This window comes from Impatiens glandulifera, chromosome 7, assembly GCF_907164915.1.
Source record: "Impatiens glandulifera chromosome 7, dImpGla2.1, whole genome shotgun sequence".
NCBI classification, from domain to species: domain Eukaryota; kingdom Viridiplantae; phylum Streptophyta; class Magnoliopsida; order Ericales; family Balsaminaceae; genus Impatiens; species Impatiens glandulifera.
In genome coordinates, this window is record NC_061868.1 from 35,929,480 (window position 1) to 36,001,568 (window position 72,089).

Consider the following 72,089-nt stretch of genomic DNA (forward strand, 5'->3'; position numbering starts at 1 on the left):
CTATTAAATATTATTATATATATTTGAATTATTTGGGGTGCAAGTATAACAAGAATTCAAACATTATAGGAAGAATCTAACTTATAACAACAATTTATTATTATTTTTATATATTATAATAGATATTATTAATCTTATAAATTATTTTTTTCACTAAAGATATTATATATAATATATATATATTTTTTTTTTCTCTCCATATTATATATAATAAATCTATTAACTTTTTTTCTCTTTAAATATTATATATATTATACTTTTATTATATAAAATATATTAACATTTTTTTATCTCTTTCATTTTTATTTCTTTTTATACTAAACTAATTATTATATCTTAATATTATTTTTATTATACATAATATATTAACCCTTTATTATATCTTTGAATATTATATATAATATACTTTTATTATATATAATTTATTAAACTTTTTTTATTTCCGTTTTATTTTTATTTTTTTATAACCTGTCTTTTTTTTTATAAACAATCATTGTTATTTTATATATTCATCCGACCTATGTATAGAATAATCTAAGTCTAAGTTTATCCTAATACATGAAAAAAAGAATATATAAGCATAAATTTATTTTAATACATGAAAAAAAGATGAACAAGACTTACCTTACCAATGAGTTCACCAATAAAATAATTTTTTCCTTTCTTTGTTGCTGAATTTCCTTAAGGTAAAAAAAATCAAAGTTAAATAAAAAGCAAAAACAATAGTTATCATAAAAGTTAAAAAAAATTTAATTACCTGTAAGCCTCTGAATGAGAAGAGGAAAAAAAGAAGAAAATTAATAGATGAAGAGTGAAAAATATGTGAAGACTAAAGAATAAGAGATTATGAGTTAAAGAAATAGTGAAGAATGAATGAAGAAAAGATTAAGAGTGAAAGAACGGGGTGAAGAGTGAGCGAAAGAAATGATGAAGATGAAAGAGAAAATGAAGGAAGAATGAAAGAAGATTAGGTTATATAAGAATGAAAGAAGATTAGGTTATATAAGAATGAAAGAAGAGGAGATTAGGTTATATAAGAATAAAAGAAGAGGCTAGATGATTAATGAAGAAGATTAGGTTAGATAAGAATGAAAGAAGATGCTAGATGAAGAAGATTAGGTTAGATGAAGAGTCATAGATATGTTAGAAATTAGGGTTTTACTTATGGATTGTGGGCCTTCATATGGGCTTTTAAAAGAAAGAGAGGGAAAAAATATATTATTTGAGTTTTAATATTAAATAAATAAAAAATATATATATTATATACTTAGGCTCTAAAAAGTTCGACAAGCCATCGATCAAGCATTATATGAGCTCGAGCTCGACTCGAATTTTAAACGAGTCGGCTCGAGCTCGGTCAAAGTCAAGCTCAAGCTCAAGCCAAGCTTTGACCGAGCGACTTGCGAGTGGCTCACGAGTAGCTTGACTCATTTGCAGTCCTAATCCCAATAGGTGTCAAATTTCCGGCCATATCTAAGTATATTGGCAAAAGTGACCTATTTGTCTTTTTTAAAATGTACACATCGACAATGACTCTATTACAACTCAGAGATCTAACGGTGCTCCACTTGTTTCCCCAATACTTAGTCAACGCTACTCTCCAATGGTACTAGTAACAAAAAGTGATATATTTAGAAAGTATTGAAGAATTACTAGTAGTATTTATCGAGCGTTTCAACATGCATTTGAATCTCGAAAGACCCGAGAAAAGGTTGAAGAACATCAAGTAAGGGAAACAAAAAGTTTTTGATTTTCATAAATAGATGGAAAGTCGTAACAGAAATAATTGATTCGATGTCTAGGGAACAACGATAAATCGATATGATTTTTGAAAGCATAAATAATCGTTACTCTATGATTTGCGGTCAAAACATTCCAAAACATGAAAAAGCTTTTAAAATCTGGAAACAACATTGAAGATACAATCGAAAAAGAAAGAAATGAAAGTAAGGAGATCAAAGTTTATCAACCTGCGAACTGACTTTTGAAAAAGGAAAAAGTCGAAGTGCACTATATGATAACTACTTGGAAGGATCTATACCATAAAAGAAAGTCTCAATAAAGCACAACATATTAAGATGAACCTCCCAACATTACCCAATTCAACCCTAAAGGCATCTTGACCACCGAAATTCTTAGGTAACTTAGGTATGCTTTTAAGTCAAGTCATGACCCTTTTGCAAAAAAAAAGATCTGGTCAAGCCATTGACCACAAAAATCGACAAACCATTCTTAGGAAAATACGGAGTCTAGTGTAATTATCATCAAATGAAAGGCCACTCAACTAACAAATGTAGTCCCCTAAACACCTCTTCCAAGATTTGATTGATCAGAATATCATCGTCAAGATAGAGGTGACACAAATTCCGAAATCCGACTATCAAACTAATATGGTCATAATAGACGAGGTCTTATTCAACATGGAAGTGCTATTGAACTTGATTCACGATAATGAATTGGAAATCTATATGATCAACTCTTGGATTGAATAGAAAGATGAGCTAGCCCAAGTCGTCCATGGCATAGTTAAAAATTGATGGATTATAAATAAACTGAAAGAGACCATCTTAGCCAACACCCATCTATAAGTTACAACAACTTGAAGTGAAATTGATTTTCAGCCAAGCTTCATGAAGAAAACAATGATTGATGCACCAAGTAGTGTCGAACAACCATTCTAGAAGAAGAAAGAAAATGAGTCTAGGGCACTAATCCCTGACAATAGTCTTTTGAGCAAACTAAAATAGACGAATGCCAATATTTCAATTTGATAGATCCTGATGTATTCAATCAAACACAATGAAGCCGTCTTAAATGAGCTAAATAAGACAAATATCCATGCCAATGCTAAACCGGAAGAATTGGTAGGAATGATTATCGTAAGCCCATAGTAAAATATGATTGGCTTGGAAGATAAATATTTGTCGATATCCAGAGCCATGCATGTTGAATCCCTTTATATCTCTATCTAGATGGAGGGTAAGATGATCCAAATGACTATCATTGACAATGACTCGACGCTATATATATGTCATTGAGAAAATCAACATCGCTAGAAATTAGGTCATGTCGTTAGACCTATGTGTAAAAGGTCTTGACAGATCAAGGCGAGAAATAATGGGTAGCCTAAAGAGCACCATCCAAGTTGTTGAGATCCCATTTAGAGTTCACTTTTGTGTCAAAAATATTCAACCATCATATAATCTCATCATAGGAAGATCCTAGTTGCATCAAACAAAGTCTCTAGCCTCCATCCGTCACCAAAAAATGAGGTTCATGGCCGACGATCGTCTAATCACCATTGAAGGTGAGGTATATGCTACTACCATGGTCGGGGAAGCTCACGTTGGAAATCTAGAAGTTGAATTGAGCGGATTTGAAGTCTTCCCAATTTTGATAAGAGGAGAGGACTCGTCTAACTATCCTGATTTTCTTATGTTCAACTTTCCTTTCATAAGTATGATGTACATGATGAAATATTTTCCTATAATGGGCATAGTTCCAAATGATATAGGTATATCATCCTTCTATCAATCATATTATGACATAAACTCTTTTGGGTTAGGATACACACCAATCGAAATTTGGAAAATCCGAAGAGGCAAAAATATTCCTCAAACCCTCAATGGGAAATTCATTAGTGAAGGAGAAAACACGTTGTGTTTTGATTTTTCTGAACCCTTCACCAACTCTAATTTTTAGAGACATTTTTCAGGTCTTGAAATCTTTTAAAAATTTTCTTATAACCATAACCCTTCTATTTGCATGATTAGGAAAAAAAATGGAATGCTAGTCCAATGCCTTGAAAGGACTATCAAAGATTCCCGCCACCACTAGAAAAGACAAGCCAAGAAGAAAGGCCCATAAAACCAACCCTCCATACCGACACTTGGTAGACAAAGTTCCACCCACCAACATAATCTATACCAATTCGAATACTGACGATGACAACGATAGCCTTTTGTTTAGAAGGAAATATCAAGTACCACTAGTACTAGAAAACTAAGATCAACGATGCAATCTTAGAAAAGACTATTGCTAAAATGTCTTCCCCTTTTTGTAATAAAAATAATGAACATATTATAATCAAATAAGAAGAAAATTTCAAATATATGCCGAGTAACAATGATTTATCATTTTAATTGGATATAAATTTCAAAATGAAACGCTTCTTAGAACACGAAAATGAAATTGTTTTTTCTACTAGAAAACGATTGAAATAAATTTAATCTTTTACTGGAAAACGATTGAAATAAATTTAAATACACTGGAGAACCCTTAAACAATCTTGATTGAACAAAGTCTGAATGATAGGGAACGTCATGACTTAATTGAACTTTTGAAAGTCAATAAATATATTTTGCATGGTCATACAAAGATATGCTTATTATCATCGATTTTGAGATTGTCCAATATCATATTCCCCTTTACTCGGACGCTAAGACAATAAAGTAAAATCTCATACGGATGAAACATAATATTGTGACTTCTAGATAAAACTCTACTTAGTGCATTTATGCTTTGATCTTCTATATTGAGAGTTAGTTGCTTGTGTTTTATTTTCCTTAAGGCATCTTAATTGTGTTTGAATAACTTGAAGAGGTTTGGTTAATTATTTGACCACTAATTAGCCTAATTGACTTAGACATATAGTTTTATATGTGTGATCAAGTTCATTCTTGAGAATGACCTTCCTAACAAACAAACAATTGATTTCCAAAAAATTCAAAGAGACGATCTAAGCATATAAAAGTAATTCATGTAAAAAAAGAGATTTGCGTTCACTTTAAATTTTAGGTGTTCTCAATGTACTCTGTTGAATTATTCGTTGATCGTGATTTGTGTCTACGCTTCAATTAGTGATCGAACCATTTGCATGAACGTCGCCGACTTGTGAAACTAGAGAGCTCTAATCTCGGTGGAGTTGTTTATGGCTTGAACCCGTTCTCATCTGATGCGCGAAGTAGAAGAGATAATCATTGCGTCCTAATTAATGGAGTCGGGCAAAGAAAAATCACATATTCGAATATGAAGGAGGAATAAAATCAGAGAACCTGAAAATTCATTTGTGGCATGTGGCATGTGACGACTATGAATCGCAAAGAGAGTATTCTAGAATACGTACATCATTCAGGGCCTCTTAGTTTTTCTCTCTACGACCCATTCTTCCATTGAAGTGATTTACCAAGTCTATATCCGCCGGAATTCTAGGACTTCTTCTTATCAAAATATGAGAATGAATAAGATTGGTTAGGTCACCAAGACAAGGTTCAACAATTAATGACAATAACTAGAGCTAGTGAAAAGATGACTCTTCAAGCCTTAAAGGCGAGCGATTGTCATCTCGAAGGAGCATTTGATGTATTCTACAACCAAGACCTGGTTAAATATGTTGATTCTAGAAATTCTGAAGAGCTATACAACCTATGCAAAGACCCTTATATTGATATGATTTTGTTTGACGATATCACTCTTCTTTGTAACAATCTGCAGGTGGATCTACAAGATATTGTTATGCTGGTTCTTTCTTGGCATATGGAGGCTGTAATTGTTGGAAACGTTAGTGGGCCAATGGACGTATTTTCTCACAAACTTATAATAAGACTCAAAAGAAAGGGGAAATATTTTATTTCATTTTGCATATAACTATTCTATTTGGAGTGTTCTTTAATCATTGGTAAACTTCCAGACCTGCTGTAATTCAATTTATGATTCAAAATTGAATTTTTCTAAGTTTGATTGAGTTGATCATATTTAGGGTTCAATTTTGTGTTTTACTTGTTTGAAACCAATCCTTAGATGATTTATGAAGTTTTTGTTAAAAGAGCTTTGATTAATTCAACTTAAATAAAAAAATCTAAATTTGATTTGAAAATCTGGAAGCTTGAATTTTTTATTCAAATAGTTGTTAAACATGTTTGTAAACATGTTAGAATGATTTCCAGATCATATTACATCCTATCCCGACCATGTTTGATCCAACTGAAAATTTTGAAATAAAAAAAATTAAATTTCAGTTTTGAAAGTTGTTATAGAGCTTGATTGATGTTCTTGTTTTGGATGTATTCGACTATAAACATTTCGAAACTGTTGGAACAAGAATTAGCCATGAGATGACCTAAATTAAAAGTTCCTAAATTTTGCCCTAAAAAACATTTTGAAAAATCAATTGTTATTGAGTTATATTGATCGTGTTTAGGGCTAGGAATTATGATACCTACATTCATATGAGTTGTTTACAACTTATAGATCATGATTTCATGGTCTATATCAAAAGATACAAACAACAATTTTTCATACCAAATGAAGAACACTCGATCCCCGACGACCGAGTCATGTAGGACTAGGACCAAAAAATAGGACCGAGACTAAAGACCAATAAAACCGACTTAAGACCAAGACCAAGGACTGATGTTCTTGAGTTAGGACCGAGACATATGACCGATGTTCTTGAGTTAAGACTGAGACCAAGTACTAGTGTTCTTGAGCAAGGACCGAGAAATTCATTCGATGATTCTAAACCTAGGACCGAGAGGTCTAACCTGGGACCGAGACTCCCAAGTCCCATGACCGAGGAAGCTATACTTGGGATCGAACCTCTTAGACATAGTACTGAACAACTCAAGTTCAAGACCGAACAACCCAAGTTTAGGACCGAGCCTCCTAAACCCTAGGGCTGAACCCTTCGATTCCTTGACCGAGTGTCCCTAGACTTAATCTAGATCACCCCGGTCTAGACCGAGTCCGTCCGAGCCTAGATCGGTAAAAACGAACCCAAGCCCTAGGACTCCGGTCCTAAGGCCTGTTTGGTTCCACTTTTTTAAATCCAAAATTATTTTTGGAATCCCAATCCATTTTCAAATAATTCCAAAAGGTCAGAAAATGAATTTTAAATATTTTCAGGATATGTCACGAACAAATCTTTTGGTTAAGGCCCCGTTTGGAATTTATTTTTAAATTATAATACTTTATGATATTTTTCAGGTATGATACTTAATCATATATCAACGCAATCGCATGTATGCTCTTTTAAATAATTTTATACAATTATTTACGTAAACGTATCCTTGTTTATGACCCGAACTACTAATTAAATGGAATAAATGTTATAAATAAAACTTTTGATAGCCAAAATTTTACATTAATAATAAAACTGTCCTCTGACGGGCGCGAAGGATATAGTGCGAAAGTTTTTTCCCGAGCGTAACCAAAAAAACAAAACCCTTATAGAAACTTTAGTCTAAAGTACGTTTATACACGCACATTTTACTGTTATTTCTAAAATCATTTGGCGACTCTATTTTCAAATAAATAATCTTTTATTAAGTTAATCATGTTTGATTAATTTAAACCGGGTTTTAATCAAATTATTATTTGATCCCTAGATAATTAAAATTTGAATTAAATAATTTTTTAATATAGTTAATTTTAAAAACAACTATATACTATCAAAATCTTTTAAAAATAATGTCTCATTTTAAAAAGATAAAAAAATGTATGTCACGCAAACCAAAGTTCAAACGCATCGAATCTCGAGGCTCCCTGCAATTCCCCAAGGTTACAACAATATATTTTTCAGTTTAAAAATTATTAATTTTTTTTTAGGGTTGGACTTAAACCACCTCTGTGCCTAGTTAATTTCGTTTGTATATATAGTTTCTTTTTTCCTATAAAGAGTAATTGAAATTGATCTTTCGGTTCATCACAATTTTTTGATGATCATTTTTTGAGTTCATGTTCATCTCTTTTTAATAATAAAGGAGATGAAATTATAGTATATGTAGTTTCATTTTCTATAAAAAATAATTGAAATTGATCTTTCGCGTTAATCACAATTTTCAATATTTGATAAAATTTCTTTCAATATCATCTGATTATTTTGTTCTATTTCATTGGTGAGATATTTAGACTCATCAAAAAATTCCAAGATTATTGGATTTTTTAATTTTAATTTTAATTTTAGGTTTTGTTTATATCATATTATTTAAAATCTAAATTTTCATTTAGTTATTTTGACTTCATATTATTTTGTAAATTAATTGTTTTAGATGGTAAATCTTTAATTAAATAGCAATAATTAAATTTCTTGAAACAAATTAGAGATTCATGTGAAAATATTTTTCATTAAACAAATATGATAATTTAAAAAATATAATATATATATTTTCTGAAACAAAATTTATGTTGGTTTAAGCATGGTCATTTACTGAGCAAATATCGTATCGCTAACTCGGGAGGGAAATAAACTAGTGAACATCTCACTCATCTCCAGATTGAAGACCTCTTGTCGCCGGAAAAGCTCCTCCCGTCGGCTAACTGAGTGCCCTCGTCTCCGGAGACGTTTTCTCATTCTTGTTTCATCAGTTTAGTAAATCTCCGTTTCTTGTTTTCCCTGGGACGTGTTTAAGTTCTCCTTTTCTAATGAATTTGATTGTGTGGATATATTTCCTAACTTCAAAGGAGGGTTTCATCTTCCTGTATCATTTGTTCGATATTAATCTCTTTGTTGATACTAATAGTTACTTTTCAATAGAACTAAAAGCTTCAGGTTTTAGCAATTGTTCCTTATAACAGTATCAAGCTTACATTGTCTGACGCATGCTTACACATTGTAGAGAGGTGGAAAGACATTTAGGGGTTGAACCCAAGAACAATATCATGCTAATACATAGAATGACGGGAAAAACTAATTCTTTTGCTGATGCATCGAATGTGAAGAAGTGAGTTTTTTGATGTTATAGCAATTGACAAACATTTTATATTGGAAGACATTTGTGTACCAAATAAACAGTTTTTGGTGACTATTTGTCTCCAATTGCTTGTCCAACTTGCAAATGCATATTATATACATATATATCAGATTTGTATGTTTGTGTTTTGCAGCCTTACAAATTTTCACCAGTTAAGCAGCTTCTGACTATGCATTACCGTTGTATTCCATGGCTTTGGCAGTGACTGCTGCACATTCATGTAGCATGGTATGAATTTCAACACAATCATGTCATTTAGAAACTTTTTATCCCCAAAATTTGTGGTCAGCATATTGGCCTCCAGTCCAGGTGATTCAGGAAGATTTTTATTTTCCTTCTTGTTCATGTATGACTAATTCTTACTATTATTCGTGGATGGATGAAGCTTCGGTATGGAGTGATGATTTAGAGTCAATTTCCATGTTTTAGTCCCTTTTCTTAAGTTTGTAATTCATGTTCTTAATTGATGGGCAAGTAGGGAACTGAATCTTGACATGAATATTCTCAATTCTGATGGTAGACCCCTATCAAATAATCACCTACTATTTCTAGCCTTGTTTTTGTTTTCATTTTGCTTATTAATCTCTTTCAAGTTAACTAGCTATCTAAAATGTTAATATTTTCGTTTCTTTATTGTTACACTTGATGTAACATGAGGTCTTCCTTTACAGTGTTTCAGTAACAGATGCATGAGAAGTATGATCATACTTCAGTCTAGGAGAAAACATTTCTTTTTTTTGCATGAAAATCTAAGGTAATGACTGGTATTTGACATTGTACACATATAGCACATTTATAGAAAAATGAGGAAGATAAGTTGCCTCTAATTGTGATTATATTTTGCAGGCTTAAAAGTTTCCTATTTACTAGAATTCCATATTTTTCCTCTCAATCAGAAAAAAAGTTTCCTGAAATTGTAGAAGAGGCATGGGAAATGAAAAACATCTCAGAGAGGTCAAAGTTTCTGAAAAAGGTGAAGTGTTTATCAAATACAGTATAAGCATGGTTCTATTCTCTATTCTATCTTATTACATCAACTAATTTTACTTTCATCTCCTTGTCCTTGTAATGCATCTTATCCTTTCAGAACGTCCTCATCTTTATTAGGGAACTTTTTCTCCTTTCTCTTCATAATTCAATTTTTTTTGTTTAAGAATTGTATAAGTAGCTCCAATTTTTATCTAGATAAATTAAATTTACTTTTTATATTTATCTCTTGGCTTATTTATTCTGAGTAGATAGAGGATTCCCTATTTAGTAAGAAGTAGTTGATATATAACCTAGTCCTTAGCAGCTCATTGCATAAGGATGTCTTTATAATTAAGATTCTAAGTAAAAGAACTACTTTCTATTTTCTCAAATTCTGCACAACCTATGTAACAATGTGTTTTTGGAACTCATTCTACAATCCGAATATTTCAGACTATGATCACTTGAGAAGTCCAGCCCTCTCCATTCTTTGTTCTTCATCATGATGACTAAGTTTGGAGCTGTGTTTCTTTCGTCTTCATCAGAAGTCTCATCTCAACTATCCTTTGGCAACTCTCATGTTGTTCTAGATCCTATCCCCCTTCTTGTTACAAGCCACAAAAGGAAGTCTCATCTCAAACATTCTTTGGCAATTCTCTTGTTATTCTAGATCCTATCACCCTTCATGTTACCATCCACAAAATGAATGGGTCAGTAATCATGTTTATCTCGGGAAAGGCAGACATGTATACTTTATGGAGGATATGAACCTCTGAGGATCCCACATTAAAGCAATGGAAGACCGACAATCACATGGTCCTATCATGCCTCATCAACTCCATACACTTCCCATTCACTTGCTTACCACCTCTAATAGTTTGACTATTTCTGCAGAAAAACTCAAAGCTCTAAATTGAAAGTTTGACTAAAACAAGCTCTGTTTGGGTGTGACAGTTCTCAACACCATTGCCTATTGAGCCTCAATATAGAAAAGTCCTTGCTCTCTATCCCTTGTTGTGTGAATGTCGGTGTCACACTCTGGGCCCTTCTCGAGATAAAACTCTTCAACTTATTATCTTCAAGAAAGTTAGAAATAGATCTTAACGGTACACTAGGTCATAAAGTTCAAATATATGTGAATTTGAGGAAATGGAATCAAGAAGAAGATTAACATGGTTCAAGTGAGTTATGGACTCTACATCCTCAAAGCCCATAAACCTGCAAAGAGACAATGTACCCATGTTGACAGCAGAAAAGAGAAGAGAGAAGGAGAAATAAATCTGCATAAAGCAACAACTAGGTGTATGATTTGAAATTAAAGACCTTGACAACTCAGCAATATTTCCTTTATATGGAAGTTGCTAGATCAAAATGAGGCGTAGTTGCGAATCGAAGAAAGTGCACAATGGATTTTCTAAGGAAACATTAATATCGGGATGTAAATCAACCGATACTCTTATGGTAAAAAGAAGAAGTTATATCTAGACAGTCATCCAGATTCCAGAGAAAAAAAACAAAGGAAGTTAGCAACGATGAGTTAAACAACTAATATATCTTTCTCACCGCGTCCTTGATATGTGCTTTGCAGTTAGTTTTGTGAGTCAATTTATGAACTTTGTATTGTACCAAACAACATATGAATAAGTTTGGATGATTGTAAGGTACTTAAGGCTCACACCTGGAAAAGTATTATTATTGAGAAAGAATGAAGTTAAAGGGACACATGTCTACACCAATGTTGATCACACAAGCAATATATAAGACCTAAGGTCAGTTTTTGGTATTGTTTTCATTTGTTTGGAAATCTAGTTAGATGGACAAGCAATAAACAATATGTTGTTTGAAGAAGTCACTCTGAAACATAACTATGTTCACTAGCACAAGGGATATGTGAGTCAATCTGAATTCGAAGGTATTTGGATGAACGAAAGTTGGCTAGTGACCTACCCCTCAATTTCTATGTAACAACTAGTCTGCACTACGTATAGCCAAGAATCTTATTCATCATGACGTGACTAAACATGTTGAGATGGATATACATTTTATTTTGGAGAATTGAAAGTGCAAGAGTCCAACTATTCTACATTACTACAACCCAGCAAAATGCTGATCACTAAAGCATTACTCAAAGTTAGGTTTGAGAAGCTAAGTAACAAGTTGGGCATGCATACTTTGAACAACTTAGCTGTAGGGAGTGTAGAAGTAGCTCCAATATTCATCTAGACAGGTCACCTTCTTAAATAAATTAGAATGTACTTGTTGTACACTATTTATTATCTTATTTATTCCATGTAGATAGAGGACTCCCTATTTAGTGGAAAGTAGTTATCTACTAGCCTAGTACTTAAAAACTTATTATGAAGATGTTATTTGTACTTTATATATAATTATTAATAAATTTAATGTCTCTAATTCCGCAAGAAATAATTAACTGCCATCTCCCTTGGATGAAGTAAATCTGGGACAAAGCCAAACAATGTCTTTTTCTGTTTGCCTACTGACAATATTTTGTTTAAAGAGAAATATTGATTTGGTATTATAGTATGAAGATTTTTTTAGAGGTATATTTTACTTGTCTTTGTAGATGTCAGTCTTAGTTGGCTATGATGGATCCCATGATTTCATTGAGAGTGAAGTAGCTGACAATAAGTGTGGTCGAGATTGCAAAGTTCCAGATGATTTTGATATCACCATGGCATGTAAACCGTTTTCTTCCATTATTTTGGGTAGTTCTCCTCCAGTAGAGCTATATGATGAAAATACAGCATGGTCCAGGAGCAGTAACCTTTTTATGTCTGAGATCTGTGATGGGTTCATCCCTGGTTCAGTAGATACAAAATTGAACAATTCAGACAGTTTCCAGGAAACATGGTCTACTCTTTTGCCTGCATTTGGAGTTGCGAACTCGTTGTCACTTGAAGATGTAATTCCCTTTCCTTATTTACTAGCTGCATAAACTCAAATGAGGTTGATTTCATGAAGGTCGAGATGCATCCACATGGTCTTTATGACTTGCAGGTAACTCTAGATCTACAAAATACTCCTACAAAAGGAACAGATACTGGACCAAAACATGGGGACCAAGACAAGAAGGCACCAGTTCAATTAATGTTTGACAAATCTACCAGTTCTATACCTGGACCAAAAAATGTGGACCAAGACAAGAAGGCCCCAGTCCAGTTAATGCTCGACACATCTATCAGTTTTATACCTGGTTTAAGTAAGAGACATTTGCTGCAGCTGGAGAAATGTGGTTTCCATACGGTGGGTTTTCTGGTGGTGGTTGGAATAGTTTTTTTCTTATTTTCCAGATGCTAACTAATACAAGGATTTTTCCATTTGATATAGCTACGGAAATTGCTCCATCACTTTCCTCGGACCTATGCTGATTTTCAGAATGCAGGAACTACAATTGAAGATGGGCAATACTTAATATTTGTTGGGAAAGTTGTATCATCCAAGTAAGGTTACCTTTTTTAATGCCTTCTTGGTAACAATTCTATGATGCTAGGTGTAACTTCTCTTGGGAACTACTTAAATTAATTTTCTTCTTGCAGGGCTATTAAGGCCAGTTATTCTTTCTCATTTCTTGAAGTTGTTGTCGGTTGTGAAGTTGCAGAGCAGACTGATGCACATTTGGTTCAGGATTTTGATATAAGCAAAAGTGAAGTTGCCAACCATGATGCAGCTAACAGAAATGTGACTGATGAATTTAGCTGTGGAAAAAGGATGGTATTTCTACATTTGAAGAAATTCTTTCGTGGCACTCGTTTCACATATCTACCTTTTCTCAAAAGTCTTCAGGGGAAACATGAAGTGGGAGATTGTGTATGTGTTAGTGGGAAGGTAATTGCGAATGTCATTGCTCTTATCAATGTTCCTTTCTTTTTTTACCCCGCCTTTGTTTTTATGAGACTACCTGTTGATAGTACTCTATAGTCTATACTTCATATACGTTTCTTGATATTTTGGCTAAGATCAAGTGTAGTTGTGTTTCCATCTAGGCAACCCAGTTTTAATCACCTTTTGAAAAATTAGTAATTTATTTGCTTCCATTCTTTGTATAGGTGAAGCATATGCGTACAGACCACTATGAGATTAAGGAATATAACATTGATGTCCTTGATAATGAACAAGACTCATCAGTCATTGAGATCAAAGGTCGGCCTTACCCTATTTATCCTTCGAAAGGAGGCCTGAACCCAAACTCTTTAAGGGACTTTATTTCAAGGTAACATCATTAACCATAATGACCAATTTCATGATGATCACCAAGAGTGTCTTTTCATTGACATAAAAGTGACATTTTTATTTGATTTCTTATCCTTTCTCTTAATTTTTTGGGCTGTTCAGTTGTCCTTTGATTTTCCCTGGTTTAAGCTATGTACTTCCTACTTCTCCCTGCCATCATTGAACCAAACATCTTTGAAGATGCTTGCTTCAGTGGATTGTGGCTGTATGAGAAACAGCATTTTTTTTCTATTAAAAAACATCCTGTTAGTCTATTTTATGATATCTGAAAGATCTTTCTTTTTTATTGAGGGAGAAATTTGCTAGAGCTCTTCTTATGTATTTGCTTATGTTCACAATCAAATGTGAAGTCAAAGGACTTTCTTGATTTAACCTTGTGAGAGGCAACAACTCCAGGACCTTGTTTTACTTTATTGTCATTGCCAGTTAAAGTTTTGATAACTGAATTTACTGTAAATTTAAAGTACTTCATCTGGTGCTGTGTTTTTCTTTAATTTGCATTGGCAGACAGTATTAATTTGTAATCTTTTTACTTGCTACAGAGCTTTACCAACTTTGTCTTCTAATGTTGATCCCATTCCTCAAGATATAACTAAGGATTTTGGACTTAAATGCCTTCATGAAGTAAGTAAAAGCTTCATTATCCATTCTTATTCTTGTAATTTTTGACATGTTTATATTTGAAACATGTGTCCTTTATGCTTCATGTTGCTGGAAATGAAGGCACAAGTACCAAATTAAAGAGAGTTGTGATAGGAAATGGTTAATTCAATATAAAGTATTTGTGAACTTAGGTAATATAAAATAAAAACGGTGCACAAGCAAGTCCATAGAAATGGGTAGTGTATGGATTGATATGCTTTTTGCGCAAGCTCTACAATTGTTAGTATAGGGAGCTACCTTTGTTTAGCAAAGGAAAAACCATTTTTTCCCAGCATTAATATCACTTGCTTTATTCTGATCAAACAAACTCTATGCTCCAAAGTTACAAAAAAAAAGTGCAAATTGAATGTAGAAACAAGTGACATCATAGCATTCTTCTCATAATCTTTCAGATTCGTTCTAGTCAATTCTCATTGATGAGACACCCAATACCTCCCAGACCTTTATGACAACAATTAAGGGTGACAATTTCAATCCGCCCGAGACCTGAGCTGAATTGAACAAGGAGGTTTTTCCCCGGTTTGACCAGGGATGGGTGGGAATGGTATTTACATACCAACCCTGCATCTTCCTTGAATACTAAAAATATAAAAAATCATATTTATAATGCCACTAGTATGGACATCAGGATCACTCCGGGCCTCCACCAGAATTTCCTCTGGCTTCGCCTCGCTTAGGCATAGTTCACCAATATTCTCACAGAAAACGCGATCTTCGCGCTACCCTAGATCAATAAAATAAGTCTCACTTTTTCAAAAAATAATGCCACTAATATACATATTTACATTTCATATGTTCTTTTATTAAATATATATTGGAATGAAATATTAGGGATCACAATGAATATTAATTATTAGAATATTTATATTATAAATAATTTAGTTAAAATAGTTTTAGTAAATAAATGTTATTTGTAACGTTTAGAATATAAATGGTGTCTTGTGGGAATTATCTAAACCTTGATGGTTGCAGGTATGGTAGTAAAAAGAAAATCTCCGAAGTGGAATGGGGTGGGTAGTAAGACAACTCCCCACCCCGATCTGTCTCATCTGCATCCCTAATGACCATATTCCCTTCCAAGATATGATAAAGTTGACTGTTGATACTTTTTTGTTTTCTTTTTCCAACTCTACAAATCTTATTTATTTATGCCTAGTATAGATTATAATGTTAGCACTGTTTTTTCCTAAGACAATGAGGATGATTGTTGTCGCTATTTGCTGATATCCAACAGTAACCTCTTATTGTTCATTTAATTCTCTTGCAGACATATCTTGGGATTCATCAACCAAAGGATTTTATTGATGCAGAGTTGTCTAGGAAAAGACTAATATTCGATGAATTCTTTTATTTGCAGGTGATTAAAATTTTGATTAATGCTTTGTTGTCATTACCCATCTAAAGACACTCTAACCTTGAATGTGAACTAGAGAAAGAGAAGAGTTTCTTCACTCTTAAAGGAAAATAGATTATTTAATTTTTTCTTTGGGAAGGTACACTGTATAAAAAATCTTTGAGAACTAGCAATCAAGCAGAAGACAATCAAGGCTTTCATTGTTACATTTACTTGATAGTGATTGTTGTCAGCGAATCTCTTACATATTGATCATATTTTAGTTTCCAAAACCTTGTCTTTTAACTCATTTTTCATCATTTATTTTGCATCTGGAGGACAAAGGTCGGCTAATTGATCATATATTTTCCTGTCATTTTGTATTTGAATTGATCTTAGTTCTACTTTAGCCTGAATACTTCACATTCTCTTGACACTCTACAAATGTTCTTTCAGCTAGGACGTTTATTTCAAATGCTTGAAGGTCTTGGAACACAATTAGAAAAGGAAGGGATGCTGGATAAGTACAGAGACCCCAAACTGAATACTTTACTTATAGAGGACTGGTCTAGCCTTACCCAGAGTTTATTGAAGGCTCTTCCTTATTCTCTTACTTCTAGTCAGCTTAGAGCAGTTTCAGAGATAATATGGGATCTTAAGCGGCCAGTTCCGATGAACCGTCTATTACAGGTTACATACAATATATACTTGCATTCTTTGTGCTTCCAATTGTAACTGCTTTTCATCATAGTTCTACTTTTATCCTCTCTGGGTTTCACCAATACTTATACAGTAATTTTGTTTTAGGGCGACGTTGGCTGTGGGAAAACTGTGGTTGCTTTTTTAGCATGCATGGAAGTTATTAGTTCTGGCTATCAGGTTTGCCAATAAACAATTGATCGTCTCATCTCATATGAGTGATTCTCGTTGGTTTGAAGGTTTTTGATTTCGTTGTAGGCAGCTTTCATGGTTCCAACTGAGTTGCTTGCTATCCAGCACTACGAGCAACTACTTGATTTGTTGAAAGAAATGTCGGACGTTGATGTTAAACCTACCGTTGCTTTATTAACAGGATCCACCCCATCTAAACAAGCAAGGATTATTTGTGAGGCATGTAACATTTGGCCTTTTCCGTTTAGGTTAGTTCCTTTTACAGATCTCTGACGTTATAACTTCCGTCAATTCTGTTTCAGGGTCTCCAAAAAGGAGATATATCTATTGTTGTTGGTACCCATAGTTTAATATCTGAGAAGATATCATTCTCCGCATTACGGATAGCAGTTGTAGACGAGCAACATAGATTTGGCGTTGTCCAAAGAGGAAGGTTCAACAGCAAGGTGGTATTCAATTCATCCCCGACTGGCCTAAGTAGATATTTCCAGATTGAAATTTGATGTTTGCTCATCTCCTTTCCGGGCAATGTGTTAATTCTTGCAGCTTTATTACAAATCTTTTAGTGAGAAACTCGTGGCGACTACTAGTTCAGATGGATCCTTGAAAGGAGAAGATGCCTTTATGGCTCCACATGTTCTTGCCATGTCAGCCACTCCAATCCCAAGAACTCTAGCTTTGGCTTTGTATGGGGACATGTCTCTCACACAGGTACTTCTAATACTTACGCCTGTGCCTCCTTAATAAAAGATTTGTCTTTGTTTTGTTCTGAAAAGTTCAGTTCTTTTTTTTTTGAAAGAAGGTAAAACTTTGTATTATAAATAAATTTTGAACGTGAGGAGCGCCTTTTACAGTTAAATGAAAGAAAAACGGGCAGTAATAAAACAGGAATGACTGGAATTACAAAGTTTCTACATTCCTATAAGGTCAATGTTATCTCAGCCGGTGCATATCCCCCTTTTTCTGATATTTGTAGAAAAAACCCTTTGATCCTCCCTATTCCGAAATGTTGAAGTTATTCTATTGCATTCCTTCCATAATGTCCACCACATGATGAGAAGGATTCACTTCCATTCCTTCCATAATATCCACCACATGATGAGAGGGATTCACTTCCATTCCTTCCATAATGTCCACCACATAATAAGAGGGATTGACTTCCAATCTGCTTCTATGTTCTTATCCGAGCACCAACCATTCCATTGTCCCAAATATACGCTATGTTCGGGGCATAATCCAATGGAATTGCAAGAGGTTTTGAAGAAGTGCTCATATGTCCTTGGCCATGCGACAATGGATAAGTAGGTGGCTGACCGTTTCCTTGTTCCGTTGCAAACGCAACATTTGTTTGCCAAGTGAAAACCCTTCCTTTTCAGTTTGTCGAGTGTGAGAATATCCCTGTGGATAGCTCCCAAGCAAAAAACGAGATCTTAGTCGAAATTTTGTCATCCAGACTTCCTTCTAAGGGAATCCCTTCTCCATTTCCACGAGGGTAGATTGATAGATGAAGCTTGTTCGGAACTTAGGTGAGGCAAACATTCGAGAAAGCCTTGATAAACTTAGCTAGCTGCTTCCTTTGACGTGGTAAGACGGTGAATTGAGGAAACTTTCTACTTCCATATCTTGTTGAGAGACCTATGATAGTATACCACTTAGGACTCCTTCCTGTTTGTGATTGCGAATATATCATAAAATGTGTCACACGTCACACAACTTTCCACTAGGTGGCCACGGTTCAAGCCAGTAGGAGGTCCTATTTCTGCCACGGTTTCCATTTTTTAGCTGGTGTAGAGGATAATGGAAACAGAAACAGAAACAGTGTGGAGGTGGGGATGGTTGACAAAATGCTTTTGGTAAGGACCATTCTCCACTCCCCCTTCGAAAGAAGCTTACTCTTCCATAACGCCAATCTCTGTTCCATCTTCTCGATAATGGGGTCCAAATTTCATGACTTTTGGTCTTTTTGCCAAGAGGGGCCCAAGGTACTTCATTGGCAAGTGAGCCGACCCTAAAACCCATCACGCTTGCGTTTTGGATGTCACCAACAAAAAAAAGCTCAGATTTGTCCCAGTTTATTTTGAGGTCCGAGAACTCGTGTAAGATCACGATTTTCTTCAAACAAGTAAGGTTTATGATGGTTGGTTCCGGAAGGGAAAGGGTATAATCAGCACATGGAACATGCTATTAAAAGGGGCTTTCTTACAGTCCTTGTGTTAATGCCCGAGAATAATCACAAGCTAGTTGATCATTGGAACCCGACCTCTTGAGCTAGTCTCCCCCATGTATCTCATCCCCCTGAACCCGAGGTACCCAATGGGTATCCAATGCCTGAACAATTACATATTCAGAAACATTTCAAACTTTTTATTTAAAGTCTTTTTTTTTTTCTCAAAAAACCTCATTGGCGCCAAGCGCGAGGGAATACAAATTATAAATATATTACAAAGTCCAACAAGGCAACAACAAATTCATTTTTCAAACGTTTCCAACAACAACAAAGAAGATCATCAACAAATAAGCAAATCCTTCTCTAAAGAGGGAGATTATAATAAAATAAGACCATCATAACCAAAGAACCAAAAAGATCTGCTGATCTCGAGAGGAGTCTTTTTCATTCACCTCTTCAGAATCAACTTCTGAACTGACTTGCGTTTGTTTTTCTTGAAACAGTTTCAAAATTAATGAAAATTGCATCCACATCACATAACATCGAACTAAGGCCTTGTTTGAAGTAGGTTATTTGGGATTATTTCTAAATAACTCAATATCCAATCTACGGTGGCATCATTCAATGCCAATTCTTTTAACATTTTAAAATATTTATTTACAAGCACATTTTGGTCATCTTACCCAAATAACTCACTTCTTCTTACACCAAACAAAGTTATAACCAATTGGTTAGTTAAATAACCCCGGATCAAACAAGGCCTAAATCTCGGTACAGTTGAATTAGTACTACACGTTGCATATGTCAAGTTATATTAATCTTTCTCTAACAATTGAATTTGTTTTTTGTTAAAAATTATAGATAACTGATTTACCCCCAGGAAGATTGCCAATTGAGACACAGACAATGGAAGGAGACGAAACTTGCCTTGAGAAAGTGTACAAGGTTAGTTGTCGCAAGAAGGTTATCCTTTCAATAGTTAATAGAAGTTACATGATGTTCTTCTTCATTTTGACAGATGATGCTAAATGAACTGAAAACAGGAGGAAAAATATATCTCGTGTATCCTGTAATCCAGCAATCCGAGCAACTGCCTCAGCTTAGAGCGGCTTCACCTGATTTTGAAATAATATCAAGTAAGTTCGAACCTTTTGGTTATAACTGCGGGCTATTACATGGAAGAATGAAGAGCCATGACAAAGATGAAGTGCTGAGAAAATTCCGATTAGGAGAAATACAAATATTACTTTCTACTCAAGTTATTGAGATCGGCGTCGATGTTCCTGACGCGTCAATGATGGTTGTTATGAATGCTGAGAGATTTGGAATCGCGCAACTTCACCAACTTAGAGGAAGAGTTGGGCGTGGTATGAGACAATCAAAGTGCATTTTGTTAGCATCTACAGACACTGGCTTAAGCAGGTTGAAAATTTTGGAAAAATCGTCGGATGGATATTACTTGGCAAATATGGACCTTGTCCTACGTGGACCGGGTGATTTGCTTGGTAAGAAACAGTCTGGACATCTTCCTGAGTTTCCTATTGCTAGGTTAGAGATGGATGGGAATATTCTTCAAGATGCACATCTTGCTGCTCTGGTAAGTACAAGATGTCTTTTCCTTTCAGTCACTTACAATTGTTATGACAAGAAAACAAAAAAGTTACTAGTTCAAATTTGACTATACAAAAGTCAAACGAGCTAAGGCCTTGTTTGATGATTTTTTTTTTCAAAGGGTATTTGATGAACTCTAAATAACCCTTTATTCTATCATGAATCAAACATTTTATTTGGGATTGATGCTTTGTATCATGGAGATCAATGCTATAAAGATCAATTGTGGTAAACAAGTCTAACTAGTTTAGTTTTGTTTAGAAGTTTGTTATTCCTAACCAGTATTGTGTTTTGACACCTAGTAGGAGAAAACTATCTCTCCCTCGATAATTAGCCAGATGTAATGAGACTTGAACTCCTATACTCTATAAAGTCTAAGAACTCTATAGGCTACACTTTGAATTGCTTAGCTTATAGCTGCAACAAAGAGAGAAAACCGAGGAGAAAAGGCATCGTTCTCCGAGAGCATTTTCTTTGTGTGAGTTGTGAGTGATTATATTGTGTAAAGCATCTAAACATTCTTGATTGTAGTGGATTAGCTGAGAGCACTTGCCTTGACAAAGTGGATGTAAGAGGATTCTCATAACCACTACAGATCTTGTGTTCATTACTTGCATTTATACTACAAGTCCTAGATTTAGAGCTTCTCGGGTACAATATCTTATCATCTCAATTCTACTATAATTTAGATCTAGGGCTTAGGGAGTTGTGTTCCAATATATCCCTAATACATATAAACTAAAATGTTAAAATTTCTTATTTTATGTTTGATAGAATATTAATATAAAATGTATTTTAGTCATTTAACCCAAATAACTTAAATAATCCACCTTTTCATTACAAACACTTTTTTCCCAAAATAAAACTTCTGATTATTGCAAAATGAACCCTGCAATAATCAATCAAGGTCTAAGAAAGGCAACAAGAAGATAAGAAAATTAAATCTAAGGCCTTAGGTGATGTTATTTGAGATTAACCGATCAACAATCTTGTAGAAATTTGATAGAGGGAAAATATTATTTAGATAGTAAATTTGAAGTTTACATGAGAAATTCAGATATTTAAAGAACATTGAGTGTAATAAAAGATAAAGACTGACAACACTCAATGTGTAGAGTATAAGCAAAGCAAATGTTGAGTGCAAGTAAATTGCATCAATTCCAAGGAGATGGAGAGATAATTTCACACTCCCCTCTAGTTGGGTAATAGATGTTGAGAGTGCCAACTTGCCACATAGTTCCTTAAAATTTGATTTGGAAACAGCTTTGGTGAGTATGTCAGCCACCTGATTGTGTGATGTAACGTAAAGGGGTGTAATAAACTATTTATTGACGTTCTCAAAAATGAAGTGACGATCAATTTCAATGTTTGGTTCTATCATGATGAACCTTTGCAATACTGGTTGCAGTTTGGTTGTCACACATAATTTGAATAGGTCCATCAGGGGCAATCCTAACTCTCCAAGATACGACGTATCCAAATTCCTTCACAAATTCCGAGTGCAAGAGAACGATACTCACTTTGTGTACTACTCCGAGCAACAACAGATTGTTTTTGCTTCTCCATGTGACGAAATTGTTTCATACAAATGAACAATAGCAAGCGGTGGATTTTCTGTCGGTAATATCCCTGGTCCAATCGGCATTGGTGAACACACAAATTGATTTGTCGTTTTTACTTGTGAATAGAAAACCTTTTCTCGGAGAACCTTTTAGGTGACTTAAGATTCTTAAAACTGTGTTCATATGATCTTCGGAAGGTCGATTAATGAATTGGCTAACACTCACCACGAAGCTAATGTCGGGACGAGTGTGAGATAAGTATAGGAGTCGTCCCACGAGTCGCTGATATCTATATTTGTCAGTGGAAGTATCGTCGTTGTTATTTCCAAGTTTGTGGACTGAATCCATGGGGTGTTGGCAAGCTTACATCCAAGCATGTTGGTTCCTGTTAAAAGGTCTATAGTATACTTCCTTTAAGATAAGGAGATCCCCTTCTTTGATCGGGAAAGTTCCATTCCTAGAAAAAATTTGAGGGGTTTGAGATCTTCGGTGTCGAATCGACTACTAATTAACTCTTTCAAATTTTGAATCTATTTTTCATCGTCCCCAATTATAATGATGTCATCAACGTAGACAATGAGGATTGTGATCTTTTTATTCGGAACAATCTTGACAAACATAGTGTGGTCAACTTGGCATTGAGAGAAGTCATTATCGATGATGGATTTGAGAATTTTTCGAACCATGCCTTTGGTGATTGTTTGAGACCATAGATAGATTTATGGAGATGAAAAACTTCGTTAGGTGAAACACTAATACCGGGAGGCACGTTCATGTTGACTTCTTCAAGGTCTTCATTTAGAAAGACATTTTTTACGTCGAGTTGGTGTAATTCTCAATCTTTGTTAGCCGCTAGAGATAGAAGTATTCAGATGGTGTTGAGTTTGGCAACATGCGCAAATGTTTCTAAGTAATCTATCCTATTGATTGGGAAAATCTTTTGGCGATTAGACGAGCTTTATACCTTTCAACCGATCCGTATGAAACAAATTTCGAGTTCGGGTGATTTGTACATGATCTAACACCTTTCCTGAGAGCAATGGGTAAGTTAATAGAAGGAATATCATGATTAACTGTCGTAACTAAAATTTCTATTGGACTCCGTCCTGAAGAGGATTCATGGACGGGTGCAAGTTGTTCTCTTCGTCGAATGTAGACTATTAGCTCTTTTTCCTAATGAGGTGGATGTGAGGTTGGTGATAAAAGTGGTTGTGGGTTCGGATGTAACTTTGATTGAAGATGATATTGTGTACAGATTCAAGTACATGTATGAAAGTATGTGATGTTGGTGAAGAAATGGTTGTAGGTTTGGATGTAACTTCGAGTGAAGATAATATTGTGGTTTCAGGTACAAATTCAGGTATATGTATGATGGTGTGAGAGATGATGTTTTTGGGAGGACCATCATGTTAAAGATTGTTGAGGTTCTCTCTCTCAACATGTTGGTGGAAGGGTTGATCTTCAAAGAATGAGACATCCATTTAATAGAAAGTCTTTTTAGAGTAAGGACAATATCATTTGTACCCTTTTTGATTTGGTGAATACCCTAGAAAGATACATTTTGTGGCTCGAATGTCGAGTTTGTCCCGATTGTGGTTATGAGTGTGGATAAAAGAGGCACATCCAAAAAAATTTACGGGAGTGTATTTGGATGCAATTTTAGAATAGGGAAATATTTTTAAAAGAGTTTCAATTGGACTTTGGAATTGAAGAATGCGTGATGTCATACGGTTAATGAGGTAGGAAACAGTGGATATGGCATCTTCTCAATATAATTTGGGAGTATTTAAATCTATTAGAAGAGATCGAGTTACCTCGAGTAGATGACAGTTTTTTTTCGACGATGTCATTTTGTTGGGTAGTATCAACACAAGAGCTTAGATGAATGATGTCCTTTGATTTTAGGAAGTCGTCAAGGTTTGAAGAAAAAGAATTCACGTCCGTTATCGGTTTTGAAGGCTTGGATAGAAGATTGGAATTGTTTTTGGATTAAAATGAAGAAGTTTTAGAAATTTGTCAAACTTCAGATTTTTCCTTCATTTGGGGGAGCTAAGTGAGGCGAGTGTGAGTGTCGATAAAGGTCACAAACCAGCGTTTACCATTTAAAGTTTTAGTGCGGACGGGTCCCCACACGTCACTATGTATTAATGAGAATTGTTTATATGCAACGCTTGGGTAAGATCATCGAGTGTGTTTGGCAAATTGATAAGTGTCACAATAAAAAGATGTGGTGGTTTCATTGATAAATAAGTTCAGAAATATTTTAGCCAAATACAAAAAACTGGGATGTCCAAGTCTACGATGCCACAACATTATTTCGGCACGTTTGTTTGAGAGAGAAGTTGAATAACCTGAAACCTTCATTATGTGGGTAATGTTGTAAAATGTAGAGTCCCGAACACAACTTATCATTTTCAATCATCCTTCCCATTCCCGTATCCTGAAATTCACAACTATTCGGATAAAATTTGGTAAGATATTTTAAATCATGACAAATCTTTCTAATTGACAATAGATTGCAATCAAGATTTGTAACATAGAGAACATTTGTTAAGCAAAGCTTAGGTGTTACGTAAGCTGATCTTTTGCGAATGCGTCGTTAGCCACGCGAACGGTGGATATATGATTTTGCAAATGAAAATCATGTAGCAGAAATAGGTTTGCCGTCATGTGCTCAGATGCCTCTTAATTGACAATCTAATCTTTTGGGTTACACGTACCTAAGTGAGCGTTAAAACGCTTTGGGACAACTGAAGTTGATTGTGATGACAAAGTGAGTTGTAGAGAAGATGCTATCGAGGGAATGAAATGTTGATGACATTTTTTCACTTCAGCGAGTTGCTTTGATTTGTCGGAATGTCGCTGAAAGTTGATGACAACGAATTAACTTTTAATTGTCGGAGTGTCGCTGGATGTTGGATGATAGCGAGTTGGCTTTGAATCGCCGGATGAAAGTGAAAAGTGATAATTTTTTGACAAAAATTTGTCGAGACACGAATACAGACGACCGAGATATAAAGTGACAAATTTTGAAATGACGAAACCGTCAAGAAAGAGCTCAAGAACGATCTGATACCATTTAGAAATTTGAGAGAGAAAAAATATTATTTAAATAATAAGTGTGAGGTTTACATTAGAAATTCAGATATTTAAAAGACATTGAGTATAATAAAAGGTAAAAAAATGACAACACTCAATGGGTAGAGTATAAGCAAAGCAAATGTTGAGTGCAAGCAAATGGCATAAATTCCAAGGAAATGGAGAGATAATTCTACAAATCATTATTCAAATCATAAACCGAAATACCCTATATTTTTTCTATTATATATTAATATCCATTATATATTAATCTCTCCCTAATGCCTTTTTCCCTAATGTCTTTTTACTTGAATAATTTCATTTTCAATGACCTACATTAAACAAGATTATTTAAAAATAACTGTTTAGTTATTTAACCCTAGAGCAAAGCCTAAGACAATATCACATAATCTACCAATTTGGCACTTCAGATTAAGCAGGGCAATGGATCGTGAGTCTACACTGCCTCATTCCTTACACATAAGCCAATTACCTGATTATTTGTGTACTTTGAATGTTCTATAGCATGTCACAAATGCTTTCTCTATTTGCTTTACCGTTTTTCTTGGTTTTCCAAATACTCTTATCATTTCTTTGGGGTACAAATCTCATAAACAATTGTAGCAAATGAGCATTTGAGAATGTTTGAGAGAACATACTCTTTGCATTTAGAAATAGCCTTTAGTTTTCACAAATGAGAACCCTTTTATTGTTATGATTTGTGAAATTTTTCTATTTTCTATGAGCATCTTGTGCGTTGTAGGTTGTTTTTCTGATTGTTTCTGGCCTCTTAACTTGCAGAAAATTCTGAGCATTTCCCATGATTTGAAGAAATACCCAGATCTCAAAACAGAGCTTAGCATGCGTCACCCACTCTGCCTTCTTGGTGACTGATTAAGCTTCTTTCCATTGCTAATACGATTTAAGGCTGTGTTTTGGATCTTCAGGCAAGACCCCGATGAGTCGAGTCTAATCTAATCGAGCCTGAAAGATGCATATTTTCTTGCTGACCTGCTTTATGTACAAAAAAATATGGTTTTTATCAGTATTATATATGACTACTTTTGGTGCCATTTGGTTGCTGATGGCTCTCATATATGGTTTTGTATTGAGCACTAATGGCTCACAAATAGATTATGTCCACTGATAGTCTAGATCCAATTGTTTCAAAATTCTACAGCAACATTATTTTTTTTAACATACTCAAATAATATATTAATAAGAGGGTTAATCTATATTAACATTTTGATTTATTTTTATCTATAAATAGATATGTTTGGTTATTATGTTAAGGATAAATTTGAAACATTAGGCATTTATTTTGTAAAACAATAATGTATTTTATAGAGTGGAGCATAAATAAATATATTTTGATATCTTAAGTAAATTTGAAACTATCTATAATTTGGAAAATACTTTAATACTTAAAATTAGATTATTTCAAAATTCTCTTATACATTTAAGATATTAAAATAAGAGCTCTAACTTACACCATTCAAATTTGTCAACTTTTGCAATGCTAGACTAAAACTATTCTATAGTAGAAATCACATTCATGATAAGAATTAAGAAATAAAATTTAAAATGCAGAATAAGATATGAAATAACATCCTATATCATGATTAATATGATTATCAAATAGACTAATTTTTTTTTAGGAAAGAGTGAGGAGAACTCTAATGCAATAATAGTAGTAAATGCATCAATTAATTTAGGTATTTTTCATGATAATAATAATAATTTTTCATACCTTTTTCTCCTATGTCATTGATATGTCCGAGGAGGAAGAACAAGAAAAAAACATATTGTCTGAGTCATTGTCTATATATTGTGATTTAGCACAAAATATGTTTTATTTATTTTTGCTGGCATAATCATAACAACTCCTCCGCCCATTAACAAGCAGCTGAAGGATGTTGTGTCGGAAACCTAGGTGGCACTTTTGCGGTTGTGGTGAAGTGGACCCCATTTCCTCTGTCAACTGGAACTGGAGTGACAGAGGAAGTGGTGGTTGTCACCCGCTCGCATCGGGGGCACATGGATAGGGTGGCAGTTAACATCGGTTCGCGACCATTGGATGGGCCCACTGCCCTCAGGGCTCGCAACTCCTCCACCTCCTTCTGAAGCCTTTTGTTCTGTTCGGTTAGAGACCCGAACCACCTCTTTAAGTACACACACTCCATCTCAGTCTGTTTCAGCTTACTCCTATATAGAAAATCAAATTATAGTGAAATATATAATCAAATTATCAGATTCTAAGCAAAATATTAGAATTTAGGGACTCAAACATCTAAGAAATTGGAGTAAATTGGAGTGAATTGAACCAAAGGCAAAATATACATTGTATATCTTAAAAACACTATACTATAATACTACTATATTATTTGATTTTCAAAGATTTAGATGCATACAAGTTTAAGAAGTAATAATTTTTTGGGCTGGGCATATTGCCAATTAAGTCCTTTTACATCAACCCACTTATTTATTATTAGTTATATTGTAATAAAATATCTCACATTTAAAAAAACAAAAAATTCCAATACAAGAAAACATAACAATAATTAGATGAAACACATAATAACTAAAATTAGTAAGAAAAAAATAAGATTCTAGGCAAATAATTAATAAATAATAATAAAAAAAAAAAAGCAAGAGAAAGAGGACAATGAATGTAATATTTTGCTATCTTCAAAAGGGACATCAATGCATCATTTGACGCCATACATTGCATTAATACACTTTTAAAAAAAAAAATTTTTTTTAAGAAAATAAATAATGAAAAGTGCTATAAATGTGATGAATAAATTTATTTTCTTACTGAAAAAAAGTACTGCTGATGCTGAGTTACAACCACCACATTAATTATTATTTTTCCAATTAATTAAATAATCACCCTATTTTTGGCTTACTTTTATTCCAATCTTAAACTATATCTTTTTGTTTTTGATAATTACACTTAGTTAAGATTGGCTGGGGATTAGAGAAAATATAGTTAGGGGTAAAAGGGTAAATTAAAGAGATGAATGAAGACAAAGAAGGGTAAAAAATAGTAATTACAGTCCACAGTGTTATTCTGTTGAGATAATAATTGTCATCAAGGAGGAAATATTCTCCCAATCTCCATCCATTCATCATTATCATCTATTATTATTTTTTTTTAATTTTATTATTCTTTTATAAATATAATTAATTTCCAAAATTAAATTAAATTAAACTTACCTGGCTCTCCTGTTTTGAAACCAGACTTCCACTTGCCTTGGCTTCAGCTTCAACTTTAACGCCAATGACTCCTTTTGCTTCTGTAATTTTTTTTTTAAAATAAAGAAATCAATTAATAATAATAAAAAAATACTATTTTATTTATTTTATATGTAAAAGCTAGTTTTAAATGCATTTTTTAAGAACAACTTTTTTTGTTATGAGATTTTACCAAATCCCAGCCATCATTTTCATTACAACATTCAAACCAATCAATTCATTGAAAAAAAATCAAAATATCACTACTCTATTTTTTATTTATAATTTTTAAATAAAAAAATGATTATATTAATTTAATCAATTAAAAACTATTATTTTATTATTTTTTTGACAAAATCCGAACAAATCCGATATAACCGACATCAAACAATCTCAAATATGTGTGTTGTGTACTCACAGGGTTTAAGGTTTGATTCTGTCGGAAACTGTCTTCTAGAATGTGAGTCTGCTCCTTGCTCAGTCGGAGCTTCTTCCTCATCGGTCCGTTGCTTTCATCATCATCGTCCACACTGTATTCACGATGTTCTTCTCCTCCCGAGGGAACTTGATTAATGTCAAAATCCCTCACCGCTTCACGATTACGATTATATTAATAATGAATTAATTGAATTATAGAGATTTTGGTTATCACATGATTGAATAATTAAGTAATTAGTGTCATGCAAGCTACCCAACATCAATTAATCGAATAAATCCTTCTAATTATTCACATGCATCATGAAATCGGAATATATAGATAAGATTTGAAGAAAATAAGTCGAGAATTACCAGTAGAAGAAGAAGAAGCAAAGCCAGGCATGGAGATGGTTAACTCTAGGGAAGAAGGATAAAGGGTTGTGGGGAAAGTAGTCGCCATGGAAGGTCGAGGTCGAGTTGCAGACAGATGAGAAATTAGAAGAAGAGGAAGAAGAAGAAGACGGAGAAGGAAAGGGCACAAAATATTGTATGATGATGAAAAAAACATTTATTAAGGAGGGGAAGAGGGGCATCGGTAATGAAGAAAAAAGAAGACTTTATTTAAGGGAGTAATAAATTGACTGTGGTCGTCAAGTCAAAGTAACTGACCCGTCTGATTCACGACACGTGTCTGACTTTGTCGTCTGATCAGGATGATGATCAGGATGATCATGATCTGATGAATTAGGTGGGCAGGGGATTACTGTTGAGGAAAAAGCCATGAATATGAAAAATGGGTTTTCTCTCAAGTCTTTGTCAATGTCAGCTCGTGAAATGATTGGCAAAATCCCCCAATTGCATACCAGAGAAAACCATTTTTATTTATCTATTTTATTTGACAAATTATGTTGGTGAAATAGTTTGGATCAATTCATGATAACTTTGGATATTTTGGGTGTTCGAGATAGATTATTTAGAGATAATTTTGATCATTTTGATGGTAGGTTGATTGATTTAAGAGTATTTGTTCATTTTGGATGATGATCAAATTAAGAGACCATAGATCTCAATTGGTGATGCAATGACAAGTAAAAGTCATCCCCTTGAAAGCAAAATCTATTAGAATGAGTAAACATAATTAGTCTCAATGTTTATTGTTTTCAAGTTAGTCCAATTATTAGATAGTAATGTGTTAGTATTTCTTTAATTATAGGTGAGTTGTTATTTGTGAATGTTATTTAATGGCTCATTATTAATAAAGTTATTGATTTTAAGTACATCTCTTGCAAAATTAATATTTGGCATTGAAGCCTTGGAATCTTCAATACAAGTCTCAAGAGCTTGAACACAAACAAGAATGTAATGTCCAATATCGACCTCTTGAAAATCGACTCGAGTCATTCGAAGTTCCAATATGGAATTGGGTCTAAGGTTTTGAGGCTCAATTTTGTGTGCCTCAATGTTATGTAAAAAAAGGAGAAGGAAGATATGTGCAATTATTTGTTAGTTCAAACAAATATGAAATCACATAATGGTGAAGATGTCAATCAAATCGTATTATTATGGAAATGTTAATTAAATCGTCACATGATCATATATATCATGGTGAAGATGTCAAAGATATCACATGATCTTTATCCTAATTATTAATTCTAAAAGCCTATATTTATACATTGTAAACGAGAAGAGCAATGTGAGACTAAAACCTAGAATAAATATAGAGAGTTAGAGTTTGTAATCTCTATTATAACTCTATTGAATCGATTCTCCGAAAGTAAGACATATGACATTGTTGGTTCGAACCTATGTAAGATCTTGTATCGTTATTTCTTTCTTACTTTTACAATATTGTTCTACATTCTACTACGATTGCTATTATTCTGCTTTCATTCTTAGGGTAATTGTTTTTTTACCACAAACTAGTATCAGAGCCAAGTTGGGCTAAGGCGACCACAGTTTAATTTTTTTTATTTAATATTGGGTCGGCTTTTAGGGTTGATATCGAGAAGTTCGATGAGACGAAGGACTTTAGGTTGTGGAAGATGAAGATGAGGGCACACTTAGGCAACATGGGAGTTGTTAAAGCACTCGAGGGGGAATTGTAGTTACCGGCCTCGATGGACGTAGAGAAAAAGATGGAGGTGTTGAAAAGGGCATATAATACATTGATTCTTAGTTTCAGTGATAAGGTGCTACGAGAGGTTACTAGTGTCACTACGACAACAAAGGTGTGTCTTTAGTTGAAGTCTTTGTATATGAACTATGACATTGTCGTCTCGAACCTACATCTAATAAAAGTTCTTCAAGTTTAGAATGGTTGAGGGGAAGGACTTACAGACGCATCTCGACGATTATGTCAAGATTCTCCTTGATTTTGAAAATATCAGATAGAAATACAAGGATGAGGATAAGGCGCTGATGTTTTTAAATTCTTTATCAAAGTCGTATGAGACGTTCGTAGATATACTTGAGCATGGGAGGGAGGATCTTACCCTCGATGATGTGATGAGTACGTTGAGATCGAATGATCAAAAGAAGAAGAATGAAGAGATGTAAGTAGAGATGGACTCTTAGCTCGAGGGAGAATCAAGAGGAGAGACAATAAAAGCAAGAAGAAGAGACGTTCGATGTCTTTTAGGAAGAAATCTACTAAGTGTTACAATTGTGACAAAGAGGGCCACTTTAAGCGAGATTGTCTAGATTTGAGTAACGACGAGAAGAAGAGCGGAGAAGCGACGATTTTTCAAGAGATCGAGAATGGGTATGAAAGTGTGGACGTTCTCATTGTCTCCACTAATCAGTCCAACAAGCGTTGGATTATGGATTCCAGATGTTCGTTCCATATGACACCTAACGAGAGTTGGTTCGAGACCTATGAAAAGACTTTGGTGGGCGAGGTTTTGTTAGGTAACAACAAGTTTTGTAGGGTGATGGGGATCAGAATAGTGTGTTTGAAGACACACGATGTAATCGAGAGAGTAGTACGACACGTTCCGGACCTTCGAAAGAATTTAATCTCTCTCGGCTAATTAGATCAACTTGGTTTTGAATGGAATAGTGAGAAGAACATATTAAGGGTCACAAAGGGGTCTCTAGTGGTAATGAGAGACATGCGAGAGAATAGTCTTTACGTCTTTTAAGGCAATACTTTGGTTGGTGATATGGCAGTAGTGGCGGAGCCTCGAGATGTATCTCCCACGAGTCTATAACATAAGAGATTGGGGCACATGAGTGAGAGGGGTTTGAAGGAGTTAAGTAAGAAAGGCTATTTTGACAAGGATAAACTTGATGATTTGGAGTTTTCTGAGAACTGCATATACAGTAAAGCTACAAGGGTGAAGTTTGAGCGGTCGGTTGAGGTGACTCAGAAGACACTCAGTTATATTCACTAAGACTTATGGGGATCGACGAGGACTGCAGCTCCAGGTGGAGGTTGGTACTTTATCACCTTCATTGAGGATTGTTCGCGCAAAGTTTGGGTATATATCTTAAAGTATAAGGATGAGGCATTTGCTAAGTTCAAAGAGTGTAAGAAGATGATAGAGACTCAGACCTGGAAGAAGGTTAAAATGCTCCAAAAAGATAACAATTTGGAGTACCTAGGCAAGGAGTTCAATCAATTTATCATGGAAGAAGGGATGGTTCATCACAAAACTGTCCGAAAAACACCGCAACAAAATGGCTTGGCAGAGAGAATGAATAGAATGCTACTTGAGCGTGTTTGGTGTATGTTATTTGAGACTGGTCTCTTGAAGCGGTTTTAGGGTGAGGCGGTTAACATTGTGGCTTATCTTATCATTCATTGTCCATCGATGACATTGGAATACAAGACACCGAAATAAGTTTATAATGGTGCTCCTCCAAAACTTGACAACCTTAAGGTATTTGGATGTGGCTTACATGCACCAACGAGATGTAAAGCTTGATTCGAGAGAGAAGAAGTGTATGTTCGTTGGATACCCTGAGGGAGTAAAGGGTTGGAAACTATTTTACAAGGAAGGGGAGATGACCAAGTACATCATTAGTCGTGACATGGTCTTTAGGGAAAGCGAGTTCTATTACAGAGCAACATAATTAGTTGAAACTAGCGAAGTTGGTGCAGTTTCTAGGAGGGATTACTAAAGAATCGATAGACACGAGGGAGACTAGTGAAGAGGATGAAACAAGTGTTCAGGTAGAGGAGGAAGGTACGAATTTGGAAGAGAACCTTAGCTCCTACCAGTTAGTGCGAGATAGAGACCGTAGGACAACCCAAACTTCGGAGAGATTTGACTACTCCAATTTGTCATCTTTTGCATTCCTTGTGGCAGATAAGGTACAAAATTCAGAGCCGAGATTGTTTAGAGAAACGATGTAGAGCAAGGAGAGAACCGAATGGAAGCATGCTATGGCGGAGGAGATGACATCACTTGACAAAAATGAGACGTGAAAATTGGTGGTTGGTTCAAAGTGGGTGTTCAAGTTTAAAGAAGGTGTAGAGGGTAGTAACAAGCCAAGGTTTAATGCGAGATTGGTAGCTAAGGGCTTCACACAATGTGGAGGGGTCGACTTTAACGAGATCTACTCCCTGGTAGTGAAGCACACATCAATTCATGTGTTGCTCACTCTAATGAATTAGTTTGACTTGGAGCTCCAGCAAATGGATGTGAAGACGACATTTCTTCATGGGAACTTGGAGGAGAAGATCTTCATGATGCAACTTGAGGGGTTCGTTAAACCCGGTGATAAAGGCAATGTATGTCTCCTTAAATGTTCTCTTTATGGTTTAAAACAATCCCCAAAACAATGGTATTTTCATTTTGATGAGTTTATGGTTCGTAACAATTTCGTGAGGAGCAATTTCGATAATTGTGTCTATGTCAAGTGGGTTCATAGTTGTGTGGTCTTTCTATTGTTATATGTGGATGATATTTTAATCTCATCGGGAAACAATGAAGATGTTCTCAAGATCAAGAATTTGCTAGAGTGAGTTCGAGAATAAGGATATGGGACCGACAAAGAAAATTTTGGGAATTGTGATTGAGAGGGATCGGGAGAAAGGCTCTATGTTTGTGTCTCAAAGCGACTACCTCTGAAAAGTGGTCGCCAACAAGTTTGGGATGTCTAACACTAAGGCGGTTCATACGCCATTATATACTCATTTCAAGCTCTTTTCAAAGATAACACCGAGTGCCGAGGAGGAAAAGGTGATAATGACAAACACCCCATATACGAGTGTCGTCGGGAGCATAATGTATTATATAGTATGTACGCGAACCGATCTTGCTCATGTTGTTAGTCTTGTTAGTCGCTTTATTAAGAACATAGGGAAAGAATATTATGAGGCGACAAAGTGAGTTCTCCATTATATTGGAGGATCCTTAGATGTTAGTCTTTGTTTTAAATGGGCAGGTGTAGGTGATGATAAGTTAAAAGGATATGGTGATGTTGATTTTGTATGTGACTTGGACAAGAGAAGATCTCTAACGAGATATGTGTTTACCTTATTTGAATGCTCAATAAGTTAGAAGACATAATTACAATCTGTAATTTCCTTTTCAACAACGGAGGCCGAATATATCGCTGTGACGGGGGCATCAATGAGACACTTTGGTTAAAGGGTCTCATGGGTGAATTTGGGGTGAAGTACAATAAAGTGGAGTTGTTTTGCGATAACCAAAACGCCATACACTTGTTCAAGAACTCGATGTTTCACAAGCGCACAAAGCACATCGAAATTTAAATTCATTAAATTCGAGATGTCATAGTGAGTGGAACGGTAGTTGTGGAGAAGGTTCACACAAATGAAAATCCCACAGATATGGCTACGAAGGTGGTGACGAGAATTAAGTTTCGGAAATGTTGCAACTTGATTCACGTCACAGAGGTTGGAACGTAATCGGAGATGTAGGAAGATCGGTTCTTGGGCGTTCTTAGTGATGAGGCTCATTTGTTTGACAATAGACAAAGAGGCAAGCTGGAGAATTTATGGAATTAGGCATAGAGTTTTGAGGCCCAATTTGGTGTGCCTCAATGTTAGGTACAAAAAGGGGAAGGAAGATTATTTGTTGGATTCAAAAAGGTATGGAAATGTAAACTAAATCAAATTGTGATGGTGAAGATGTCAATCAAATTGTATTAGTATGGAAATGTAAACTAAATCGCCATGAGATCATATCATGGTGGCGATGTTAAAGATATCACACAATCTTTACCCTAATTATGAATTCTAAAAGCATATATATACATTATAAATGAGAAAAGAAGTGTGAGAATAGAAACTAGAATAAACAAATAGATTCATAGTTTATAATCCCTATTATAACTCTATTGAATCGATTTTCCGAAAGTAGGACGTAGGACATTATTGGTCCGAACTTGGGTAAGATTTTTGTGCCGTTATTTCATTGTTTCTTATTTTTACGTTATTATTCTGCATTCCAATACGGTTTCTATTATTCTGCTTTCATTCTTAGGGTGATAGTTTTTCACCACAATAACTTCCTATCGAATCCCATAAGTGGGGATGATGAACCAAAATGATAGGCTCGACTAAAGTTCATTTTGAATTATCGATTTAGACTAGGTTTGATTAATTTAAGAGTTGTCACCTAATTTTACCATGTGAGAAACGGGGAAAGAAAATGTTTTGTGTGTAAGGAAATTGTCTTAGAGATTCCTTCTTAGTCTGATGCTTGGTTACACATGGGAAAAGACATCAATGCTATGTCTCACGTGCCCACCCAAAATGCGGTCTCTACTACAAATATTTGGCCATTTATAAAATTACTATATTTATACTTCTTGGAATTGATCCACATTCTATCCAAGTTTAATGTGCTATCCTTATTTCTGTCCTAGTTTTTGAGGATACTCATTTGTTCATAGCATGTTAATTAGAGGTTAAGGCCAAAATAAAAAAATAAAATTATTCGGGATAAATATTGTACTCTTAATGTCTCAAAATAATTTTAGAAAAATTAAAAGACAAATATAAATAATTTTGATAAATTTTTGTATCCATTTCATTTAAAGAGAATTATTTATTTAAATCCTAAAAATATACAAAAAAAAAATAAAATAAAATAAATTGGTAAAATATTTATCATATTTATTTTAATATCTTGTGCATTTAAAAAAGATCAAATTAAAGCCAAAAAGTTAAAGAAAAATTAATTTCAAATAATTTCTTAAGGTTTTAATAAAAATAAATAAATCAGTAATCCAATGCAGCCGAAACCCGGAGGATTCGCTATAGCAGGATTCGCTGTAACAGGATTCGTGGCCATCGGATGATCATTCTCCCTTACAAACATAGGGATGAATCATCCTACTCCGACGACTACCAACTAAGAACAATCAAAAGCTATTAATGGTTTTTGGCATTTTTAGGCAATTAGGTTTCTCCAACCGACTTAGGAATAGTATAAATACACTTCTCAAGTCATTTTGAAAAGAACCTAACAACACAGAAGCCTAAAATAAAATAAAAAAAATCCTCCATTAAATCTTCAAAGCTTTGGATTTTTTGATTTTTTTTATGTAAGGCTTTCAAACTCGGATCTATGCATCCTGAAAGCTTCCCTTAAGATCAAAGAGTATTCTTCAATCATTGGTACGGTTCAAATCAACCTCTAATTCATATTGACTGTTTGAATTTGAAATTTTTATATTTCAAGTTGCATAAGCTTGTATGCTTGTTGTTTATGATGTTTTATGGTTAGAAATTCATCCCTAGATGATTTATAAACTATCTGGATATGATAGAACCGATCAATCGATCTAAACAACAAAAAACCAAAATTGGATTTCAAAAATAAAAAAACTGGTTTACAGTTCCTGGGTTAGTTCTATCGAATCACATCTCAAAAAACTTCCCAACATGATTGTAATAATGTTGGGAAACTATTTGGATAATGTTTGATCCACCTCGATCATGTTTGATTCAAATTAAAAAAATTAAAATAAAATGAAAATTTTAATTTCTTGAATTGGTCAAAACGAACAACTAGTGTTCTTGTTTTGGTACCAATCAAGTATATGTGATATAAGGAAGTTATTAGATAACTCATTTTACTTTAAAACATCTTTTAAATCAAAAACTATTTTGAACAAATTGATCATCATCTAGGTTGATCCATACCTTGAGATGATGATCAACATGTTCTTGGGAGCTTTGTGAAGTTACTCAAGATCTTAGATCAAAGAATTAGAGCTATAAAAACTAATTTAAAAAACAATACACTTGGTGTTCTTAAGGACCAAGACTTGGTAGCCTATGACCGAGGAATCTGACCGAGAATCCTTGGACTAGACCAAAACCAAGGACTGATAAAAATAAACTAAGACCGAGACCTAAGACCGATGTTCTTGAGTTATGACCGAGACCTATGACCGATGTTCTTGAGCTAGGACTGATAAAATCCGTACTTAAGACTGAGAGGTCTGACTTGAGACTCACGACCAAGAAATCCAAACTTGGGACTAAGACTCCCAAGATCGAGGACCGAGAGGCCCAAACCTAGGACCAAGAATCCTAGACCCGGGACTAAGACTCTCGAGACCAAGGATTGAGGAACTTATCCTAGAGTTAGCCCTGACTGAGAGGTTTATACACCTCGACCGAGAAACCTATCCCTAGGCTAGTCCAAGACCGATAAATTTTTACAACTAAACCGATAAGATTATCTAAGGATCGAGAGTCCTTAGCACCTCGACCAAGAGACTCCGATACTCAGACTAAGAGCTCTTGAGCTTAGACCGAGAGTCTTTAGACCCCGATCGATAATATTGGACTCAAGCCTTAGGACTCCGGTTCTAAGACATATTTGGTTCCACTTTTCAAAATCCAAAATTATTTTTACAATTTTGGGAATCCAAATCATTTATAAAAATCCTTAAAAAAATTAAAAAATGCGTTTTAAATATTTTGGGATATTTTCACAAAATATTTCAACAAGGGTTTGTTTAGTGTTTATTTCTAAACCCTAATTCTTTTAAAAATTTCTGATATTCTTCAGGTATTTACACCCTAGTTATCATCCGTAACAGGTACTAATATTTAAATAATGATGTTTCAATACTTTAAATAACGCTAAACCTAGAAGCATGACTTGGACCGGAAGAATAAAACGGTTAAAACTCAAAATGTGATACAACCGATTTTCAAAAACCAACTTTATAAGTAGAGACCATTTTTGAACAGATACGGAGGACATAACGCAAAATCCCTTTCTCAAGTATCACCAAACTTCAAACCAAAACAAAACTCTGGTATAAAATACGTTTATACATGTATACATTTTTATTGATTTTTCTAAAATCAATTGGCGACTGTCTTCAAATAAATATTTTTTCTTAAATTAATTTAAATCGGATTTTATAAAAAATCAAGTTGTTATTTGATTATAACAAATCCCGAGAATTTTAAATTAGAATAAAATTAGTTATTTTTACATAAATAATTTTAAAATTTGTTGGTACTATCAATATCTTTTAAAAATAATGTATTATTTCAAAAAAATGTATGACACACAAATGAAGGTTGAAACAATTGAACCTCGAGCCACCTCTTGTTCCATGTATTATAATGTGTCCACCAAATATGTGTTAAGCTACAAGGGATTTCCCGAGAGTTACAGCTTTCTTGGCGATTCTACTAGGGACTAAAATGTTTATCTCGAAAACATAAACTTGGCTTTTAAAACGTTTGTATCACGTTTTCACACTTATAGGCTTGTCTTACAAGGTAAAACACCTTAAAAGACGCATAGGTTTTACCCTACTTTAAGCCTTTATCCTTTATGTGTAAAGGGTACATCACCCTCTTCTTGCAAAGAAGTACCCGATTGAGATCGGTACTTCTACACTTACGTGCAAAGATTGTCAATGTGGAATTGCAACTTATTATAAACCGAGTGAATTTGCGAGAGGAAAAACTAGGTAACTGGGGTCGACCCACCCTTTGGTGATGAGTCGTCTGATAGGGCGCATGTATTATGGAGGTTGGGATAAATTCTCAATTGAGTTGATATTCTCTGGTTTATGGCAGGGTTTACCCCGTCCACTATCGGTGAATGAGGCTCTCTTACCTATTCTACCCTTAAAACAAAAAAAACATGGTTACTATCACCAAGTCGGTTGTTTATCGTGCCCAGACAACCAAAAGACCTAGTCACTACAACCATTATGTGGATACTATATATGTATTATGTGTATACATGTATAGTCTAAGTGAGCATTTTGAGCATGTTCCTTTCTTTCAAAAGAGAAGCATGTTTGTAAATGTTTTGAATATACAGTCATAGACGATGTCCATGCTGACGGATGTCGAGCTGGTCCCATGGGTTGAAAACTTCCACGAAAACGAGTGAAACCATGGGATTTACGGGCTAACCCCCATCATTAAGTTTTAAAACTTCAAAATAAACCTCACCCTCATCATGCAAATGCAAATAAGGTGGGTCCACACAAGACGGGTTTATTATATGGGAGAAAGGTCCATGTGCCCAACGATAGAAGAATTCCGAGCTATCCTGATGGTAGACAACAAAATATTATACACATCAAACCACATGTAGAATCAATGTCTCTAAGGAAGTTCTTTCAAAAAGAATACGGATACACCAAAACAACATCTGATGTAATCCTCAAAAACAATGTCATTGACTTTTAGAAATGGACAAAAATGGAAATCAGGAATGGACAAATCCCTCTAACCATGGGGTCTTCCTTGATAACAATGATAGTCTTGCTGGCCCATTTCTTCATGGATTCGATAGATGATAAGCCATCTTCCAAATTTCTGGAAGTAGCATACGACATGCATAGGGGAAACAAAGACCCCTCGAGTATCATTTTGGCCGAAACTCTGATGGGTTTGAATGCCTTGTTCTTAACCTATTCCGTGAGCAAAAGAGGATCACCTCTAGTCCCTTACATTTGGTTACTTTACAAGCTTGGGTTCCTGACACCAGTATGTCTTAGAGACATATTATATTCCTCTCTTTAATATTGAAGAATGAGGAAAGCTTCCCCCGGACTACTCGTAGAAAATGACGATAAAGTCAGGGATTTTCTCTCATGGTGCCCCTTTAAGATAATGGCACACATGATTAACGACATACCCATGATCATGCTTATAGACCTGGAATGGATCACATCTTACTACACTCACGACCTCTACAAACAGTTCGGTCGTGATTTTATGCCCCCTTATATGGGAAACATCATCGCTATAGACAGTTCAATCAATCACAAGGACTATACGAGGTACCTTGAGAAATGGAACAATGCCTCTCAAATGGGTATCCCAAAAGAGAAAAAGAATTACCTCACTGTCATTATAGAAGAATATGAGAGGTCCAAGAACAACGAAGAAGAGGAAGTTTCCAGTGCTGGAATAGGCTATAGTAGAACTACAAGTCTGTAATCCCAATTTTTTTCCCTTCTAGACTCTCTATAGAAAATATCAACAAGAGAGTCATGTTTGTAAAAAACTTTGTGAGTATGTTTATATACAACTCTATGTTTGTTTAATCGAATCACAAAAAGAGAAGCTCATTCTCTAGGATTCATTTTATATATATGCATTGCATTTGTACTTTGTTATATCTATAGACCCTCACCTCTTTCTCTTCGCAATAGTCTATGACTACGACAAGCCGACACAGCCCTCAAGAAAGAGAGATCTAAAAACTGAACGTTTTATACGCCACCAGATGGCTGAAGAACCTTTCGTACCTGAATCGTTCTCTACGCCCGAGTTTAGAGAAATGAAAGAAACTCTACAACATGTAACAGATCAAATCGCGTTGATCACAACTTCTCTAAATAATCAGCAAATTTCATATACATCCAAGAACATCCTTCCTTCTCCACGTTTCCTAACTAGACAATCTTGGTTATGATCACTCCTATTAATCCCCGTCTTAGTGGTCAAAAAGCTCAAGAAGAAGTCTCTCTCTACGAAACTACATGGGTACAATGAGGAAGTAACCAACCCCCTATGTTCACAGGAAAAACAAATTATAGCGCCTGACCAATCACACCATTAACGGAAAATGAACGCCAAATGGCTCAAGTTCAAGTCATGGAGGCAGAGATGAAAGCCCAACTAAACAAGTTGTCTATGGGCATAATCACTAAAGAGCACCATGACTGGAAGGATGCTATGAAAGTTGTCGAACTAGCAGTTATTCCAATATGTGTCAAACTTCCATCTCTCTCCAAGTACATAGAAAAAAGTTATCCTTATGTCTTTTTCAAAATGTACGCTTCTGCAATGACCCCATTGCGACTTGGAGAACCAACTATTCTCCACCTATTCCCCCAGTATCTTAATGATGTTGCTCTGCGCTGGTATCACCAGTAAAAGATAATTTATCTATAAAGCAAAAAAAAACTGGTTGTAGCGTTCATAGAACTCTACTCAATGTATCTAAATCTCGAACAACCAGAAAAGAAGTTGAAGAAGATAACATGGGAAAATGAGAAATACTCCGTGTTTATCGAACGATGTAAAGCTATCACCGAGGAAATCGATTCCCTCCCAAGCGAACAACGTCAAATCAACATGATCTTAGAAAACGTTAACGAACGATATTATGTTAGACTCGCCATCAAAACTTTCCAAATAATGAAGAAATTGATAAAAATTGGCATTAACCTCGATGACATTATCGAGAAGGAAGGAAAAGAGGGGAAAACAATCAAAGCTACCCCACCTTCAAGTCGTTTCTCAAGAAAAAAAGATGCAAGTACAACAGGTAACTACTGCCTGGAAGGAGCAATCGCCTCAAAAGTCGAGCCCGAGTAAAACTCCATAGCCCAAAGTAGATACAACTACTCTTACTAAGGGCACACCTCTAAAGGCACCTAAACCCCCTAGAGTCTTTGACGACCTGGGAAGGCCTTTAAGTCAAGTGATGAAGATTCTTTAAGAAAAGAATCTCGTCAACCATTTTCTCCAAAAACAGACAGATCATTCTTGGAAAAGTATGAAAATGTTTGGTGCGACTATCACCAAGCAAAGGGCCACATTACTGACAGTTGCAACGCCCTTAAACACTTGTTCCAAAACTTGATCGATCAAAACGTGATCACCAAGCCGGAAATAGCAAAGAATCCGCTATCGGATCAAAATTCAATATGCTCCTCACTAATTAAATATCTTTTGACTACAATGTGTTACTGGACCTGATCCATAGCACTAAACCAAAGATCCACATGATCAATCTTTAGCCCAAAGAGAAGTCCAAAGCATGATTCAGTGAGACTTCTAAATGGTGGAAGTCAAACACAACTACCCATATCTATGTCCCAATTGATATCGCGACAAGACGTGGTGGAACATATTTTCAACCCAGTTTCATGAAAACCACACCGGACAATGTGTCATCCACCTCACAACTTCTTCCTATAGGAAATAGAATGGAGGATGAGCCTAGAGATCTTAACTTAGGAGACAGTCTCCTCAATCAAATGAAAAGGATAGATGCTAATATTTTCATATGGGAAATCATGATGTACTCTATTAAGTACAAGAAAGTAGTCCTCAATGAGTTAAGCAAGTCTAACGTCTCTACCAACACCACCCTTAAAGAGCTACTAGGGATCATATCAGCTAGTTCGCAACACAACATGATTGGCTTTGAAGATAAGGATCTTCCATCAACAGAAACAAATCATGACAAAGCTCTCTACATTTATGTGCAAATGGAGGAAAAGACTGTTCCAATGGTCTTGATAGACAATAGATCCGCTCTCAACATACATGAAAAAAGAAGTCGTAAATAAAATCCGGGAAGAAGTCCGAAAGCAACTCGAAGCTAGATTTCTCTAGGTAGTGGAATATCCTACCTGGATTGCCAATGTAGTCCTCGTCTTAAAAAAAGACGGAAGATTACATGTGTGTGTAGATTATCGGGATCTAAACAAGGTCAGTCCTAAAGATCATTTCCCACTACCACACATCGACATACTAATTGATCATGTTGTCGGTCATGAATTATTATAATTCATGGATGGATTCTCAAGATACAACCAAATCCTGATCGCCCACAAGATAGGGAAAATACCACGTTTATAATAGAAGTAAGAACTTTTTGTTATAAGGACATGCCCTTCGGTCTTAAGAACGTGTGAGCCACCTATCAAAGGGAAGTCACTATGATCTTTCACGATATGATCCACAAAGAAGTGGAAGTATATGTCGATGACATTATTGTCAAATCAAAGGATCGAGAATGATATGTCCTAAACCTTTGAAAATTCTGGCAACAAATCAGAAAATATCAGTTACGGCTCAACTCAAAAAATGCTCCTTTAGAGTCATAGCTTGTAAAATACTAGGCTTCTTAATCACATAAAGGGGCATCGAAGTCGATCCCTCTAATATTGAATCAATCACGGCTATGCCGATTCCTCGAAATGAAAGAGAGGTCTGTGGATTTTTGAGTAAAATCCAATTCATTAGTAAGCTTACTATGACATGCAATCCGCTATTTAAACTACTGAAGAAAGATTAAAAAAATTCATATGGGATGAATATTGTCAACTAGCCTTTGACAGAATCAATGATTACTCAAAATTCCCTCCCATACTTTTGTCGCCCCAAGCCAATATTCCTCTCATTCTAAACCTTATTTTAATAAACACAAGCATGGGAATCCTATTGGCTAAAAAAATGTGGATAAACTCGAAATAGCTATGTACTACATTAGTAAATGGATGATTGAGTGTGAAATTAATTACACTTTAGTTGAGAAAATATGTTGGGCATTGGTATGAGTCACCAAAAGGTTGAGACACATTCATGCAAACCCACCCCCATCAAGCTGGTATCAAGACTAGGCCTAGTCCATTTATTATTCTAATGAACTCTTCTGTCACCAAGGATAGCCAAGTGGATGATGATGTTATCCGAATACGACATAGCCTATATAGTATAAAAGTCTGTCAAATGAAGCATTGTTGTGGACTTCCTTGCTGACCAACCCATCATTGTTGAGTCAGAAGATGAACTCGAATTCCCATAAGGGAATTATGAGTATAACATCAGACACATGGAAATTGATATTTGACGGAGCTTTCGGAAAACGAGGATACAGAATTGAGATTTTGTTAGTTGACTTGAAGAGACGTACAAACTAATATCCATAAAACTCGAATATCACGTCACCAATAACAAGGTTGAATATGAGGCATGCCTATCGAGTCTTAAGTTAACATATGAAAAGGGGAAAACCAAGGTAGAAGTCGTTGGTGACTCTAACTTGGTTATATCACAAGCCAGTGGCATATGACAAGTGAAAGGGAAAAACTTGAAATCTTACCATGCCCACTTAACCAAACTCATAAGAAAATTCGATCAAGTATCATTTGTTCATGCTCCAAGAAGTCAAAATCTCTTCGCGGATGCTCTAGCTACTTTAGTAGTCATGACTCAAATTCCCAACGGAATCAAAGTCAAACATTTGAGAATTCGACAAAAGCAACGACTTTCTTTTGAATTAGGGGCAGTCACTTCCTGTGAGAATGTTGTTAAACCCATGTATGATGTTCTCTAAAAGTACCCCTCTCATTTTTTAGCTAAGGAACGACGGGCGTTGCGCCAGTACTCCACCAAATACGCTTTAATTGCCAATAGGCTTTACCATCGAACTTTCGAAGGTCAAAACATGCTCTGCATAGGTAATCCTGAGTCTAAAAGGATCATGGAAAAAATGCATGTAGAGACATGTGACCCACACATGAATAGAGTGACTTTAACCAAAAAATACTCCGTCTAGGATATTATTGACAAAATCTCGAACAAGAATGTATGAGTTATGTTAGGAGTTGTCATCGGTGCCAAATTTATGCTAACCTAAAGCATACACTGGCTTCGTTCCTCTATAACATGTCATCCCTTGCCCTTTTCCACATGGGGCATCGACGTAATCGGAAAAATCTATCCCCATGCGTCAAATAGACACGAGTTCATACTCATTGTTATAGACTACTTCACCAAATGGGTTGAAGCAACCTCTTACAAAGTATTGAAATCATATAAAGTGGCAAAGTTCATCCGAACTAGCATCATTGTTAGATAATGAGTTCATCACAAATCATTATCTATAGACCCCAAATCAATGGTGTGGTCGAAGTTTTCAAACAATGGTCGACACTTCTAAGGAAAAGTGTTGCAGTTGCTCGACGAATTCAAGATCGAGCATCACAAATCATCGCCTTATAGACCCCAAACAAATGGTGTGGTCGAAGCGGAAAACAAAACATTTATTAGGATCATCATGAAGATGACCATCATGTGTAAGGATTGGCACGAGAAACTGCCATATGCCTTATGGGGATATCGTACAACCGATCAAACATAACGGACAAAACTCCCTACTTTCTAGTTTAAAGTATGGACGTCGTAGAACCCATCGAAATTGAGATTCCAACTCTAAGAGTACTCTTAGAGAGCTACGTCATAGAAGAAGACTAACTCAAATCTCGTTATGATCAACTGCCGTTAATGGAGGACAAGAGGTTAAACGCTTTGTACAAAACCCAAGCCTATCAAAAATACATGTTAGACACCTTTAATAGAAAAGTAAAACCTAGAAACCTCAAAGAAGGTGATCTAGTTCTCAAACAAACTCGGGAACTCCTAGACCTAGGGGCAAGTTTCGACCCCAATGGGAAGGACTCTTCCTACTTAAGAAAATCATTTCTAGAGGATTTATTCGCCTATCTAATCTAGAAGGTGAAGATTTTATTGCACCAAGCAATCTCGATGCGCTTAAAAGATATTTTGTATAATATCAAGCATCGTAGAATGATTTAAAGTTCAACCTCAAAAGAAGCTTATCTCACACTATTAAATAAAGACCTTATAGCGATTGGTATACCAATCGTTATTAACCTCAAAACCAATCACTATAGGCCTATAGCGATTGGTCATATACCAATCGCTCTCAATCGACAAAAGTGTTTTCGGTGTTGCCTTAATTGGCAATGGTGATTGGTAGATGACCAATCGCTATAGGCCTATAGCGATTGGTGTCGTAACCAATCGTTGTTGCTCACTAAGGCTATGTCGATTAGTTTAATTATAGGTCGGTGATGTTTATTAAGGCTATGGCGATTGGTAATTTAACCAATCGCTATAGACCATTTTTTATTAAAAAAAGGAGTTAGTGATTTATACCTGTGCGAGTCTTGTCACAACTTGTATTGTTACAAGTTGTAATCTAATTAAGAATTTTGTAAAAGGAGAACACATATTCTTTGATTGTTTCTCACCTAGCTACACTTGTATACTAGATCTTGTAAATGTTTCTCAAAATAATTGACAGTTTTCTTAATAAGATCATTACAAGAAGCTAAAGTGTCACCTGAATTATATGATGGTAGTAGATGGTCCATTCTCACATTAGTAGTCCCCGATCCAGAGCATGAACGATCAACTAGAATAGCACAGATCTACACAAAAATATATATATAAATGTAAATCAACATGGATTTCATGATAAATACTCATCATGTGCATATCAGAATATTCATTTGAGAGGAAAAAAGGGTGTCCATTTTAAATGAGATCTATAAATAATTGAATTAGAAAAATCTCACAATAAGTAACCAACAGCTTTCTGGATTTTCAAGTTATCAATAAGGGATTTGTGTCCAACTAAAAGCTCAAAAGTAAAGCATTCAATCAAAAGATGAATCATGCCTTGATGTTTATCGGTTACCTTCAGGTGGGAGTGAATAAGGAAATAGGCAATTTTCTTCGCTGAATAGCAAATAAGTTGCCCAGGAGAGTACTAACTAGTCAATTTAACTAAACTCAAGTTGCTTCATGAAGTCTATAACGACAGATAATTCCATTACAGGGAAAATTCTACAATTATCAATCTCAATTTTGCATGGACTTTAGAACATTAAAATTGTGAGCCAAATATGTAAAACTGTATCTATTGGCCCTCCACTTTTTCCTAAATGGGCTACAGAATTATTTTAATTGAATACCTTGAGAATATTTGGCCTCAGTAAATTTTGTGCAGAGCTCTAATAAAAAGAGAATAAATCTCATTCCCGGGTCATCCATTTATATTGCATAAATTTTACATGATTGTTTAAGGTGTTTTCTAGAAACTTAGGCTATCATTAATAGCAGATCAAATACCTTTGCATGTACAGGATCATCTGGATTCAAGCTCAAGAAATATGTGTGCGTAACATCCACATCTATTAACAAGGTTAAGTTATGATGCTAATGATCCAAGTGGTATGTTCCATGTACCAAAAGTAGTGTAACAGATCATAAGCCAAAAAAACATTTTAAGAGGTTATCTAAACAAATGTGAAGTTAATATAGTTTTACACATGCATCTATTAAGCAGACGACAAGAGAATAAGATACGCAGGAATAACTTCAGAAAGGATACTTGTGGCACCAGCCAATGCAACGGTGTTCCTTAACAGCTCAACTCTTTCCTTGTTACGTTCACAAGCTATAATTTTCTCCCTTCCTTTCATTATCGCAGCAAGGTATACTGTTTTATTCCCTAGAGCAGCACAACATCAAGTACCTTACAGTTCATCATGACAGAAACAAGCTAGTCAAGTCTTACAAGTAAGAAATAACACTAACTAAGCTAACCTCCCATCCTGGCTCAAGTTGAAGGGCTGCAGTAGAGATACAACTACCTCCATCATCGAGCTTACCTACGAAAATCAAATTCATTCTCAAATCAGAAACATGTCTTACATCTCTCAATGTCAGAAAACAACTCATGTTTATCTCGATTCTAACATAATCATTACCAACTATCTTAGATACACCACTATTACCTATGCGAACCTCACCATGATCACCAGCTTTGTCAGACTAGAAATAACCTTTGTATGGAGTAATATGGAATGAGGCCCCTGTGTCAATAATCCATGATATTTCATTTGAAGACGTGTTAAGACAAGAGTCTTGACATTTAAAAGCATATGTCAGTTCACCTTCTAAAACATATTCAAGTTGACTTTACCATTTGGTGTTGAGTTGTTGAGAGTGATAATAAGTGTCTCCCAACTTGTAGACAAAGAGCCAAAGACTAAAGATGTTTGCACATCATCATCAAAGTTTATCTTCATACTACTCAGCTAATTCAAAATATATTGAAATTCATTCAAGGGCTCAGCAATTGATTTATTATCAATGTATATCAAGTTCACCAGTCTTTGTACTAGTGTTGCTTTATTCCCTGCTGACCTCTCGGCGTAGAGAGCTTCAAGTTTACTCCACACATCATACGTCGTAGTCTCGTTCTCAACATGGTGCACAACATTTACACCAACTCATGAACGAATAAAGTTACACACTTTTCTATCTGTCTTTTTCCAATTAGCCTATTTTCTACTCTTAGGTCTAACACCCTCATTTTCAATTGCTTCATTCAAATCATCTAAAACTAATAGATCACTAATCATTAGTTTTCATTGCCTATATTTTGTACCATTTAGACTCACCATATCAGGTCTAGATCTCTCCATTATTACAGTTTAACAATTGACAAAAACCCCTAGCAAAGAAACTAGTTGATATCCTCTTTGAATTTCGAAGGGTAACTAACATAGCACTCTACTCCAATGTTAAAACAGATAACTAATCAATACTGCTTTATACCACTATTGGTTTTTGCAACAGCAAAACTATGAATCTTCTTAGAAATCAAACTCTGCTCTCAAATGAAAAATATGATTACACTAGAAATGATTTGGAATACCCCACAATCTATAGCTCCCCCAACCTCTCTCTCTCGATCAACCAAAGAACAAGAATGAACCAGAAAACTCTAGATTTGTTCACTCTCTCTCAACTTTACTGTGTCTACAGAAAAAATACCAAAAATGTATTTATACTCTGTTTTCATAACATAAAACCTGACCCGTTTACTTACCCGGAAGTTAAAACCCGTCTGCAATGGCAAAGAGCACCTCAAAACACGGCTTTCAATTCTTGCATCTCCGTCTTCCTGGCGAGTGCTTTGGGGCTTAATTCTTCAACCATTCTTCTTTTATGAATCTACCTGAGATACAGTCGTTTAAGAGGAGACAATGTGTAGAAAATAACAACAGCTTGTATGTAAGAAAAGGTTAGGACTACAAATTTGCACACTTATATGGTAACCCGAATTACCAAAATGCATATACGTGTCTTGAGAATGGAAATAGACGCTCATTTTTTAAATTTGGTTTCATTAATCACTAAAGTTTAATTAATGTGTGGGACAAGTTTAAAAATCAATCGACAAATAAAGTATACACCCTTGTTCTCACATTACATTTGCTCTCAATCGTTTGTATAAGATGTAAGTAAGGAAAATTAAATTCAATACAAGAATTGACATAAAAAAAAATTTGTATAGCTCTTCTCTTCGAGTAGTTGTCTCTTTCTTTGGTGGTTTCTTGTGCTTGTTCAGCAAAGTGTCTTGCCTTTGTTGCACATGTGGTGTGACTATATTAACTTGTATGCTTCTTCTTTTCCAATCATTAAGAGTTGATGTATATATGGGAGAACTTTTAGAAATATTTTTATTATGTTACTCTATATAGATAATACAGTCTTAAATGAGAGTAAAATCAGAAACAGATCTAAATGAAAACTTCATTTCCAAATCAAGCACATTTTTAATTCTCTTTAAATGATTTACAAATTTATATACTTTTTTACAAAGCTCGTTCTATTAACAAATTAAGGGTCATTTGATCAAGAAACAATGTAAGCAAATACCTTGAACACAAATCATAAGCTATCAAGCTTCAATGTTCTCAATCAGAGTGTGTTTGAATAGCCAATAATCCTCGATAATGATATAATCATAAAATGGAGCTCAATTCCAATATTGCAGGTCCGGTCTCATATTAGAAGTTCTTTATATTTTACACCAGAAAACAATAGAAATCTTCTAAAAATTATTTCTTGCTAATCCACACACTTTGCAATAACTAAGTCAAATCTTCTAAAAATCTTTAATGGAGTGAGGCAACACCAATTCAACATTTAATGAAATTCAAAATAATAAAGGGAAATGTGATAGGTTGACTATTTTGGTTCCAAAGGCACAATTTTGCGCCGCGTAAAATTATGTGTTTCAAATATCAAATGTCACGAATTTCATTTTTACTAAAAACGTCTTAAATTAAAGTGAGTGATCGTGATTATAGATGTCGTTCAAACTTTCTAAATAAAAAAATTGTAATAATTCGTTCAAACATTCTATTATATATTTGTCCATTTTGTGACCAAGATTTACAAAATATTAATTCAAAATCTAAGAGGAAAATTTCCATATTTAGGTCCAAATTAAATCATTTATAAATTAGTCTATTTTGAAAAACATCTAAAAATTTGTATTTAAAAAAAATGAATGTAAAGGACGAGTAGGTAGAGAAAGCAACGTAGATTGTGATGTAATTGGAGTCATAAATGTAAGAGAAGTATTAGGCAGCATTTAATGCTATATATTAATTAATAGTTTTTCTTCATTGCATGTATATATGCATGTCTAGCCCCATTAATGACGAGAGGAAAAAGACATTTGGCAGAATTTACAGTTCTTTGAAACAGTTAAATATTTTATTAATAAAAAAAATAAAAAAAAATTAGTATATTACACTTTCTTTGTCATTTGAACCACTTTAGTGATCTAAGTATTTGAATTTAGATTATTTGAAAGAAATTTGAGATGACTTGAAAATAGCCCCATTAATGACGAGAGGAAAAAGACATTTGGCAGATTTTACCATTCTTTCTTTGAAACGGTTAAATATTTTATTAATAAAAAAAAGAAAAAAAATAATATATTATACTTTTCTTGTCATTTGAAGTACTTTAGTGATGTAAGAATTTGAATTTAGATTATTTGAAAGAAATTTGAGATGACTTGAAAAAAAAATTATGAATAAAATAGATTAATTAATATGAGTTTGCTTTACTTTGAGTGAAAGAAATAATTAATTAAATAAAAAAAAATAACAAAAATAAGGGATCATGACATTTTTGGGGGTGAACTTAAGTCACCGTTATATCCGTCTTTTTAATGATTTAATCTTTAAATTTTTAATTAGAATAATTAGTAAACTCATTTAGCTTTGTTGTATTTAATATAATACTTTCTTAAATAATTAACAATATTTTTATTTGAAAATATTTGTTTTCATTAGTAAAGTTATGGAAAAATATATAAAACTCTTAATTTTTGTCATTTTTGAACTATTCATCATCCATCATTTTAAGTTGAATTGGTATTAATAATATATATAATATAATTTCTATTAATTTTTATTTTATTTTTCTAAATTAAGTACAAAATATAAAAAGTTTTATATTTAGGCAGTTTGTTTATATATTTTGGTTGAGAAGTAAAGAGTTAATACATATATTTATGATTTTCACTCTCATTTAAACTATTTTTAATGAAAATTTGTTATAGACTTGACATCACTTAAAATAAAAAGTGAGCAAAGAGAGAAAGAAAACTTATTTAATTTTTTTTAATCAATCCAATTGTCTTGTGTCATTTTTTCTTTCCAATTATTTCTCTAGTTTACATAATGGTATGTTTGATTCAGCTTATACACTTATTTTTAATAATTAATATTATATATATTTATTAATTTTAATTTAAATATTAATAAATGATTTAAATTAAAGAATAACTTATATGAAAATAAATTATATTAATATATTAATTTTTATTAATATATAATTTTAAATATTAATAAATGACTTAAATTAAAAATTAATATATTTTAAAATAAATGATATTAATATATTAATTTTTATAAATATATAATTTTAAATATATTATATATATATATATGATATAAAAAATATATAAATATAAATATATATATATATTTAATAATATTTTAAATTTTCCAAAAAAGTAATTTATTATTATTATTATATATATTCTCAATTATAATATTTACTTATAAATAATTAATTAAGGCTAGTTTGATTTTTAAAATTATATTTATAAATTAAAAAAATTAAAGTATATTTATATTTCATATTTTGTTTAATTATTTTATATATTAAGATAAATATATTATAAATAATAAATAAAAATGTATTTAAATGTATATTTTATTATTATAATAATTTTATATAAGTATATAAAAATATATGAAAGAGAATGAATAAAATAATTAGAAAGAGATTAAATAAGTAAAAGAGAATTAATAAAAAAAAATATTTAAAATTGATGAGAGAGAAAAACGCTAAACACTGATGAGGAGGTAGAGAGAAAATTGAGTTTAAACGCAAAAATGTGTTTGATTATAATTTTTTGTATGAACTTATTATGCAAAGTTACTGTAACAGCTTATTACATAAACGCAAACGCAACGTTTAAATGCTAATCAAACCAGGCCAATATAAAATATTAGATTTATAACTTTTTTTATAAAGGCAATGCACTTGCATAGACCCCCATTTTTCAGGGCCTCGAAATTTTCCAAATTTTTAGTATAGAATATTATTATATTTATTATTAATTATATATTATAAAATATTTTTATCATTATCATATTCCTTTATATTTATTTATTCCTTTTATATTTATTTTCTTATAATATGCTAACTTTTTATCTCTATATTATATATAATAATATATTTTTTTTCACTTTCTCTATATTATATAATAATATATATTACTTATTTCTCTCTCTATTATATATAATATAATAATTTTTTCTCTTTTCATATTATATCTAATATAATAAAACTTTTTCTCCATTTAATAATATATTAATTTTTTTCTCTCGTAAATGTTTTATTATTTTTTATCATTTAATATTAGGCTCATTTCCTATTTATTCTTATTGTATCGATTACTTTTATATCACTAACCATAATTATATTATTTATATTTTAGCTGTTTTCCTTCTTTAATAATTTACATTTTTTTTTTATCATAAATCTAATCTTAATTGTGAAAATCATTTTGAGGTTACATTTTAATACTCTTAAATTAATTTTTTTATTTGTTCTTATTTTTATGTTTATCTTCATAATCTTTTCTTATTTTAAAATATATATTATATTTTTTTTATTATAGAGACATCATACACAATATATCACGAATGGATTAGTTATGATATCAACTAAAAAATAGTGTTTATAGTATAATGACTTCATTGAAAATTTTGCATCAAAAAATGCAAGGAAGAGTATTTTTTCTTGAATCAAATACTAGTTAATTAATAAATTATTATGGTATATTTTTTTGTTTACAACTTATTATATTAATATTTTTGATATATATTTTGAATTTTTTTTATACTAGTTAAAATTGTTATATATTAAATTTTATTTTTTATAAAATGCACAATTATTAAATTTATTTTAATTTTATGGGGCCACAAAATTTAAATTTACATGGGGCCTCCCAACCCTTGGGCCGGCCCTGTATACGGTCATAAGTATCGCCATGTATACGATCATAAGTACCACATTCAACTTAAAATGTTATTAATAAGAATAAAATTCATTAGTAATTTTTAATTTCTTACCCATAACTCTTATAACTTAAATGATTGTATTCTAGTGGGTTAGATTTAAGATAACTTATGAATACACGTATCTTTACAATAATTTGTTAAAATGGTGCATTTACTTGAAAGCACATAGAGTTGTGTTTACCATCCAAATTTAACAACAAATTCAGATATTGATTCAAATGCTTACGTATTCTGAGTAATATTGCACTCTCATTTTATTCAGTTTAGATGTTCGTATTTAGTCCAATTTTTATGCTTACAATTATATAATGTGTTATTATCTTAAATTATAGATGTCTACATATACTAACTTGACACAAACAAGCTAAACCGACAACTTGTGGTTTTAAACAATTACAATAAATATTACTCAAATCAATTTACCATATTAAGGATGCATCACAATTATTGAAATACATGACATTGATTATAATCATAATATTGTGGAAGTTAATGGGGATTAGGTAATTGGTTGAATGGTTTGATTTATGTACAAGTACTAATATATAAAACATTGAGTCTTTTTGATATAATAAATGTAAACTAATCACATGCAAGTTCATATTGCAATTTATACATGTTTACCAATTAACATCGTCAAGTCCCCCCCCCATCATGTTACATGTTTCAATAATTATTTTCACCTCTAAGGAAAGCTATTTTACTCTAGTCACATCTATTCTTTTAAGTATAACTAAATAATGTCTGGTTAACTTCTTTTTATTATTAATTATCAGCATAAAATAGGAAGCAAAATGAAAATAATTTGAAAATAGACCAGACAAGTTAATACAAAGTATTCAATATTTCTTTTTAAAAATTAAAGATATCATAAATGAGACCTAGATATTAAAATTTAGACTATCATTTGAGGACAAGATACTTTAATAAAAGTTGATACTCATAAATTTTGTGATTCATTCACATTAAAAACATCACCATCAAGAGTCATGTTTATATATATATATATATATATATATATATATATATTTATTTTTTTTTTTTAATAAAGGAGAACTAACATGACACCCCACAATCATGACTCCCGCTTAAACTTAAAACGTTTTCGGATGCAATCGAGTCCGTGACATATATATAAATAAATAAATAAATAAATAATTTTTTTGTTCGGTATAAATTATTTAAATAAATTGTAACCCAAAAACATCGTATCCCTCTTTCTCACCTCAATCAAATCATTCAATTAATTATCCAAAATACTAAAATACCCTATATTTTAAATTATTATTATATATTAATATTATTTAAGTTATTTTATCAAAAAATATATACATTTCGAAATTATCACCCATCATCTAAATAACCCACTTATTTAAATAAATTAAATCCGAGCAAAGCATAAGGAATGGTAGGTTGAAAAATAATAATTAGAATTTTGGGCATCATCATCACATCAAATAAAAAGGAAACTGCCGACATTAATATACCAAGATTTAGTAAAGTATGCCCCCTTCTCATTGGGACATTATGAGTTTGTTCACCTTTTTTTATAGATTTTAAATTTGAATTTATATATATAAAAAATTATTATTGTAACTGTTCAAAATAATATTTTGTATTAAAATTTATAAATAAATTAATTATTAAATATCTATAATATTATTACGAAGAATACATAAATTAAATGTAAAATGATTAAATTTATTAGTCTAACAACTATAAAATATAAACATTAGTTATGGAAAGTTTGTCAATGATTCAAATACTACCTTAAGCCTCCTTTAATTTTTTTTTTTTTGTTGATACCTTCTTCTAATATTTTTGTCTTTTATTTATAAAGGGTAAACTAAGTTAATAACAAATTAAAAATTAATTATGAATTTAATTGTCTCACTCATTTGAATTAAAAATGTTTATTATAAAATTCTAATAAATTATATATATATATATATATAGGTCAATAAGTATTTGCATAAAATCCAATTTTAAATATATTTTCAAAAATAAAACTAAAATTTGGGGGAAAGGGAACAGTTTGGGTCCACTATATGTCTTCTGGTCGTGCTCCAGACATGCAAACGTGTGGGGAAGGATTGTGGGTCTCATTCTTTACACAAGGGCCCTTGATTCAGTTTATAAGCATAGCTAATTAAGTTTATAAGGGTGGCTTTTGCGTTTGCGTAATAATCAAGTATAATAATTTTACGTAATAAGTTAATGCAAAAAATTATTATTAAAAATATTTTATATTTAAAAGCAACTTTTGTCTAACTTATTTCTCTAACTATACAAGCTGAAATGGAAAAATTGAGTATAAGTTAAATCCTATGAAACATATGAGAATAAATTGGAGTGAATAAACATTTGTGTGGAGTGAATAAACTGATTAAATCAATTGAATCAAGATTCCCACGCAAATGGATATATAGATGATCCAACAGTCCTTCTCCATTGCTAGTTCATGTAGACTGTATTTGTTATTCCTCTAATCAAAGACGAATTTAGGATTTTTTTTTTTTATTATGGAGATTATAGGTATTACATTGTACAGGTAACAAATAAACATATTAAACATATTAATCCCGATCCACGAATATCTCTACTAAATTAAAATAAATATATGAGATGTAAAGAGTGATGAGAATAGTCGATTTAAATAACAAATTTATATATTTAAAATTTTATCTCATATTATTAAAAATATAAAAATAAGACAAAAGAACTTTTACATATTATTTATGTTGTAACGTTCTATTTTTTTAGAATAAAATTAATCTATTATATAATCTGAATCAATATCTTCAACAAACTTTTATTCAATATTATCCACTAAAAACTATTATGTTGAATATTTTCAATGTTTCATAATAAAAAACGATCGCTAAACTTGTAAAGTCAAAACAAATCAAAACAATCCATCATTCAAATTATAATTTAATGACTTGCTTGTTTCAACTAATTTACGACACAATTCAGTAATGAAAGACATAATTTGAAAATTTTCATTTTAAGAATGTTGGTTGCAGTTGGATTACAATTAATTTTTACAGCAAATTTGTAAATATCTTGATTAATTGAGAGGTACTTAAATTGATACAACTTATAAACTACTTGATAAAATTTTGTTTTATTTTATATATTATTATTTGTATATAAGTATTAAATAAATAAAAATAAATAAATAAATGGTATTAAAAAGAAGTAGCATTTATAACATCAATCATTTCATTTATTTGAATAATTAATAATTTTTAAATTATATAAAATCTTATAAAATGGTAAATAGAGAGCCAAGCACAATCCAAATTTCACATTTTGTTCTCCTAGTTAGGTTTGAATATAAGGTTGATACATAAATGACTTTGTTAACTCCGGCCGCACCCAACCCAAAGCTTGACCGACTCGCTGAAATTAAAATAAATTGTTTTTGGATCGTTAACGATATGAACAACAAGGAACATGCAAATGTGGAAGACGATAGTTTGATCGGAACAATGACGGAATCCTAATAAGAGTTAGTACTCGGTTTGCTATTCTCTCAGTTTGAAACCTAGCCCTGGTTGAAAATCACCCTGACTACATATATATTACATTATAATTAAATAATTTAAGTGAGCAAGTTTATTTATGATCACAAACATCCTCAAAATGAAAGTTAATAATAATAGTATGGTTCGGGGCCTTGACTGATCTTGTAATGCAGTAGATCTATATTTAAAAATAATAAAATTATGAAATGTGTTTATTTACTATCACTTGAATACATATGATAAAATAATAATTTCTTTTTAATAGTTTATAAAGAAAAGGAAAAAAGAATAACCTATTGGGCTCATGTTTGGATTGTTAAGTTTTGATGGGTTTAAATTTGTTTTTGAAATTATTCATATGGTAAATGCTCTTTGTAAAACTTCACATTATAAGCAATTTTTACTATATAAACAAAAATTATGTTTCACTTCTTATTTTAATTATTTATAATTATAATAAAATAATCTCTTCAAAAAATTATCATCATGTCCCCTGCAAAAAAACAAATAAAAATCATGAAAACAGAGAGGCACTTTCTTGATGGCGACTATTCAAAATTAATGTTTTCACAATCAATTTTCTTAGAGCTTGTTTAATGTTTTTTATTTTTATTTTTATGATTTAAAAAAAAAATTGATTTTTTTTTATTTAAAATTTAAATTTAATAAAATTAAAATAATAATATTTGTATATTAATTAAATTTAAAAAATTAATAATTAAAATGATAATTATCTGATAAAAAAAATATTAATTTTTTTTTCTGAAAACCGGTTGCTCAAACTAGTTCAGTGTTTGTTAATGGTTTTCAACTCTGCAATACAATTTACAAGGATTTGTTATCTTATTATAATTTCAAAAAAAAAAAAAATCAGGGTTTAAGGAATCTATATGGTAATTAATATTTTAGACATTATAAATAATATTTTTATTTATTGGAACATCACTATTTTAGATGTTATAAACAATATTCTTTTTTTTATATATATATAGCTTTCAATTCTTAGAGAATGGGTAAAAGGGTATGAAAAATGAAATTTTATAAAAATAAACAAATAATTATTACTTAAAATTAATCATTTAACTAAATCAAATCATTAATAAAATTTTAAAATATAACCAAACAAAAAATTATTAATGTTTTTTTATAATATACTACTATTACGACCTTCTAAAATTTTAGGTAACCATCCCCGTTATTTTTTATTTTTATTTTTTTTGACCGAAAGAAATTGTCGAATTTTAATAATATTATTGTTGTATTTTCTAAAATTCATTCGGGAAAGTCGGTTAGATAATTAATCGCCCTTATCTAAGATCAACGAATTCGATAATCTGTTGCAACGTTTTTATGTTTTTTTTTTTCTTTCTATAATGTCTTATTTATTTAATTGTGGTTAAGTAAATATCATCTTTTTCACTTATAAAATATAAAGTATTAATTATTTTAAACCAACAATATAAAATTCATGAGAAGTCCAGGCTTCCAACGAATCCAACTTAAAAGCTTAAAATAGGAAATTATGAATAATGTGCAGTCCGCAATAAGAGTAGTCCAGATAAGGCCCAGGTCCAGGCCCAATCCCAAGGGAATGCATATAAAAAAATAAGCCTAAACCCTTGTAAGGACTTATTTTAATTATTAATTCTTTCTGATTCTATTTGGGCCTTTTGAGGTCAGGAGCCCATTTAGATTCTTCCTACATTAGCACTAAAACTAATAAACCAGCCCAGCGTCCCCAGCCTCTTTTAGCAAAAATAAATGCATAATAAATCTCTTGCCAATTTAAAATTTTTACATAGAAAGAGTTTGCATGACTGGATTTTAATTTTTTTATTTAATTTTTCTCATATTATATTAATGTTATTCTAACAATTAAATTCCTTTATACATATATATATATATATTATATATATATATATATATATATATATATATATATATATATATTAACCCTTTTTTTAATCAAATAAGGATTTTCAAAAAAACCCTTAATAATAAAAAAAAAGGATCAAACAAGCTCCCCGAGTATTGGCCTTTCTAAATGATCTCTCTTTTTATTTTATATTTTCATTTCTTTGTATTTGTGAAGAAAAATTGAAAGTGTATATTAATATTAGTGTTTTTACCAAAATAATATTGTTCAACTTAATTGGCTTAAACTCATCTATGTTGACTTTGCACCTAGTAAATGTTTTTCAATCAAATATTATTTATAATATAAAATTTCCACTAATTTAAGTGTGAGATAATAAATGTGGGAATTGATTTAGTATTCTTCAGAAAATAAATTATGATTTGAAAAATAAAAGTTTCAAAATATTACTTACTTCATAAACATGATTCTATGTACCAAACAAAGGATTCTTAAAGTAAAAAAAATCTAAACAAGAACAAGTTATAAATATGAATTACACATTTTTTAAATACGATAAAGATAAAATTTAAAATAAAATAAAATCTGCAGATGTAATGATTGGGCTTGTTGATATGTCTTTTTTAATGTGGGTATGGTCTTTTAATTGTCTAAATTTAATCCCCTTCTCATTTGCCTGCTTAAAGTTTCTTTCATGAGTACAAAAATTAAAATAAGAGAGCCACTTTCTTTTGTCTATAAAATTGACCTTTTATTACAAATATATGTGGGCACAAAAAAAAATACTCACAATCTCATAATTTGAGACTTTGAGAATAACCATTGGAATATTACCATACCCAAATTCATCTAAAATTAAAAGGATTTTAATTCGATATATATTGACATTTCATCAAACATATTCAACACTCTCAAACTTAAAATTTTTTTACGAATAAATATTTTTATTATCTCATAATTATGGGTCTCACTTAGAATGTCTTAAATACAAGTGAAAGTTATGTTTATGAGGTATAATGTTAGCTTCCTATATTAAAAAAAAATTAAATTTTTTGATCCCCTAAACTAAAATATTTGAACTTGAGTTACATTTTATTTTATCAATATTCAGATTTTCCCTTTAAATGTTCATTCCCCACCACACTCGAATGATATTTCTGTCTAACCAATTAATTGATGAGAAAAATAGCTAACTATGTATTTTTTTTAAATTAAAGCACTTCCCATATCACATATATCCCACATATGTCTAGCAAGAAGACAACAAATTTTCTTTAAATTGTTTGCACAAATAACCTTATAGCCATTGCAAATCCTTTAACACTAAGGATGACAAGTAGTAGAAACTAATTAAAGAAAGATGAGGAAAACAAGTTCATGAACCTAGGCAGACATTCTTTGGAGACATAAGGAAATGACAAAGTGATGAAGAAAATAGAGAAGAGAAGGTTGGGAAATGACAACAAAATGTGGGCAAAAAGAACATGTACACTTATCCTTGATGTTATCATCTATGTAGGGATTAGGGAAAGGACACCCATTTTCCATTGTTCATGTCCTCAATCAACGACCATAACTTAACACCTAATCTAATCTATCTTATAGCTAGGTAACAAAGTTATTTGCCTATGCATCTATTCAATCCACTTATTGAGAGAATTATTATATATTTTAATCTTTACCCATCTTCTTCAATTACATTTTTACAAATAAAATTTACTTCATTACAATAATTCAACATTTCTTCAAATTCTCCTTTGTTTATAGTATTTTCTTTTTTTAAATAATTTTGTTTATGATAATTAAAACAGTTATATGAAAATGAGCATTCATTCATTACAAAGGGAGTGTGAAAATAATATTTGAAAAAATAAATGCCAATAGTATACAAAAATTATCATCACATATACGTCATTCTTTTCCGAATTGAAGCAAACATATTCAACATAAAGTTTTTTTTTATCTTTTCAAAGTGTAGTTTTTTCTTCACAAATTCTGTTGTTCATATCTTTCCGAATAGTTCACTACATTTCATTAATGTTGAATAGTGAAACAAGGAACACAAGATCAAACTAAAGGAAAAAATGATTTACTAAAAACGAATACTATTTAATGTTATGGGTGTGATGGCATTTGGGTTTTTGTAAGGATGAATAATAGAAGAGAATTTGGGAAAAGAAATAGGGGAGAGAATAACGTGTTATACATCACTGGCTGAAAAAAGATAAAGGGTGAGAAAAATAGAAAAGAGAGAAAATTTGTTATTTTTTCAAAAAAATTGTGTAATTTCATTTTCCAAATTATCTCCTTAATCATTTCTCTTTCTTGATGTTAGTTCTTGCACCTAAAACTAAAAGCATGGATTTTTTTAATCAATTTGTTTTTTTAAACGTGGACCCAACCTTTCATGCAACTTTAGATCTCACATAAGATAGGACCAAGCAAGCATACACAAAGTTTTAGGTGCATGGAAAAGGTGAAAGGGTCTACATTGTACCATCGGCCATGCCCAAAGGATTGTATTATAACTTCTCACTTTTGTCAAAGCAAACACAGTACAACGACTCCCACTCCAACTTCTTAACTTTATGAGCAGTACTTGAATTTGTGCTACAAGTTTTGTACGGGAATCCCAGATCTTTCCACACATTCCTTTTACACAAATTTAATTTCATTCAAAAAGCATCTGATTCTTAATTAACCACCAAATATCTAAGTTAAATTCTTTGATAATTTTGAGCTGGATTAAGTGAAGTGTGGAAGGAAGATAGATATAGATAGATATCAACAATATGGGTACAAAGTGAAATGTGTTTTGTTCATAGTAATCAAAGAAGTCCCACATGCACATGGGTAAGTTTGGCACTTTTTTGATTCAACCAAAATAGTGACTTTACATGATGTGCACTAACTCCTAATGGGCAACTAGGGTTACTTAGGTGGTAAATCAATTTTATAGTAAAAAAATGACTTTAAGTAGAATGGGTCCCAATTAATTATAGGGTTTGAAAGAGGCCACATGAAAGCAATGTAGAGCCTACCTTCTTTGTTTGATCATTCTTGTCAAAGAATATTTGAGTGTGTTATAAAACCTTCATTTCCTTTTATCCTTTTATGAGATTCTTGGACATGACATGTTTTGCAATTTGTTCCTTCTTTTTTTCTTGAATTATTTTTCATAACATTGTATTCCTCTCCTATTCAAGATAACAATAATAAGGGAGATATATTGTAACAATATTAATGTCTCAAGCTTCATATCACTCACATATATATGGTTCTTCAAAGGCTCCAATAACTAGTAAACAAGCAGGACCAAACCTTTAGGTTAAGACATCTAAATTACATTCAATTGAATTACTATTTATGTCAATCGTGCATACTTGATTTGATTTGTATTGCTTTCTTTATTATTATTATTATTATTATTATTATTATTATTATTATTATTATTATTATTATTATTATTATGTGATATGAAAGCTCGATTCTGATTTGATTTGATAAAATTTTATACTTAAATAATCTCGGAATTTAGATTTATTTTGTTAATGTATTTGATATATTCGATGAATTAATTTCATGATTTAACAAAATGTGATTATTTGGCATTAATTGTATAATTTTTTTTAAACGATTTATGTATATTAAAAATAATAAAATCGTTTAAGCACAACCATAAAATATGACATAATTAGAAAATAAAATAAAAACAAAAGTCATAAACATGAAAGAATAAATGAATACAAACACGTTACCCAATAAGTTATCGAGTTCGTAAGTTTTCGAGAAGAACAATTAACTCTCTGACTACTTCCACCGACTTTTCAGAACTAATATTTAAAAGTGTCATAATAATAGAGTTATGAATGATACGCATCGAACGACTACGATCATTGAACTTACGACAATTTCTCTCCAACCAGATAAACCACCAGAAAATAACCAAAATAATATCTCAAATATATAGGCATGCCATATTAACTGACTCAATCCAAACTTTTTAGCAACTAACCAAAGACTCGATCATCACTCAATGAATTATAGTTATACTCCACAAAAAACTATAAATATTAGTCACCTCTCGATAATGCAAAAGTAAGTGAGTCGACGATTCCACCTCTTTGTGACGCATACGCTAACAACTTTTACCATAATACAATGTTTTTTTCATGTACATATCATCCGTAAGAACTCAATCGTGAATAAAATGCAAGATAATAATAACAAAATTTATAGTGGTTCACTTCAGCCATCACCAGATTTCACTATGAAGAAGAAGAAGAAATACATAATTTTTGTCTTACACTTTATCTCTATAGAATTTTGTCTTCTTTATGTAAATCCTTAATATTAACATATTTATAGGGTAAACATTCAAGTAATAAAACATAAATAACTCTTAGTCAGGCCCAAGTCCAAACGCAATAAACTTTAATAAACTATCATAGAGTTTATTATAAGTATAGGCTCAATAACTCAACAATCTCCCACTTGGAGACTAACTTCATCATATCTCAATCGGTAGCGACTCTCCATTCGATGTCTTAACGAAGAAGACCAACGGAAGTTGCACACAACTTTAGTTTCTCGCTTGTCACAACTTTGTCAGCGTATCAGCTGGATTCTTACTCCCGGGAATCTTTTCAAGAGCTAACACTCCATCTTCTAAAGTTGATCGAATGAAATGATAACGAACTTGTATATGCTTCGTCCTGCCATGATAAACATGATTCTTTTCCAAATGAATGACATTCTAACTGTCGCATTGCAATACACTTCCCTCGTAGTTTTGAGTCAATTCTCGCAAAAAGGGTTACAACCACATAATCTCCTTAGTAGCTCCTATCACAACAACATACTCTGCTTCACAACTAGAAAGAGTAACAATCTTTTGCAGTTTTGAAACTCAACTAATTGCAGTACCTCCCAAAGTATAGATGTACCCTGTTGTACTCTTTCTACTATCAACATCACCATCATTGTCAGCATCAACATATCATTCCAAACTCATATTAGACTTTCGAAAATACAAAGCGAGACTAATATTTCATCTTAAGTATCGTAGTATACACTTTATTGCTTCTCAATGCTATCTACCCGGGTTACTCATTAATTTGTTAACAACTCTCACTGCATGTGTTATGTCTGGTCGTGTACAAATCATCGCATATATAATACAACCAATGACAGAGGCATACGAAACGGTGTCAATGTAATTTATTTCATCCTCTATTGAAGACAATTGATTTTTAGATAGTTTAAAGTGACTAGCAAATGTGGTAGTAACTAGTTTTGCATTGTACAAGTTGAATCTGCTAAGAACTTTCTTCACATATGCTTCTTATGAAAGTTTGAGAACTTTTTTATCCCCGAAAATTCTCATCCCAAGGATTTGTTTTGCAGCACCCAAATCCTTCATTGCAAAATTTTCAGACAACTCTTTTTTTAGCTTGTTAATCTTATACAAACTTGCTCCAGCAATCAACATGTCATCAACATAGAGGAGCGGAATAATGTACGATTTATCAAACCTCTTGATATAACAACAATGATCAACTTCACACTTCAAAAAATTGTTACTTTTCATGAAGCTATCGAACTTCTTGTACCATACTTTGGAGCCTATTTCAAACCATACAGACTCTTCTGAAATTTGCACACAAGCTCATCTTTTTATTTAATTTCAAATCCTTGTCGTTGTCACATGTAGATCTCTTCATCTAAATCACCATGAAGAAAAACAGTTTTGACATTCATTTGTTGAAGATGAATGTCTTCTTTCACAACCAAACACAAAATAGTTCTGATTGTCATCAATTTAACCACTAGAGAGAATATCTCATTGTAGTTAATACCATCTTTCTATTGAAATCTTTTCACAGCCAACCTTACCTTTCACCTCATGGTTTTATTATGTTATTATTTAATCCTAAAGATTCATTTGTTGTAAAGTGCTTTCTTTCCCTTTGGTAGCTCAGTGAGCTCCCAAGTCTGATTCAACGTCAAATAGTCCATCTCATCTTTCATCGCTGACTCCCACTTAACGGATTAATCAGATTGTATTTCTTTCTCATAACATTCAGGTTCATCTCTATCTGTCAACAAGATATAGTTCAGAGATGGGGACCACCTCTTGACTAGTTTTCGATTTCTTGAAGATCTTCTCAACTATATAACCGATGTTTGTTGATTTTCCTGTGGGGTCACGTTCTCAACGATTTTATTTTTAACAACATATTGGTCTTCTTCGACAATATGTATATATTCAACAGAAAAATCTCTCAAATCGACTATATCAGTCTCTTCCAGTTTGGAAACACCATCTAATTTATTCCCAACACAATCTTTGAAGAGAACATGTTCATTGAAGATAACGTTCATTCAACGAATAATCTTCTGATTTTGATTATCCCAAAAACGATAACCAAATTCGATATCACCATAACCAATAAAAAAATATTTATTAGACTTCGGATCAAGCTTGTTCCTATCACATTCATTAATATGCACATATGATAAACAATCAACATTTTTAAATAAGAAATATTTATCTTTTTATTGCTCCAAACTTCTTCTGAAATTCTGAATTCAAGAGGAACATAGGGTCCTCTATTTATCAAGTAGGCAGTAGTGTTGATAGTTTTTGCCTAGAAGGTTTTAGGCACCCCATCATGCAATCTCATGTTTTTAGAACGCTCGTTCAATGTTTGATTCATTCGTTCAGCTACTCCATTCTCTTGAGGCGTTTGGAAAACAATCTTAACCATATTGATCTCATTCTCAACACAATACTCTCTGAAATCTAATTTGATGTATTCACCTCCGTTGTCGGATCTCAAGCACTTAACATTCTGATTTGTTTCCTTTTCAACCAAACCTTCAACTTCTTAAAAATAACAAATACTTCAGACTTGTGCTTCATAAAGTAAACTCATACTTTTCTTGTCGAATCATTTATAAACGTCACATAGTAGTGTGATCCGCCAATAGAAGAAACATGTGTAGGTCCCCACACATTAATGTGTACCAACTCTAGCTTTCTTTCTTGAGCTCATTTCCAATCTTTAAGAAATTCACTCGTTTCTATTTTCCAAGAATACAGTTTTCACATAACTGATGTTCAACAGACTTCAGTTCTGGAATCTGATAACTCTTCAAAAGAATTTTCATCATTTTTTCGCTCATATGGCCCAACCTGCAATGTCATAACTCACTATTCTTTGAGTCATCAACTACAATAGAAACTGTTTCTATACATGTTGAAGTTATGTATAATGTTCCAGTTTTGTGACCCCGAGCAACAACTATTTCTCCTTTAGTCACCTTCCATGCACCATTTCCACAACTGAAATTGTGACCTTCGTCATCAAATTGTGTAACAGAAATCAGATTGCGCATTAAACCTGAAATGTGTCTCACCTTATTAGTCTTCCAAACAGAACTGTTTGTCATCTTCAATTTAATGTCCCCCATGTCTACAATATGTAGTGGCTCACCATCTACGAGATAAACTTTCCCATAGTTTCCAACCACATAATTCTCTATTAATTATTTATGAGCAGTGTTGTGAAAAGACGCTCTCGAGTTCAAAACCCATGTATCTATCGGGCTATAAACATACATAAATAACACATCAGTGATAGTTTATGTAACTGTGTTGGCTGCATCATTTTTATCATCAGTGATTCTCTTTAGTGTTTTGTAGTTTTTCTTCAAGTGACCTTGTTTACCACAATTACAGCAATCAAACGTTCGCCTAAACTTGGACTAACTCCTCTTGTTCCTCGACATAGATCTGCTCTTACATCGATTGAAATTTCTATCGTGACCTCTGCCTCTATTTTCAACATTCAGAGTAGAACCTTTGAACGTTTCACCATAATCAATTTTACGAATCTCTTTAACAAGAATTTGATCTCTAACTTCAATAAATTTCAATTTAGAATTTCCAAAAGAGTTACTAATTGCTACCCTCATAGGTTCCAACTATTTGGTAGAGATGCTAACAAAATCAGGGCACTTACTTCGTCCTAAAAATCAATCTCAACAGATAGTAGTTGATTCACAATTGTATTAAATTTGTTCAAATGAGTAGTGACAAAAGTACCATCAACCATTCTTAAGTAAAAAAATCTTTTCATTAAATATACATTGTTGTTAGTAGATGGTTTCTCATACATATCATAAAGAGAGCTTTCATCATACCCATTGTGGTCTTCTCATTTGCTACATTGTTAGCAACCGTCTTGTCTAGCATCAATCGAACAACTCCTAAAACCTGTCTATGAAGAAGTTTTCATTCAGCTTCATCCATCTTTTATGGTTTCTCACTCAAAGGAATATTAAACTTCTTTCCATAGAGATAATCCTCAATCTGCATCCTCTAGATGCATAATCTATTCCATCAAATCTTCCAATCTTGTGTCATATACTATTCTCGTTTGTCATTGTTTCCAATGCTCCGATCTAGCATAACAGCTATGATACCAGTAGTTAGGATTTGAATCCCCCAAATCTGACCTGTTTGAAATGATTTGTAAAAGATACAAGAAAAGAATAACACAAGACGACACAGATTTATAGTGGTTCACTCAAATGAATTACGTCCACTCTAGCCGCCACCTGATTTCACTATGAAGAAGAAGAAATACAAAGTTTTTGTCTCAATCTTTATCTCTTTACAATTCTGTCTTCTCCATGTAAACCCTTAATAATAATATATTTATAGGGTAAACATTCGAATAATAAAATTTAAATAACTCTTGGTCAGGTCCAAACCCAATAAACTTTAATTAACTATTGTAAAGTTTATTATAAGTGTAAGCTCCAAAACTCAACCATAGTTGCTAAACTTCTTTTGCTTCCGGCTACACATGATCATTACCCATCTTTCGGCTTAAGTCTTATAAATTTTTTCTTTTATTTTTCTTTTATGTTTCCTTTTAACTTTATTTTTTCATTTTTATGAAAAAAATAATCAAACAACTAATCAATACAATTTATATATATATTTTTTATTTATTTATTTATTCACTTGTCTATATTTATTTATTTATTTATTTTGGACTTTATTTATTTATTTTGTGTCAATATTTTAATTAATTTAATATTATTTCTCAAACTAGTTATTTTATTTTAGATTTCGTGCTAATGAATTTCATAAATCATTATTAAAATAGGTTTAAATTTTTTTTAAAATTTGGTGGACATACAAAATAAGTGTCTACAAATTATATATTTAAGTATATAACCCTCTATTAACCTAACCACTTAGTCAACTCCAACTAATCTATAAGAAAAAAACAAATGGGGACAATTATATCATATATTAGAAACTTTAACATTTTATTGGACTTTAATCATAGTGGATTGGGCTCTTTTAGCTACTTCTTCCAAGTTATTGGGCTAATCAAATTTTAACATGTCCAACAAATTAATAATTATCAAATAAACCACAATTTAGGTGGTGTGTGCTATAAGCTATTAAGTTATTGAGTGACAAAACTAATTATGTGACCTATGACCCAAATCTCACTCTTTCTTTTTAACAGAAAAAGGACAATTTTAGTAAATTACACTCACTAAAACCCAAATATGGACAAGAAATTATGTTTTAATAGTTATGCAACTTAACTTTTTCCTAATTACTTCTAGTAGATAACCCATTATTCTAAACTACTTACATCTTGAAATTATTGAGTGTCACGTCAATTACATTAATATATATTAATCAAAATGTATTTTAGTTCATGTTTTTAACCATATATTTTTAAATCATAGTTTTAAAATTTGATATGTAATTTGCATTTGAGGAAGATAGATCTATGTGAATCTGGCTTGGTTTACTCTTGCAAATTAGGGAATAAAGTTTTCTACATTTTACGATTTTTGCGCGATTTGCTAACCCTATTTTTCTTTTTCATTCTGCTTAATACAAGGTAACCCATTTCAAACAGTTTTTACTGTTTTTGAACAATTTAATTTAAATAATGGCCAATAAAGGTTTTATTAATTTTAATTAGGTATATGAATATGATTGATGTTTGCATTATTAGTGTTTATATATGAGTATCCAAATCACCCAGCCTGTAAAAAGAAACACAAATCTGTTATGGGTACATTTCACTTTTTTTTTTAGATTGTTTCAACACTGATAATTATTATTATTTGTCTCCGTTAACCTTACACATAACATGCTTAACATCATCATTTAGTTAAGATTGTGACCAGTCTAAGGATTTTGCTCAAACTGTTTTTCTTTTTATATTTAATAATTCAAACTGTCTTTTCTTCTACATCACTAATTGGGTAATTAACTAACCTTAATTCTCTCATGATTACTTATTAATGAGGTGGTGTAATTTAGGGGTGATCACAGATCATGTTTAGTTGGGATTTTGGATAAATTTAAACTTGGTCATATATCGATTACACTAAATCAAGAACCTACATTCGACCATATATCCGATGATGGGATATATAAGATATTTAATCGTTTAAGTTTGAATATCTGACATATATATCCAATAATTCATATACGAACTATTTTAAACTAATTTTAAAGCAACCAATTTAACAAAATCAAGAGTATAACAACAATAATATAATAACAATTTAAAACAATTTTTTTATTACAAAATATATAAAAAAAATTGATATATTTATAATTTTTTTTTAATCATAATATTAATTACTATATTACGAGTGCAAATTGAATTGATTCGGATATTATTGGTATTATGGTTGAGCGGTTAAATCAGTTTAAATGATCAATAAAATTACCTTAATTTAATTTATGATTCCACAATTCACTGCATGAAATTGAGTTATGCAAGTGTATAGTTATCTGGTCAAATAAATATATATTTAAAATTGAATTTTATCAAAAGTTTTAAAATGTTTATTTTAAATAGTTATTCAAAGTTGGGCGTGGGCCCTATTTGGGAATCACAATTGGATATATGGCAAATTAAGGAGTTAACCAAATTCTCGCATTAAAGTTTGATAGTGTTTATATTCTTTCACATATTTAATTTGATTGAGTTTCAAGTTCAAATTAACAATTCTTTCTAGAAACTTTTGTTTTTATTCATCAAGTGATATTGGTCATGATATAATTGTTGAAAAATGTGGTTCAAACAAAAAATACAACTCCTCCTACACATCATTTGTTTTTATATAGGGATTGTAACCAAGATAATCGAATATAGTGGGTAATGTTTGTTCTTTTAACTCTCCTCTTAAATTAAAATGTTTATTAAAAATTAATTTACTTTTTTTTTTAAATATTAATTTAATATAACAAACAAAATTTAAATACACGTAAATGTATACATTATTTTATTTTATAAGCTCTACAAATTAGTTCACTGGAATTAGTTTGTAAATTTTACCATTAAATTCTAAGAAGTTATTCTTTATTATGATATTTTAATTAATTATAGTAAAATTTAAACATTGAATTATATGGTTACAATGTTTTACCTAATAAAATTTTAATAAATTAAATAAAATACGATCCATATAAATGAATTCTTATAATATTTTTTAGGGTTAAAAGAGAAAATAAATGTTTAAAAAGTTTTTAAGGACTTTTGGGACATTGTGTTGAAGACGTTCGTTGGAGAGATCAACATCGAGATACAATCAATGATTTGAATTATCTACTCAATCAATCATAATTCTATTTTTCGATTTAGTATCCATACAAAAATTCAAAAATCATTAAATTAATTTTAGTTTTAAAGATTTCTAACAGGCTAAAGTCACAAAATAAAAATAATCGATTTTTAAAAGAGTAAAGGTTACGAGTTCGATTCTCATTTATAACTAATTAAATTAACTAAAAAATAATAATTCGAGTCATATATATGTTTTTGGTTCAGATTGGGTCGGTACAATGGTTGGACAGTTCAAATCGGTTTGAATGTTCACCTACAATTTTGATATGAGATATAAGGTTTATTCAAATAATCAAATCAATTGGACTCAAAATATGTTAACTTAGGTATGATTTAAGAAAAGAAATTATAGATACCAAACTTAATTATTACTTTTTTTTGTTGTTGTTTAAAACTTGTTGAATATATATATATAGTCGGATATTCAAATAATGATCAAAACCAAGGTATTGACAGAGTATAAACGATGTAGCAAAGTCGAATTTGAATTTATTAAAATAAAAGAAAATTTCAAAAACGATTTGGGATCACCTTTGTTGTGATAGTGGACTAGACCCAGCTCTAGTCAAGATTATTTCCATCTAAGTTAGACTATTTTACTTTTTAAGTTACAATATAAATTATTAATAAGCGATGTATATTGCATTAGATTGCGAATTGAACAAGTATCATTTTGAAGAAGTAAATTAATAGTTCTAAGTCAAAGAATATTTATGATTATAAAAAGTGTATTGCTTTCACGCAAAAGCTTCCTAAATGATTCTCTTGTTTTAATGTGACATGACTAGTCATTTTAAAAATTGATCAATTTCGTCCAAAACCTTTGTGCCAAAAGAAAGGAAATATTCGTGAACAGAAGTCACTCATTCGATTAATTTTAGAATGTTCGATAAAGATGAATTTAAAATTGTTTGAGTGGTCGGTTAATATTATTGTAGATTGTTCTTATTATATAATATTTTAACTTTTATTTAATTGTTAAAACTGTTGAGATGCTATTTTGAATTATTTACAAATTGTTTTTTAGTGTATTTCTTAGTAAACATAATGAAAATGGGATCTATTTACAAAATAGTTAATGTAAATTATTTAATTGCCCTTGAACCAACAAAACAATATGATAAAGACAATAGGCATAAAGTATTATTTTGAAAGGATGAGGCATTTTGACAATTCAACCCCTTTTTTTACTTTCCTTGACAAAGTTATATTTTTATTAGTTATCTATTGTTTGTTTCACATATGTTTGGTGATATTTTAGGTAACTCGTTTTTTTTTACTATTTTGTTATTGACTTATTGTGCTTATTGTCTCTCATTTATATTATATTTTTGTTTACACAAACTTCTATATTAACCAAATCTTGACAGAAAACCTAGCAAGCCTAGTTTCTTAGGGGGATAATTTTGCCCAACAGATGTGTTATTAACAAAGTGACATAAAAATATCTTAACTTTAAAATAAGCTAAATATAAATATAAATATTAAAAATATAAGTAAATACATATTATAAGTTAGAATAAAAAAAACTATTTGAAAGTTGAAACAATATGATAAATTATTAATAGAAAAAATTACACA

The 72,089-nt window shown here is 32.1% G+C and overlaps 2 protein-coding genes across 4 annotated transcripts; one reads left to right on the forward strand and one right to left on the reverse strand.

The window, feature by feature from the left end:
• The first annotated feature begins 8,210 nt into the window (after positions 1–8,210).
• Positions 8,211–26,418, forward strand: LOC124944710 (ATP-dependent DNA helicase homolog RECG, chloroplastic). Of its 3 annotated transcripts, XM_047485040.1 has the most exons (20): positions 8,211–8,363; positions 8,616–8,720; positions 8,884–8,978; positions 9,422–9,504; positions 9,597–9,723; positions 12,304–12,642; positions 12,738–12,983; positions 13,068–13,180; positions 13,277–13,565; positions 13,787–13,950; positions 14,513–14,594; positions 15,901–15,990; positions 16,423–16,656; positions 16,774–16,845; positions 16,924–17,076; positions 17,160–17,303; positions 17,404–17,568; positions 19,886–19,969; positions 20,043–20,621; positions 26,077–26,418. In XM_047485040.1, the coding sequence occupies exons 3-20, from the start codon at positions 8,940–8,942 to the stop codon at positions 26,167–26,169; spliced, it is 3,096 nt and encodes a 1,031-aa protein (XP_047340996.1). In that variant the 5' UTR covers positions 8,211–8,363; positions 8,616–8,720; positions 8,884–8,939; the 3' UTR covers positions 26,170–26,418. The 3 variants fall into 3 exon arrangements, with proteins under 3 accessions (XP_047340996.1, XP_047340997.1, XP_047340998.1); XM_047485041.1 differs by lacking the exon at positions 8,616–8,720; XM_047485042.1 differs by lacking the exon at positions 8,616–8,720 and having other exon boundaries at positions 8,234–8,368.
• A 752-nt stretch (positions 26,419–27,170) lies between these two features.
• Positions 27,171–29,389, reverse strand: LOC124909814 (homeobox-leucine zipper protein HOX3). Its single transcript, XM_047450450.1, has 4 exons — positions 29,302–29,389; positions 28,931–29,103; positions 28,495–28,574; positions 27,171–27,480 (listed from the first exon to the last, which is right to left on the reverse strand). Exons 1-4 carry the CDS (start codon positions 29,387–29,389, stop codon positions 27,171–27,173), a joined length of 651 nt encoding a protein of 216 aa, XP_047306406.1.
• Positions 29,390–72,089: the final 42,700 nt, after the last annotated feature.

Bases quoted from the DNA above. Each gene is read 5' to 3' on its own strand.
- LOC124909814 (XM_047450450.1), bottom strand. From the start codon at position 29,389: ATGGCGACTACTTTCCCCACAACCCTTTATCCTTCTTCCCTAGAGTTA. The intron at 28,575-28,930 runs GTGAGTACACAA...AAAAAATTACAG, and splicing joins AGAATCAAACCTTAAACCCT to AAGCAAAAGGAGTCATTGGC. The intron at 27,481-28,494 runs GTAAGTTTAATT...TTTTCTATATAG, and splicing joins TTTCAAAACAGGAGAGCCAG to GAGTAAGCTGAAACAGACTG.
- LOC124944710 (XM_047485040.1), top strand. From the start codon at position 8,940: ATGGCTTTGGCAGTGACTGCTGCACATTCATGTAGCATG. The intron at 12,984-13,067 runs GTGGGTTTTCTG...CATTTGATATAG, and splicing joins AGAAATGTGGTTTCCATACG to CTACGGAAATTGCTCCATCA. The intron at 17,569-19,885 runs GTACTTCTAATA...TAAAAATTATAG, and splicing joins GGGACATGTCTCTCACACAG to ATAACTGATTTACCCCCAGG.